Source organism: Pelobates fuscus, chromosome 3 (genome assembly GCF_036172605.1).
Source record: "Pelobates fuscus isolate aPelFus1 chromosome 3, aPelFus1.pri, whole genome shotgun sequence".
In the NCBI taxonomy this organism is placed as follows: Eukaryota; Metazoa; Chordata; class Amphibia; order Anura; family Pelobatidae; genus Pelobates; species Pelobates fuscus.
The window spans coordinates 98,975,624-99,039,933 of NC_086319.1; the positions used below are offsets into that span (position 1 = coordinate 98,975,624).

The following is a 64,310-nucleotide window of genomic DNA, read 5'->3' on the forward strand; positions in this document are numbered from 1 at the left end:
TTTGTTTAGTTTCTGTTGGAGACGACGCTTCATTGTTAGTATGGGTGCGTCAGATTCAACAATTATGGATCCCTTAGGATGTATGTTGAAAAACTTTAAAAAGGGATACACTGTGTATGATTTTGGGGTAAAGATGTCTCCAACACGCCTGACTACTTTATGTAGTAGGGAATGGCCTACTTTGGTGGCTGCATGGCCACCACGTGGCAGTTTGGATCCTAATCTGGTACAGCGTGTACACGTGGCTGTATCAGGTAGGCCTGAACTTTACGGCCAGTTTCCGTATATTGATTGTTGGAAGCAGGCCGTAAATGACTTGCCAAAATGGATCCGGGTATGCCACGAGGAACAATGTTGCCTCATGGTGGCCAGAACTCGCTTGTCCACTAAGGCCGTAATTACGCCCATTTTGGACACGCCTCCTGAATCCGAGATCCCCATGCCGCCCCCTTACTCCTCCTCCACAGGAAGTGGTGCTGTTGGTAACGCTACTCCCCTTGCCTCGTTGTCCCCACCTACCCCCTCCTCTAGCTCAGAGCCCAGCCCTCTTGATTTAAACCCTCCCCTTCCGGTACCTACCTCCGTTAACCCCACCTATCCAGATTTGAAGTCATATCTAGTTCCTGGTCAGGCTCCTCCTAGCCCGGCCCGGAATATTTTACTCACTGATCTCCCCCTCAGTAAAGTGTCCCCTTCCCCTCGTCTTACTACCCCTCGACCGGAACCCCTAACTGACGTTTCTAAACGAAGCCCCATACTAACCCAACAACTGACCGGTACCCTCCAACCCCGACATTATCAAATGCCTCTCCGACTGACACCAGGCCCGACACACATTAACGGTGACGGCCAGTTACAACACGCTGATCCTGTATTCGTCTATGTTCCCTTCACTACTACTGATCTATTTAACTGGAAGACCCATAACTCCTCATACACCGATAAACCTCAAGCCATGACGGATTTGTTTACCTCCATAGTCCAGACACATAATCCCACTTGGGCTGATTGCCAGCAACTGCTTATGACATTGTTTAACAACGAGGAAAGGACACGGATAAACCAAGCGGCAATTAAAGCGCTGGAAGAAGTGGCCCGTACACAAAATCAGGCCAACCCAGCAGCATGGGCCGCAGCACATTATCCAAATACTGATCCGGAGTGGAATGTCAATGGAGCAGATATGGCCCATTTAAAAGCATACAGGGACGCTATTATTGTTGGCATGAAAGCCGGAGGAAAAAAGGCGATTAATATGTCTAAGACGGCTGAGGTATTGCAGAAATGTGATGAATCGCCCAGTGCCTTTTATGACCGATTATTGGAGGCATACCGTTTGTATACTCCCTTTAATCCAGAGGCTCCTGAGAATCCCCAAATGGTTAACTCTGCCTTTGTCAGCCAAGCCTACGGAGATATAAAGCGCAAGCTACAGAAGTTAGAAGGGTTTGTAGGGATGTCCATAACCCAACTAATGGAAATAGCAAATAAGGTCTATGTGAATAGGGAGACAGAGACGAAGAAGGAGGAAGAGCGAAAGATGCGTAGGAAAGCAGATATGCTAGCAGTAGCTATCGCAGGCGTAGATAGAAGGGAAAAGGAAGTATATAGGGGAACGGATAAAGGTGAGAATAAGTGGAATGGGGAACCTTTGAGTAGTGAACCAATGCGCGTACTGTAGGGAAGAAGGGCATTGGAGAAGTGAGTGTCCACGAAGGGAACAGTATGAGAGAGACAGACCTAGGGCAGGATATAGCAGTAATTATAGAGGTAGAGCGAGAGGTAGAGGAGGTCCTGGAGGAAATAGTGGGAATAATAGAGGAAGTGTTAGTGGAGATAGATATTACCCAGCAGCGCAGAGACCCTGCGAGAGAGAGGATAGGGACTTTGTGGGTTTGGCTGACACAGTCATGGAGGACTATTGATACCGACCGGGCTCCATCCCCCTTGGCCGAGCGGAGCCTATGGTCGATGTAGCAATAGGGGGGAAAAGGAGTTCTTTCATGATTGAAAAAGAGAGGGCGTATACCGCGCTTATAGTATTAAAAATAAAAATAAAATATACAGAGATACATACATATATTCTTGGATATTCCAATTAGTCGTGACCTCAAAGGGAAATACAAATAAAAAAATAATAGCGCAATACAGCAAATATATTTATAGAAATAAATGATAGGAAACTAAGTACAGTCCACTCACATGAAGTAGAGCTATAACAGAGCTCTACTGTAAAAGCGCTTGGACGGTACAATCCCCGTCTTGGGATTCGTGGTGGTTGCCGCAGATGTGTTCAAAGGTGCCAAATATGTAGTTGGTATAAAAAGAAAAAATAGCAGCAATATGGTGAAGTAAGTCCAAGTGGTAGAATAAAATAGTAAAAAGTAATGTACTTACACTTTCTAGAGCATGTAACCTGCTCTAGTGTAAACAGCTTGGGTGGTATGATCCCCACCAAGGATATACAGGATACCAGGAAATGAAGATAATAAAAAAGTAACTTAAAAGTATACTTTAATGTAAACAGACTAGACAATGAATATTAAAATATAAATATAAAATATAAAATATAGTCCCACTTAACGCGTTTCGCCTGATAGGCTTCTTCATCTTCATGGGATTCCATATCTCTGAAGGTCAAAGGATAATGGGGCAGAGAGAAAATAAGCTGTATGCCAAATACCAATACCCAAGAATAGAAGACAAGTGCGAGAGTTCTTGGGGGCAGCAGGCTTCTGTAGGATATGGATTCCCAGCTATGCGATATTGGCGAAACCTCTTTATGTGGCTATAAAAGGTACAGAACACGATCCCTTCCTGTGGACCCCCGAACAGCAAAAGGCATTTGAAGATGTGAAGAAGGCATTGATGAGCGCCCCAGCATTAGGTCTACCTGATCATACACGCCCATTCTACTTATATGTACACGAGCAAAGAAGAATGGCTGTGAGAGTATTGACACAGTACTGGATGCAGTGGCCAGTCGTCTTCCACCTTGTCTAAGAGCCGTAGCTGCCGCCACCCTGCTGGTAGCCGAAGCTGATAAGCTCACTCTGGGTCAGGAACTCTACCAGCGAGTCCCACACGCAGTACAGATGTTGCTAGACTATAAAGGCAATCATTGGTTTAGCAATAGCCGCATGACTAAGTATCAAGCTATGTTACGTAAAAACCCGAGAGTGCATCTAGAGACTGTTAATATCTTGAATCCAGCTACCCTTTTGCCACAACCTACTGAGAGTCAACATGATTGCCTGGAGGTGATGGATGAAGTGTTTTCAAGTAGACCGGACCTTCGTGATTTTCCCATCCAGAACCCTGATGTCCAGTACTATACGGACGGCAGTAGTTATGTGAAAGAAGGGATTCGCTATGCAGGATATGCAGTGACAACCATAGACAAGGTATAGAAGCTCGCCCATTGTCAAAAGGAACATCGGCACAGAAGGCAGAACTAATCGCACTCACACGAGCGTTACAATTGGCTGAAGCTTTAAGGGTGAACATCTACACGGACTCCAAGTATGCGTTTTTAACCACTCATGCCCACGGAGCCTTGTATAAAGAAAGAGGACTACTGAACTCAGAGGGTAAAGAAATCAAGTACGCAGCTGAGATATTACAACTACTGGAAGCCGTGTGGGAACCGAAAGAAGTTGGTATCATACATTGTCGAGCGCATCTGAAAGGTGATGGTGATGTAACAAAAGGAAATCGGATGGCAGATAATGCAGCCAAGCGTGCCGCTGAATCAGGAAAACAGGAGTATGTGGAACGTATAGCTGCTCTCATACCGACCCCTCTGTCTCAATGGACTCCAGTTTATACAGCTCAAGAAGAAGAGTGGTTAAAGACTAAAGCTGGGAAGTACCTGGAGAACAATTGGTATCAGTTAGAAGATGGAAGAATAGTTATTCCAGCATCGCTAGCTGTAGAAATTGTCCAGAATTATCATAACGGGACACATTTCGGAAGAGATAGCATGGAAGAATCTCTTAGGAAGCATTTCTACATACCAAGATTGTCCAACTTGACTCAAGCCATTGTACGAAGATGTGTGATATGTGCCAAGAACAACGCAAGGTAAGGTCCAGTGAAACCACCGGGAGTCCAGTATATGGGAGGACTCCCTATGTCCGATCTCCAAATAGACTATACGGTAATGCCTAAATCCGGCGGACATCGCTACCTACTAGTAGTTGTGTGTACCTACTCAGGATGGGTAGAAGCATGTCCTACTCGTACAGAGAAAGCAGGAGAAGTTGTGCGATTTCTGTTGCGAGAAATAATACCCCGATATGGACTACCATATTCTATAGGATCGGATAATGGTCCAGCCTTTGTTCACCAGTGCCTACAACAACTGACTCATATGCTTGGTATTAAGTGGAAGCTTCATACGGCATATAGACCTCAGAGTTCTGGGAAAGTGGAAAGGATGAACAGAACTATTAAGAACCAATTGGCAAAGATGTGTCAAGAAACTCAACTTAAATGGAATGTTCTTTTGCCAATAACTCTGTTACGCATTCATAGTACACCTACCAGAAGGATGGGTCTCTCACCTTTTGAAATTATGTATGGGCGTCCACCTCCTGTACTTGGTAACTTAAGGGGGGATTTAAGTCAGTTGGGAGAAGGAATCACCCGGCAGCAGGTTGTAGAGTTGGGTAAAACTATGGAGGAGGTACAGAAATGGGTACAAGATAGATTACCTGTGAATATTTATCCACCTGTCCATTGTTATCATTCAGGAGATCAAGTTTGGATAAAGGAGTGGAACAGTATACCGTTGGGGCCAAAGTGGAGGGGTCCTTATGTTGTTCTTTGTCTACCCAATCAACTATAAAGGTGGCTGAAGTGACTCCGTGGATTCATCACTCCAGGGTTAAACCAGCAGCAGTAGATTCTTGGCAAGCTACACCAGATCCAGAGAATCCCTGCAAGATCCGGTTAAAGCGTGTAACTCAGTCGGAGTGACGAGGAGATATTGGGACTTCTAGAGTAATCAAAGAGATCAGCAAGTAGGTGTTTTGACGGCCATAATAAAGCCTGACCACCTATCCACGTTACATAGCCAGAGTGTCTTGAAGGGACCTCTGTGAAGGGAAGAGAGGACTTGAAGGACTCCATTCCTTGCAGCCCTTACAACCTGGAAGCTGAGGTGCCATCGCACGGACGAAGAATTAGGATAAAGATGTCAGGAGAAATGCATTTGATAATGTGTATATTTGTGTTTTTAATTATTCAGGAAGGTAGAGGTACCGACACACCTGGCTGTGAGGTTTGCATTAAGACTACAAAAACAGGTAATCATATTTCCCAGACCCTTATTTCGCATTCACAATATGAGTGTAAAGGATATGTATCTAAGTGTAGATACTTAGGTATAGATTATAGTGTATGCCATTTAGGAGTAGGAGAACCTAAGTGTTTTAGTCCAGAGTATCAACCCCGTACAATTTGGTTGACCCTTCGGAATGGAGACTCACAAGGGACCCTAATAAATAAGACAATACTAGAAACCGTACATTCTTCGGGTGTTCTGCTATTTGATGCATGTAAGGCGATATCAAGTGGTAGAAAACCGTGGAATGTATGCGGGGATCTTAAATGGGAAAGAACGTATGGGTCTAATGATAAGTATATTTGCCCCAGTAGTAAGAACAAGTATATAGATCAAAAATGCCCAAATAAGAATTATAATTATTGTCCATATTGGTCTTGTGTAGGGTGGGCAACTTGGGGACAGACAGTAGATAAGGATATGATTGTTACTAAGTTGCCTACCAAACCATATTGTAAGTCTATGGAGTGTAACCCAGTCCATATACTTATTAATAATCCTGAACAGTTTATAGATAGGTTCGGAAACTTATTTGGGTTCCAGATATATGGGACAGGTTTGGATCCTGGGACAATATTATTTATAGGGATAGAGACCGATACTGTGGCAGCCCAGACTCATCAGGTTTTCCATTCTTTCTACGAGGAGATGAGTGTAGAGAATAAGATCCCCCATAATGCTAAGAACTTGTTTATTGATCTAGCCGAGAGTATTGCCGGTAGTCTTAATGTAACCAACTGCTATGTGTGTGGAGGTACTAATATGGGAGACCAATGGCCCTGGGAAGCAAAGGAGGTAATGTATTCCGGTTCTGAGACAATTGAACAGATAACATCTTCTCAAGCTGATTATCAAATGAGTGTTAGAGGTAAATCTGAGTGGCGATTAAAGACCTCCATTATAGGTTATGTTTGCATAGCAAGGAAAGGAATAATGTTTAATACATCTGTAGGAGAATTGACTTGTCTAGGGCAAAAACCTTATGATGATGATACAAAGAATACAACATGGTGGTCAGCTTCAAATGTCTCAGAACCACCTAACCCGTTTGCAAGTTATACCAATTTAAAGGATGTGTGGTTTGACCTATCTGCTACATCGAGTTGGAAAGCCCCAGCAAATTTGTACTGGATCTGTGGTAAGAAAGCCTATTCGGAGTTACCACAGGACTGGGAAGGGGCATGTGTGTTAGGTATGCTCAAACCATCCTTCTTCTTGTTGCCTATTGAAACAGGAGAGACTTTGGGAGTTAAAGTATATGATGTGAATCATAAAAAGAAAAGGGGACCCCTAGAGATAGGTACCTGGGAAGATAATGAGTGGCCTCCCCAGCGTATTATAGATTATTATGGGCCAGCTACGTGGGCAGAGGATGGTACTTTTGTATATAGAACCCCAATATATATGCTCAGCCGTATTATAAGGTTACAGGCAGTGGTTGAGATAATTACCAATGAAACATCGCAAGCGCTCAAACTCCTAGCGAAACATAATACTAGGATGAGGACAGCCGTTTACCAAAATAGATTAGCCTTGGATTACCTATTGGCAGTAGAGGGAGGTGTATGTGGGAAGTTTAACCTAAGCAATTGTTGTCTTCAAATAGATGATGAAGGGCAAGCAATAGCTGAGCTTACTAGCCTTATGGTTAAACTAGTGCATGTGCCTACCCAGGTATGGAAAGGGTATAATCCAAGTAGTTGGTTTGGTAATTGGTATGAGCAGTTTGGAGGACTTAAAGCATTGGTAGGTGGAGTCATGCTAATCTTGATGCTGTGCCTTCTCCTACCATGTCTGATTCCTTTGGTAGTTAGGTCTGTGCAGAGCATTATAGAGAATATAGCAGAGAGAAAGGCTGCTGCACAGATAATGGCTATATATAGGTATGAGGCTCTAAATCAGGGAGAACTAGTACAGGAAGAGGAATGTTGAGAGATTCATATCGTTAGGGAGTCGCAAAGTCTGGTCTGGTTCATAGCAACCTGAGGTGTAAGCAAACTATGGTTAAGTGATGCATCTGGAATTGTGAAATATCAGAAGCATCAAAGGGGGGAATGTGGTGGAATCTCGGTAAAAATAAATTTAGTAGGCCGAGATTTCCACGTGGCATATGTGTATGTTGGTGTATCAGTTAGTCAGTTACACGTAGCTAAGATACAATCAACAGTGTACTGAGCAAGTGTAGGAATACAGGATATACGAGTATTTCCCCTCCTACATTGTGCTGGGCAATCCATGTGGTCAAACAGGAATTTAGTCACTATTCGGTTGATGGATAAGAGTATGTGTAGGTTGAACTGATTATGGGAGGAGCTCCATGCCTATATAAGGGACCTACACTGTATGATCAGGACTCAGACTTTGCTGTTTTTTGGTGACATTAGTCCCGGTCGGTGAATCGAATAAAGAATCTCTTCCTTCCTGAAGAAACCTGTGTCCATCTCTCTGTGCTTGGCTTCCGTCAGTTTCTCCGGTATCATTATAGCTAATATTTTAGTGTAAGTTAGGCTTAATAATAAAATAAAGGGGTTGGAGTAACCCTTTAATTCTGACACTTATTAAAAAAACAAAAAAAACATTATATGGACCAAGTGCAGTCCTGGATTCAATGTGTTTGTGGAACACTTTGAGGTGGTTTGAGGCACACCACTATGGCAGAGAACACTGGTTTAAAACCACGGCTCTATGGCACAATATAGAAAACACATGCAGTTAAAGTGGAATTCCAAAATCCATGTAAACCTGTTCCCAGCATGGGTTGTTGTGCGAGAAGCTCCCTGGTCCCTTTCTCTACTACCTATTATTAATAGGCTGGATCCATGTTGTCTTTTCTTGGACTGACATCACATGCTGGCATGGTGGGCTCTACATGAAGTGCGATAACAGACAGAGGGAGGGTAGCTCTTTCCTGGATCCTAGGTTGCCATGGTATCTGGAATGCACCATTTTATTATGTTCTTGGTATCATTATATGAATTCATACTACTCCTCATGTCCTCTATCCCCCTCCTCCCTTATCACCTAGCACTCATAGCCATCCAAGAAACATGCCAAAAAAAACATGTAGTCAAATTTTTCACTACACGTTAGGAACCGTTAAAAAAAAAGACGTAAAATGCAACATCAACAGTATTAAGAATAATAAAAAAAAAGACGCTCTCCAATCTGTGTAAGTTTGTCCCAATCGGCTCCCTGTACTCCATGACGTCACCGAGCCACGTGATTCCCAGCAGAGCCACCGCAGCACCGGGTTATCTGAGTACCAAGAGGGGGAGAGAGAGCGAGCATCGGCTTCATTACCCGCACCGCCGGCTGAGAGTGAGTTTCATTCTAAGAGCCGAACCGCAATGTAGACCTTTACAATAAATGATAATGTGTGTGTACATCTATAGGGCACGCGGTGATATTATATGTGTCTGGGTCAAGGCAGCCCATAATCTATTAATACTATAATGGTATAGTGCATGTGTATGGACAGTCATGGTAATAATGGCTGTTTAAGCCCATGCCGGTAGATAATGTACTGGCAGCAGGCTCTCCATACACTGTGCTGCACACATCGTATTGGGGGTGTGAGGGGTGTCACATGTCTCCCCCAGTGGGGCTTCATGCTCCTTGTTCAATCGATGCTGCAGAGACTCATTGAATGATGAAATGGAACTCTCCTCCTCTGCATCCATTGCAGCCATGGAACGCTGGCTAACCTATTAATTCCATTTTAGCCCATGGAATGCTTATCTTAATAACAAGGGGGGTGGATGGGTATAGATTTGTGTTATACCGTATGATGTGTGGACATTGCTGCATAGAGGATTCGTGAACATATTGCATGATCTGAGTGAATGCAGAAACCTGCTAGGGTTTTATTACATATATTCACACATTAACACATTCACACTGCAAGCTGCCTCCATTCCCCCACTGGCATGCAATGTAAGGTGATCTGGCAGACAGCAGCTCCACGGATAAGTTGCCAGAGGCTAAGTGTATATGTGACATTTAGTTGCCTATTGCATCAGTTTTTTTTGGTGGAAGCTTTGCATGTGCTGGCTTGTGAGGGACACTGTAGAACTGGAAGAGATACCGGTTTTAACCATTTGAATGAATTCTATAAATAATGCATTCCACTTGTTATCTATAAAATTTTGCATTTAAGTTTCTTAAAGCTGTTGCAAAGAAACCACTCCAATAATAAGAAAATTCTCCAGCAATCGGGAACCAGTCTATCTTAATATAGTTTTCTTTTTTTAATGTAGCATAAACATCTGTCAAACAGGTGTTTATTGGATATGTAGTTTAACTCCCATTATATGAGGGGTAGTACTTACTAGATGGCTGTTGGCAGGCATAGTGCTGCTGCTGCTATCAGTTTATGGAAAGCTATGTTCACAGGTTTGCAAACTTGGCCTTTGCCAGCATTTGCCCGGACTGTCAATAGATAGGCCTACATGCTTTCTATTGGATGGATTTAGACATCAAACGAGAGAGTATGCTTTGCCTTAAGTTAAAGAGAGGTCAGACTGCAGTGATGCATGCCTAAGCAGTAACATGGGACCTCTTGAGCATATTGCATAGCTTATTGTGGTGCTTAGAATTATCCTTTAATAATGGTGAAAACTATTCCAAAATAAATAATACAAATATATTTACATTACTAAAAGTCAAACATGTAACTAGTTGTCAAATGTCAGCTTTTATTGATATTGTTTGCCGAAGAGTCAATTTGTTTAACGTAATATTTCCTTTTATATTTTGCATGTATTTTCTCGCCTGTACCATGTAAATTTGAGATACTGTTTTAAGTTCAAACACTATATCTTTTTATAATACCTATTCAGAGCCCTAGGCATAAATTGCTGTCTAGCATGAATCTATATACTGTAACTATTCTAATTATACAGTAACTATTCTAATTATACAGTTGGATTAGCTTTTAACCCCTTAAGGACCAAACTTCTGGAATAAAAGGAATCATGACATGTCACACATGTCATGTGTCCTTAAGGGGTTAAACAGCATGCTATGGAGACACTGTGAAAAAGTAAAAGGTCATTTCGACGTGTATACCATGTTATTTCTTAATTTTTATTGACGTCAATGAAAGTGCATCAGTATATAATAGAGGCACACACTTTCAGGATTATTTACGAAACACTGAGGCATAATGCAAAACTGAGGCTAAAACAGTTAATTTTGAAACAAGATTGCCAACTCAGCTATAGTCACAACATTTATATTTTAGCCTAAATGTTGCCATTCAAGACTTTAATTCACTAAAGTCCAGGTATTTAGGGAATGATGCTGTTTGTTCCCAGGTGCTGCAGAGTATGCACCCATAAAAAATGTACACCAGTGTTAAAATGTATTTAAAGGAACGCTTAAGTCACCAAAACAACTTTGGCTTAATGAAGCAGTTTTTGCATATAGATCATGCCTCTGAAGTTTCACTGCTCAGTTTTCTGCCATTTAGGAGTTTAATCACTTTTGTTTTTGTCTATGCTGCCCTAGCCGCATCCTGCATGAAAAAAGTGGTTTCATGTTTACTCAGATATTAACATTCTTTAGAAGTTTTTGTTTCCTTCTCTGTAAATTGGTCTTTAATTACATACAGGAGGCTCCTACAAAGGTCTACCAAGCTATTAACTGAGCAGGGGATAAGAAATCCTAAATTAAACAGATATGCAAACATTAGCTTAAACTTTACAGGAAGTGTTTACGAAAGCTGTGTAAGTAACGCAGGTAGGTGGGATTAGGGCTGCACAGAGTGATTTAACTCCTAAATGGCAGAAATTAAGCTTAATTAAGCTCAAGGTGTTTTGATGACTATCGTGTCCCTTTAAAAAAACATCAACAGGCGAACATTAAAACAGAAGCACTACAGTCTCAAAATATTGTGGTCCACCTTTTGGATGTTTGGTAGAATACATTTTGTCTTAAAAAGAAGCCATAGTGCAAGTACAGTGGGACCTCGGTTTACGAATTTAATTCGTTCTCCGGGACGTTTCGTATTGCGAAAAATTCGTAAACCGAAACACGGTTTCCCATAGGAATGCATTGAAAACCAATTAATGCGTTCCGGAGGTGAGAAAAAAGTCAAATAAAGTATTTTATCTGTTCAAAACTCTTTATAAAGTGCACTTTAAAGGCATAAATACTGTACAGGGACATGGTTAATCAAGAAATAACATTTCAAACATCCAACTTTATGTTTTAAAACATCACACATCAACTTTTAAAACATGGCAAAGTTTTGGTAACATGGTACAGTACACTTTAACTGTACATAAATCACACGTCAACAGGGAAAACATGGAAAATAGCAAAACAATTTCAACACTGTTTGGAAGATGAGGAGGACGAGGGCAATTGGGCAGCACTAACACAAGCCGGTTCTTCTTCATGTCTAGGCTGTTTTTGTAGGAACCTTTCCATTGTCTGCTGCCTCTGGCGCCTTTTAAGCATCCCTCGGAAAGGGGACATGATGTCTGTGTCAAAACTGCTCACAAGTCTGTGGGCTAGAGCCTTATCTGGGTGGTGCTGCTGTACAAAAGTCTGTAGGTTTACCCACATTTGGCATGCCTCCTTGAGTTCCGTGGAAGAGAGCTGTTCCTCACTCATTTCCTCCTCCTCCTCAAATGCGATCTGCTCCTCCATCGACTCCTTCTGCAATTCCACCAGCTCCTCGGTGGTTAGGTCACGGTTGTGTTCCTCCACCAGCTCGTAGACATCCTCCTCAGTCACCTCCAGGCCCATGGTCCTCCCCAAGGAAACAATTTCCTCCAAGACTGTTGACTCTGGTGCAGGTGCAGAAGCACTGGAGGCAGGTTTTACAACACAGTCTGGCCAAAGGTTGCGCCAAGCAGAATTTAGGTTTGTCTGGCTGACCCCGGCCCAGGCAATGGTGATAATCTGCAGACAGCTCACAATGTCAAAATGCTCTCTCCAAAATTCATGGAGGGTGAGGCTTGAGCGATCTGTCATCTCAAAGCATCGCCGGAAAAGCTCCCTTGTGTAGAGTTTTTTTTTTAATTGGAGATGACCTGCTGGTCCATTGGCTGGAGTAGTGGGGTGGTGTTAGGCGGAAGGAACATGACCTTGATGAAATTAAAGTCCTCCAGCAAGTCTTCCTCGAGGCCTGGAGGATGGGCAGGAGCATTGTCCATGAGCAGCATGGCCTTGAGTGGCAGGTTATTGTCCAGAAGGTACTTCTTCACAGCAGGACCAAAAACCGCATTGACCCACTTCACAAACAAGAGGCGTGTGACCCAAGCCTTTGCGTTAGACTGCCACAAAACGCTCAACTGCTCCTTGTTCACCTTGTGTTTCTTGAAGGCCCGTGGGTTCTCTGAATGGTAGACAAGCAGAGGCTTGATCTTAAGGTCCCCACTGGCGTTGGCGCAGAACAGGAGGGTAAGACGGTCCTTCATCGGCTTGTGGCCAGGCAATGAGGTCTCCTCTTCTGTGATGAAGGTACGCTTTGGCATCCTCTTCCAGAAGAGTCCAGTCTCGTCGCAGTTGAAGACCTGCTGAGGAAGGTAGCCCTCTGAAACTATGACCTCCAGGAACTCCGTAGCAAATTCTTCAGCTGCAGCAACATCGGAACTTGCAGCCTCTCCATGCCTGACCACACTGTGGATGCCAGATCTGTTCTTGAACCTTTCGAACCACCCCCTGCTGGCCTTGAAGCCTTCTGCATCTGCTGACGTTCCTGGCTGTTGTTTGAGGAGGTCAGCGTGCAAGGCCTTGGCTTTTTCGCAGATGATCGCCTTGGTCACTGAGTCCCCTGCACGCTGCTTCTGTTCAATCCAGAGCAGGAGCAACTTCTCGACCTCGTCCAGAACAGGTGGGCGTTGCTTGGAGACCCTGGTGACTCCCTTGGCTGCATCTCTCCCAGTAATCTTCTCTTTCATTTTTAGGATTGTACCGATTGTGGATGCACTCCTTCCATACTCTTTGGCAAGGTCGGTCAATCGCATTCCTCCTTCATGCTTCCTGATGATTTCCTTCTTGTCCTCAAGCAGAATCATCACCTTCTTCCTCTTCCCAGCTTCCACTGCTTTCTTGGGTGCCATGACACCACCGTCCCTATGTATGCAAAAAAAAAATGAAAGATGCTTTACACCCATATGAGCTGGCATGGAAAACAACCCCACAATGCAAAACACACAGTAAAAGGCATGCACAGCACATGAGCTGTAACAGGCATGCACAGCACATGAGCTGTAACAGGCATGCACAGCACATGAGCTGTAACAGGCATGCACAGCACATGAGCTGTAACAGGCATGGAAACCACAGTAAAAGCCATGCACAGCAGATGAGCTGTAACAGGCATGCACAGCACATGAGATGGCATGGAAAACAACCCCACATTGCAAAACACACAGTACAGTACAGTTGTAACAGGCATGCACAGCACATGAGATGGCATGGAAAACAACCCCACATTGAAAAACACACAGTACAGTTGTAACAGGCATGCACAGCACATGAGCTGGCATGAAAAGCAACCCCACAATGCAAAACACACAGTAACAGGCATGCACAGCACATGAGCTGGCATGGAAATCACCCCCAGAATGCAGAACACACAGTAAAAGGCATGCAAACAACCAAGCTCAGCTCCCTACCTTTCCACTTCTTGAGATGCACCAAAAAGGCTCCAAACCCTGCTGCAAAAGGCTCCACAACTTGCTGCAAATGGCTCCAAAAGGCTCAACAACTTGCTGCAAATGGCTCCAAAAGGCTCAACAACTTGCTGCAAATGGCTCCAAAACCTCTCCAACACCTCCACACTACACACTCACGTGCTACCCACACTTCAGTATGCAGGGGGCGGAGCTATAAACCGGGACACTTGTTTCGTATTGCGAAAAAAATTCGTAAACCGAGGCAATTTTTTTTACGAATTTTCATTCGTAAACCGAATTTTTCGTTAACCGAGGCGTTCGTTAACCGAGGTTCCACTGTAGCTTTATTTTATTTACTTCTCTGAAAGTGACAGTTCATCATTCCCTCACCCCAGAAAGGTTATCGAAGAGCTCCTGGGAGGATTAGTGTAATGGACTGTAGAAAAAAAAAAATACACTTGTGTCTGCAGCACTTCTCAAGCTTCGATGACATTCAAACCTGTTGCGTAAAGAACACTGAAGACACAAGGTGGATGACTGCATCAAATAGTTTATCATGCAAAAAAAAAGTCATGCATTAATGCAGCGAGGCCCACATGGAGTTGTATGTGAATTTTTTTTAAACCATCTCACTAGTGTTAAATTTTCATTCCAACAAAAAGTGTATACATGTGAATGTGTCATCACACAAACACTTTGACAAATCCACACTCAGTCACTCCATTTCTATATTCCCTAGCCAGCGTCAGCTTGGGAGCTACCATAGCAACTACAATACCTGCTCTATAGTTGCTACGTGTGGAGAGCAGAAGGAATGCCTGCAGGAGGTCTTCTTGTCTGCTTTCCCATGTCAGTCAATTCTTCAGCATGCAGTCTATGCCGAAGAATTGACTGACAGGGAAAAAGAAAAAAAAATTAAATTGTTTTTCTCCCAATCTGTAAACTTAGTAGTGAATCTGTTAGCACAACATATAGAGATAGAATTGTATGCTCCTTAAAAATAGCATACCTTAAATAAGCACCCAGACCATTTCCTCTGGGTGCCATGTCAATAGTGCAGCTAAAAACATTTCCATTTTGCAGGAATGGCAATGTTTTCCTTGCCAGGTTAGCACATCTCTAATGACTGTCAGGAAGACCGCTGCTTGAAGTGCTTCCTCTGTTCAACTTTAAAGCTCTAATGACTCTCATTGAGCGCTTTGATTGCCGCTGAGTTTTGCTGCGCATGCGCACAAGCCTCCAATTGCTTCCCTAATGGGAAGCATTGCATTGGGTGAGATCATAAAGACCGATGATATCAGGCAAAGAGTTGGAGCAGCAGCACATAGAGCAGCGCACCGCACGATGTAAGTTAATTAAAACTTACTTTTTAGACCTGTGTAAAGGGGAGACACCCCTACATAGGAGTTAGGAATAAATGGTTGTATTACAAACACTATAGTGTTCCTTTAAAATACTACAGTGACCCAGTAGTCAACCAGAAAAATCTTTAAAAAATAATTGAAAGAATAACCGAAAAAGTGTTAATTTCTCTCCAAACAACACCAGGAGTATCCTGGCGTCTCTCCCAGTAGTCAAGCTACATCACACACAGTTTCACCTGGGAACCACCAGATTCTGATCGCTGCCTGCATTACTTCCTTCAGAGAGCCAGAAGCTCTCTATCTCCGCTAAGCCCGGCAGCGCATAGCTTAGCTCATTGGCTGAAAGCAGTAGATGGATGCTCTTAGACAATGAGCTAGCCAGGAGAGCTAATGGAAGCTCCTCAAGTGGTATCACGCAAAGCACTCAGGGTGATTCTTTTGTACCTTGCATGGCAGCTACAGGAAGATATGCAGCATATTTAGATCACAATAATTACTACTTTTGACTGGGAGCTCACTAACCAGACCACATGCTACCCTCCTAGATCGCCAGGAAGTTTAACCCCCAACAAGCAACAAAAGAGCATATCTTTCCTCCCTGCGGAAAGCTGTGCACCAAGGAGGCAAAACAGTGCGCACACAAAGATTCTGCCAGCAAACATCACACACTTGGTACAGCCAGCGCAAACTGCAAGCTTATATTACACACAGCTGGCTTATACATACATACATTACACAGAGCCAGCACACACAAAAACATATATTGCATACAGCCTGCACGTGTACACACATACTATGGGGTGAGACACTTGGGGTTATTCCCTAAACCAGGGGTAGGTAACATTTTAGTAACAAAACATACAAATAGAAGAATTGGTACAATATGTAAAATTGGTGCTACAATCACCTATATGGGTCACCGTTTAGTAGTATTATGCCAAAGTACTATATAGCGAACTACTAAAATGTCCTTTATAGTCAAAGGTTTGTTTATCTGCGATCTTTAAGTAACCACTGTTTACTATTGTAAGCTGCAACACAGGACAAACTCCACTTCTGGGTTTAAGCTTATTTTTGCTTTATCTCTTCAGCAAGTGAAAATAAAACAAGCAACATAATCCCTTGCTCTTTCTCGAGCTCCGAATATACACAGAATTCTCGATCTACAGAGTGGCTTTCCTACTTTCTAACAAACAAAAGTAGCATGGTAGCAGTCCAGCTCCCTTGGCTGAAATATCAGACTCTGACTGAATAGGCTGGTCTTACATAGTTATGTTAATTAGGCAAGTAATTAGCAATTGGCTTCATATGCACAGACTACACTATTCAGTGGAATGCCTTGCCTTGACCCCCCCATATGAATTTAACACTTAGAAGACAGAGGTAGAATTTTTCAAAGTAGGTCTTATATACCTTTCATCAACAATTACACCACATATTATTTTCTCTGTGTCTCTCTCTCTATCTCTATATATAGTATTTAACCAGGAAAGGTACATGCAGATATTCTCTGGTTTCCAAGTACGTCCTGGGGACATATGTTACTTTTGCCCAACATCCATGGGATGTTTCTATTGCCCAATTTAATGATAGAGTATATATTTTTTTTAAGCAATTATTTAGTTATATTTTTAAATGTCCACACCAGTTAGCTATTTTAACCTAAAATAAATAATTTGGTTTTTCACTTCCCTCTTTTTTAGCAAATAAACTAGTTTGCATTTTTCCTTCCTTAGTTTGTTTCTGTGTATAAAGTCCACCAGTTCTCATTGCATGACTGAATAGTACAGTGCAAAGAATGTGTCTCTCTGTTAAAACTTGCATATGTCTGCATATTCTCATCGTAATAGAGGAAAAGAAACAGACCTTTGACCTTTACTGTATTACTTTGGACCGCTAGCCTGTCAGAGTTTTTGCATTGCAACTACCAGAAAATTGTAGTGCAGACACTTAATACAGACCATTAATTAAAGGAACACTCCAGACATTTGCTAAAAGAACTAAACTGGCTGTCGCTGGAATCCAGACGCACCCTTCATCTTTCCAGCCTTGTGTTAAGAGCTTTTCTGGGAAGCTCCCATCCTACCTGAGCAGAATGCTCTCCACGGCTGTTCCCACCTCCAATCCAGTACCAGCACTTTATTAGTCTACCTCGATCCTCCTTTTTCCTGTACAGCACCGCAATTATGGAACGACTTCCCGCAGACTTCAAAATCTTCCCCAAGCCTAAAGTCCTTTAAGAGATCCCTCTCTACATATCTCAAAACAGAATGCACCTGTTATGGTCGATTTATATATTTCTTATCTGTTCTATGTTAAATGTTGTATATATTGTGTATTAAACATGTATTCCTGGCCCTATAGTGTTAACACCACCATCTAGCCCCTCATGCCTTCATAACTATAGTCAAAATCTTACTGTATTCAAGCCTGCAGCTGTAAATCTGCATGCTGTTAGACTCAGAAAAACAAGCAGTTTGCTGACATGTGGTAGCCTGATCCAATCACAGTGCTTCCCCATAAAATTGTCTGAGACTGACAAAGAGGCAGATCAGGGGCAGAGCCAGCATGATTCAAACACAGCCCTGGCCAATCAGCATCTCCTCATAGAGATGAATTGAATCAATGAATCTTTATGAGGAAAGTTCAGTGTCTGCGTGCAGAGGGAGGAGATACTGAATCACAGGATGCTGTGCACAGTGCTGCCTTGTGCTCTGCTGACAGCAGATCTGAGTGGATTGAGGCATATTATGCCTCCATCAACTCAGAAGTCCCTCTGGTTCACTCTGAGTGACTGCAACTGGAGGTGATCCTAGCTTTCAATGTAAACACTGTATTTTCTCAGAAAATACAGTGTTTACATGAGCGAGGCTGCAGGGAGCTATAGTTCTCACCTGAACAAGCTCATTAAGCTGAAGTTGTTCAGGTGACTATAGTGTCCCTTTTAATATTTTTTTTTGTATTTTATTGTACCCTATTGTATTAATGCAATGTTTTGTGGACCCAGGACATACTTAAAGCGGCACTGTCATGCCGAACTTACCTTTCCTCAATCTCTTCCTCTTCTCCCCCTCTCTCAGGATCTGTTATTCTTTTCTTCCTGTCTTCTTTAGTTTTCTTTAAAATCATAAGACAAAGTAGGGACTCTGTCTTATGGAGGATTCCTCCGCTTGACCAGCTCTGACCAGCGGAGGAGCAAAGTGTGCTTCATTTCCGCTGGTCAGAGCAATTTTCCCATGATCCCTAGCTTTCCTCCCAGTTCCCACAATGCTTCCTGTCAGTATTGCCGAAAGTCCTGTCACTTAGACAGAACGCCGGCAAAACTGCCGAATTGCATCCTAACAGAATGAGCCCTGTTTCTCCATTGGTGTTAGGATGCAATTCGGTACTTTGTTAGTATCGGAATTTCATTCTAATGAATGAAACTCCGATCCTATTCATTGCTGTGGCTGCATCTTGCAGCCGCTTAGTAGATAACTCCCTAATTCCCACGGTATCAGGGAGCTATCTACTAAAAGGCTGAAAGACCTAAATTGGTCTTGAAGCCAAATGTACTAATACTAAGTAAAGATTACTTAGTATTAGTAAATAATATGCCCCTACTCGCTATACCGCGAGTAGGGGCATGTCTAGTAAGCAGTGAGCAGCCTGTGGCTGCTCACTGTAAAAAAAAAAACAAAAAAACACCTAATAACCCCCCCCCCCCCTGCGCGGGGGTTAAAGATGGGGGGGACCTACTGTCCTCCCCCCTGGCCCCCACCCCTGCGCGGTGGGTGGGGGCCCTAATAAAATAATAAGGGGGGGGACCTACTGTCCTCCCCCCTGGCCCCCACCCCTGCGCGGTGGGTGGGGGCCCTAATAAAATAATAAGGGGGGGGACCTACTGTCCTCCCCCCCTGGCCCCCACCCCTGCGCTGTGGGTGGGGGCCCTAATAAAATAATAAGGGGGGGGGACCTACTGTCCTCCCCCCCTGGCCCCCACCCCTGCGCTGTGGGTGGGGGCCCTAATAAAATAATAAGGGGGGGGACTTACTGTCCTCCCCCCTGGCCCCCACCCCTGCGCTGTGGGTGGGGGCCCTAATAAAATAATAAGGGGGGGGACCTACTGTCCTCCCCCCCTGGCCCCCACCCCTGCACGGTGGGTGGGGGCCCTAGTAAAATAATAAGGGGGGGACCTACTGTCCTCCCCCCCTGGCCCCCACCCCTGCGCTGTGGGTGGGGGCCCTAATAAAATAATAGGGGGGGGACCTACTGTCCTCCCCCCCTGGCCCCCACCCCTGCGCGGTGGGTGGGGGCCCTAATAAAATAATAAGGGGGGGGGACCTACTGTCCTCCCCCCCCCCCTGGCCCCCACCCCTGAGCGGTGGGTGGGGGCCCTAAATGAACCCCCCCCATCAAGGTGACTAGGGGTCCCAAGCCCCTAGTCACCCCCCCCCCCACCCAAAACATTCTATCCCCTACCTACCCCCCTCACCCTAAAAATAGTGAGGGGGGAATAAAATAACTAACCTGTAAAAAAAAAAAAAATTAAACTTACCATTTGACGTCTTCTTTTTTCTAAATTCTTCTTTCTTCAGCCCCCAAAAAAGCCAAATAAAAATCCATCATACCCGTCGCACTTTAAAAAAAAAAAAAAAAAAAAACGAGCGCAAAAAAAAATTAATCCATGTTCACCCATGGAGGGCACGCCGCGTACTGAGCTCCGCAGGGCGGATCAAGGCTTATATAGCCTTGCCCCGCCCTGCAATTAGGCTTAGAACACACTGATTGGTTGGTTTAAGCCAATCAGAGTGCTCTGTGTCATTTTACACAGCGTGGGAAAATTCAAAAGAACTTTCCCACGCTGTGTAAAATGACAGATCACTGTGATTGGATGGTTTTCAAGCCATCCAATCACAGTGCTCTGTGTCATTTTACAAGCGTGGGAAAATTCCAAAGAACTTTCCCACGCTTGTAAAATGACACAGAGCACTGTGATAGGATGGATTTCAAGCCATCCAATCACAGTGCTCTGTGTCATTTTACAAGCGTGGGAAAATTCCAAAGAACTTTCCCAAGCTTGTAAAATTACACAGAGCACTGTGATTGGATGGCTTGAAAACCATCCTATCACAATGCTCTGTGTCATTTTACAAGCGTGGGAAAGTTCTTTGGAATTTTCCCACGCTTGTAAAATGACACAGAGCACTCTGATTGGCTTAAACCAACCAATCAGTGTGTTCTAAGCCTAATTGCAGGGCGGGGCAAGGCTATATAAGCCTTGACCCGCCCTGCGGAGCTCATTACGCGGCGTGCCCTCCATGGGTGAACATGGATTAATTTTTTTTTGCGACGGGTATGATGGATTTTTATTTGGCCTTTTTGGGGGCTGAAGAAAGAAGAATTTAGAAAAAAGAAGACGTCAAATGGTAAGTTTAATTATTTTTTTTACAGGTTAGTTATTTTATTCCCCCCTCACTATTTTTAGGGTGAGGGGGGTAGGTAGGGGATAGAATGTTTTGGGTGGGGGGGGTGACTAGGGGCTTGGGACCCCTAGTCACCTTGATGGGGGGGGGGGGTTCATTTAGGGCCCCCACCCACCGCTCAGGGGTGGGGGCCAGGGGGGGGAGGACAGTAGGTCCCCCCCCCTTATTATTTTATTAGGGCCCCCACCCACAGCGCAGGGGTGGGGGCCAGGGGGGGAGGACAGTAGGTCCCCCCCCTTATTATTTTATTAGGGCCCCCACCCACCGCGCAGGGGTGGGGGCCAGGGGGGGAGGACAGTAGGTCCCCCCCCTATTATTTTATTAGGGCCCCCACCCACCGCGCAGGGGTGGGGGCCAGGGGGGAGGACAGTAGGTCCCCCCCCCTATCTTTATTTAGGGCCCCCACCCAGCGCTCAGGGGTGGGGGCCAGGGGGGGAGGACAGTAGGTCGGTCCCCCTTATTATTTTATTAGGGCCCCACCCACCGCGCAGGGGTGGGGGCCGGGGGGAGGACAGTAGGTCCCCCCCCTTATTGTTTTATTAGGGCCCCCACCCACCGCGCAGGGGTGGGGGCTGGGGGGGAGGACAGTAGGTCCCCCCCTTATTATTTTATTAGTGCCCCCACCCACCGCGCAGGGGTGGGGGCCAGGGGGGAGGACAGTAGGTCCCCCCCCCTTATTACCATTTATGTTTTTACAGTGAGCAGTCACAGGCTGCTCACTGTTTAGTGGACATGCCCCTACTCGCGGTATAGCGAGTAGGGGCATTGGGGAGATTTTAATCTCCCTTGTGCTATTATGGGGGTCATATTGACCCCCATAGAGTGAGGGGGGGACCTGGGGGGCTTATGAAGTGGTGGGGAGCACAGCTCCCCACCGCTTCTGTCTTTACATAATGCAAGGAGGGAGCTGCACGTCGGTAGCTCCCTCCTTGTAATAAACTGATCGAACAAACGAACACTGATACACAGTGATACTCAGTGTTAGTTTGTTCGTCTGATTTTTTCTATTCATTCATTCGTCTGTCTGATGAATGAATGAATAGATGAAATTCCCGTTCGCATGTCCAGATGTTTCACTGGGCATGTGCGGGAATCTTACAGTCTGTGTAGTGTGGGTAGATGACGTGTCCCACAGGGACTTCACCTACCCACACAAAGATGGCGGCGCCCTGAATAAAGATCGGGGCAGAAGATACAGATTTAAAAATAGGTAATCTGGGGGGCTTAGGGGCATTTGGGGGTGACTAGGGGGTCGATTGGATGTAGTGGAGGCGGGAGGGGGGTTAAAAAAAAAACGGGATTCGGCATGACAGTGCCGCTTTAAAAACAAGAGAAATCTCAATGAATCCTTCCTGGTAAAATATTTTATAAATAATTTAATACAGAGCATGTTTTAACCCCTTAACGACCGCGGACGTACCTAGTTCGTCTGCGGCAAATATAACCCCTGGACTTACCTTGACCGGCAATCCCGGTCGGGGGAGGACTGCCCGAGACCCCAGCAGTCCCCCTGCAGCAGCTCCGGCCCCCCCACATGGCGCAATAGGAGTCTATGGAGCAGCCAACAGGGGGACTGTTTGAGCTGTCAGGAAGTCCCCCAGGCAGCTTAAAGTGCAAAAAAAACCTAAAAAATATGTAAATGTTTAAATATTTTATACATGTATAAAATATAAAATAATTGTATAATCTATTATACTTCTATAATGGATATATATGATTTCATTATATACAGATATATCTCAAAATACACTTATAATGTAATCATATTTCCTGACCATTATTTATGGCAGCATTTACTCAAGGGTTAACTCCTCCCCTCACAGCAAATAGGGCAGGACCTAGAACTTTGAAACTGGTATAAATAGATCCTCCCCCTTCCCATCAGGAGGCAATCTTTTTTCCTGTCCTTCACAGCAGTTTGGAAGGAGTCTGCTTATGCAGGCCTAGATTTTTTTTCTTTTATGCTCACCAGGCAATATTTTTTAGGCCCTGCCGGGGTTCAGCCTCTAAGCAAAACGCACTAAGATGAAGTGGCTAGCCTGGGTATCCTCTTTAGTGCTCCACTGCATGCCAGGGTTCAGCCTCTTATCCCTGAAGACCCAGCAACAGGCCAGCTTGGGTACCCCCTCAGGGGATGTATGTTCTATACTGCCTAGATGAAGCCAGGCCAGGTTTCAGCCTCTTATCCCTGAAGACCCAGCAAACAGCATATCGGTAAGAGTTGCCAGCCTGGGCTCCTACTTCAGCAAACAGGGGTCTGTCCTATCTCTCTCGGAAATTATGACAGTAGTCCACTGCATACATGAAGCCCAGCCGAGTCTAAGCCTTTATCCCTGAAGACCCAGCAAACAGCACAGCTGTAAGAGTTGCCAGCTTGGGTACCTCCTTCAGCAATCAGGAGTCTAACCTATCTCTCTCCCTGAGGGGATGACAGCGGTCCACTGCATACATGAGGCCCAGCTGAGTCTAAGCCTTTATCCTTGAAGACCCAGTAAACAGCACTTCCATAGGTGACTTTAAAGAATTCTATAGGAAAAAAAAACTTGCCTTGGTGCAACTCCCAATGCATCCAAAATATAGAATAACGTAATCCAGGAAGCAATCACAGGTCTTGAATTAGAATAATGTGATTTATTATATAAAGGTTACATACAGTTGATTGATCGACGTTTCGACCCTCCTAGGTCTTATATATATATATATATATATATACACACACAATGTGTAACCTTGGCACTCACTCCTTTAAAGTTACTTGATAAACTTGCCTCGGTGCTCCCTTTGCGCAATAATATATTGAAAAGAGAATAGGTGCACTCGTAGGTCTTTTTTCAAAGTTTTTCTTTTATTTCAAATCACATATACATTGTCCCGATCAGAGACCTGCGAGTGCACCTACTCTCTTTTGTAAATATCTATATATCATTTTACATAATTATTAGATTTTATTATTTATAATTTGAAAGACCTGCCTGACAACCCAGGCAGACAGTCCAGAGAATTTAATTGTCAAGCCCTGTATTTAACCCCGTAACTTTCCAAAACATCATAAAACCTTTACATGGGGGGCATTGTTATACTCGGGAGACTTCGCTGAACACAAATAGGAGTGTTTTAAAAAGCAAAACATATCACCAGTAAAAGTGCAGTTTTTGTTTTTAAAAAATGCAAAAAACAAATAAAAACGCTAACTTTGGCTTCTACAAAAGACTTACCCCATTTTGAATACCCTGGTTTGTCTAGATTTGCAAATTATGTGCCATGATAGGGTTAATTCACATTCCTGGACTACCATATGGTCTCAAAAGTCAACATAGACCCATAAAACCAATCTGGCAAACTGAAATGGGCAAGCCCTATATTGACCCTGTAACTTTCCAAAACACCATAAAACCTGTACATCAGGGTTATTTTGTTATGCTCTGGAGACTTTGCTGAACACAAATATGAGTTTTTCAAAAACCGTGAAACATATCACAGTGACCCCAGTCCTCCAGAATAGGGCGTTACCCACAGGACTTTAAAAGGTTTGAACGTACGGGTCTCCAGAGGTACATACACCTGTACGTAGACAACAAGACAGGTACTCGTGACCGTTTAAAATAACTAGTACCCCTCCAGACTAGGGACTTATTCCGACACCTTCAGGTACGCGACTTTGCTGCCCGCAAAGAGGTACACACAGTGGCCACGACCCCTTTGACATTCTTTGAGAAAATGCGCTTCCAGGAAAGGGCACCGCAGGGACTGATCGCTGCCCTATGGTCACATTAGCGCAGAATCCAATGAATGGGGGGAACTGCGCTATACCGACCAATTGGAGGCTGATCTGGAGGGAAAACTGGAGGGGGTAGAGTGGAAGGATATTTGGGAAGCAAGCACACGATCCTCCATCTGTGTAATGTTCCAAGAGCAAGCATACAAGACCCTTCTCCGGTGGTACACCACCCCGGTCAAGCAATATCATATTAGATAAGCCCCACAGACACATGCTGGAGGATGTGCGGGGAGAGAGGGAGTTACATACATATGTGGTGGCAATGCCCCAAAGTAAACGAATACTGGGTAAAGGTGGTGGGGCTGAGCTCCCAGATCTTACAGAGGAACCTCACGCTCGACCCCCTCGGCCTTCCTTCTTTCCATGAACGGAAACTACTTAACATGGTCTATCTGGCAGCCAGACGAGCCTTAGCTCAGAAATGGTTGAGCCCAGAGCTGCCCCCACTGTCTCTAGTTATAGCTATAATAATAGATAACTATCTAATGGACAAACTGACCGCACAGGTGCGACACAGACAAATTCAAAAGGTGTGGAAACAATGTGTGGTCTAGAAGAGTAGGGAAGGGTGGCACTAACGACACGTGAGACACTACACGGGCGGGGGGATGCTGCCGCGGGTTGGCGCTTGGAGAGCTCTAGGGGGGGATCAGGGGCAACTGATTCACGACCGCATTGTTCTTTGGTTTCGGCTTGGTGGGAGTCCGGTCGGGGTCACGGCTCACACCCACAAAAGAGCCCCAGCAGGAGGAACCTTGGGGGGGCCCTACACAGAGGGAGGCATAATGCGCACCCCACAGCCCAGACGCATCTTTCTATTACATGCATTATGGTATTTAATTTCATGTTTTTTATATTCTTCTGTTACGCTTATGTTATACGTCACTAAACTGTAAAACGCTGATTAAATGCATGCAGGCCAACTGTTATGTTATGAAACGTTCAATGCACTAACAAAATGTTGTTTTTCTGTAAAAAAGCAATGATATTGTCAGTGAAAGTGAAGATTTTAGCATTTTTCAGACACAAACGCCACTTTCACTGATGATGTTGTTGTGATACGGTTTACTGTTTTGAAACACTAATATTTGTGTTCAGCGAAGTCTTCTGAATATAACCGTACAGGTTTTGTAGTGTTTTTGAAGGTTACAGGGTCAAATATAAAGCTTGATTTTCTGTTTTTTCACGTTGAAATTTGCCAGATTGGTTATGTTGCTTTTGAGAGCATATGGTAGCCCAGGAATGAGAATTACCCCCATGAAGGCATACCATTTGCCAAACACATCCCAGGGTATTTCAAATAAGGTATGTTCAGTCTTTTTTTTTTAGTAGCTACTAAGTCACAAACACTGGCCAAAGTTAGCGTTCATAATTGTTTTTTGGTTTTTTAACACACAAACAAATATAAATGCTAACTTTGGCCAGTGTTTGTGACTACTTAAGAGAACTGGACATACCCCATATTGAATACCCTAGGTTGTCTACTGTGAAAATATATGTTCATGTGAGGTGTGATTCAGATTTGACAGATAACAGTGTTACAATGTCACTATTGATACATTTTAAAAATATATATTTTGAAACGGCAATGTCCTATTTGTACTTATAGCCCTATAACTTTCCAAAAAAGCTAAGAACATGTTAACATTGGGTATTTCTAATCTCAAGACAAAATTTAGGAACTATTTTGCACGGCTGTTTTTTGGGGGTCAAAGTTAGAAACGGTGACAAGCAAATGGTCATGTAAATTGATAATAGATACAGATATATTATCTTGTTAAGCAGTGATAACATTTTGTACTCGTCTCATTTATTGTAATTTCCTACTCCTATAATATTGTAAAGTGCGGCTAATTGTTAAGTTTCTCTGGGTTCCAGAATCTGTAAAATTATATAAATTAATAGGATTTTCAAGTATTTCTTTTTTATTTTATTTTTATTTTTTTAAAGTGAAAAAGAGGATTTATTCCAATAAGTATTTATTATCAGCACATTTTTGTTTTTAAAACAAGAGAAGTCAGGCTAGGTAAAACAATCTGTAGCTTTAGGTCATTCAGGCTGGTAGCTAAGTGAAGCAAGATAGATATTTCGAGTAGTGTCTACAAACGCCACAACAGCGTATAGGTATATATAAACGTAGGTACATTAAACAGTGGCTCGGTAAAAGTGCACATTTCAGTTATAAAAACACTTATGTATCTTGTCTGATGCTGGAGTATCCTATGTAGCAGGATTAGTGAGACCTGTGTTTGGTGTCCTAGCGAAATGCTGTAAATAATGCAAGTTAAGTGGATCAGGCTTGTAACACGTGGAGTCTATCTGTGGTGTCCTAGTAGTATCCTGTATAATAGCTTTAATGGGTTGTAGGGTTGGATTTATGTGCATGAGTATATAACACATGCTAGGCTCGTTGTGCTAGTGTAATATACATAAACGTGTAACAGTAGGCTTAGTAAACATGCTAGATAGGCTCTACACAAGCTTAACGTTAACGAAGTTATGCTGCAATATAGTTAAGCTTACGAGTAGAGTGAGTTCGCTCTGCTATATACTGCTGCAGTGGATTGCGTGGTAGGACTTACAGGCCCATTGGGGAGACCAGGCAGGTGCGTCGCTTTTAGGAAGCAGCAGACACGCAGATTGATTAAGTAGATTAGCTAACTAGGCTGTATGATTATTGCCTTAGGTTGCTGCATATTTGTAAATAGTTAAGCACACATGTCAACTGGACAGGATAAGCAGTATGTCAAAAAAGATTCATAATTTTAAACTAAAAGTCATAATAGTAGGTAACGTAACATAGATGAATATTTCTTCCTTTTTTCTGTTTTTTTCCCCTTAAAAAAATAAAAAATAAAAAAGGCCATCAATCGCTTATGGTGTAAGCTAACATACAGCTGAGATATTGGACAAAACATATACGCTTTCATGCTGTTATATTTTTATGCCGCTGAGCCAGCAGTCTTGCTTTGGTGTCCCTGTTGAGTGACTTGTCTTGTCCTGCAGCCATATCTCAGAGTCAAAAATTTAGCCGTTGCCCTTGCTAGGCTTCTGTATGACATACGTGTAGTGTCCATTGCGTTGAGCCATGTCCCGAGTGTTGCCTTTCTGAGCCCCTCTTACGGTGCCTCGAGGCCTGTTGCCCTCACGCTGGAAGTCAGCTCTGATTGTACCTCGTGGGGTGTGCAGCCGCACAGACCATCTTGCTGCCGCAATGACGGTATTGAGTTGGGTTCTGTTACACTGGTTCCGATTGCCCGCACGTGGGGCTTGTGTGGTATTCCCAGGTTTGCGTGTTAGCAGGTAGGGACGTACGTCGGGTGGACATGGCGCCCTTTCTCGCCGGGAGGACTGCTGGAGTCTGCGTTGCGGGATCGCCGCTTTGGAGGCTCGGGGTATGCACCTGTAGTGGCTGCGTTGTGCCGCCGGTCTGATCCATGAGGCCACTAGTGTTTCTGCCTGGCGGTAGGTTGATCCCCGGCTGTGCAGCATGTCCCATAGCCTTTTGCAGAGCCAGTCAAGGTTGTCATGTTGCGGTGTAAGTGGATTGGGGTGGGTGCTCCGTTTTTGAGGTCTGTGCCAGGCGGCCATTTTGGTAGAGCTCTGGTGGCCTGAAGACCCTGCATGCTGTATAGCTAGATTGTCCGATTTTTGGTCTGATCGATTGGTCCAGCGGGCACCGGGATATCCCCCACCGGTCCAAAGGGGGGGGGTAGTCCGCTGTGCTGTCGCTTAAGGGCCCCGGCGCCGAGGGGAGCGTCCGTCTTCCCCCAGGCCCAGTAGGCCGCAGACTCATCTTTGCTTTCCCAGCTCCGGCGGGCCCTGGGTTTGGCACATCCGTGTGTGCAATGGAAGGATCTTACCATTATTGGCTAGATGGGCTACCTGGTGAAACCATGAAAAGAGGGACTAATCAGTGGCATTCCATAAAATCTAGGTTATGAACCAGGCATAGGGCAATGTGCGGACCCCCAACTTTAGAAGGGTCATATTGGTATACTCAATAACTCTGAGCAGGTGACTGGCATGATAATATTGTATGAAGTCTTGGATTGCTAGTCCTCACCTGGTCTTGGTCATTGTCAGCTGCAAAACCCTCTACTTTTGTTTTGAGGCCTTCCAGACAAATCTAATCAATAACGTACGTGATGTGAAAAAGGCTGTTTGAAGTAAAATATTTATCAGGAGAGCTTTAAAAAGGTCAAGATTCTCAGTATGTTAAATTTTGTTACTTAACCCAGCCTGTTGATGCGTAACACCATCCAATCAAAATTCTTATGGAAGGAATAAAATTAACACTATATGCAAATGTGTATTCCAAACGCTATAGTGCTCTAATTATTGTTAAAACGGTGGGTTATATTTGCCTTTACTCCTTTTAGCTCTGGTCTCCGGCATTCTGCCCAGCTTCTTTATCTGAGATCATTGAGATCGATAATCTAAGCCAATCAAATGCTTTGGCAAAACGTCGTGCTGCGCCAATCAGAAGGTCTCTATGAGCACATCTGTTTGAAATAGGCGTGAAGTTATCTGGATGCCTATAGAGCCCTTTTAAACATGGGGAAGAATTCCGTTTCGTACAAACTGGATACATTTTTAGTGAGCCAAGTACTGGTTGAATTACTTCGTTAAAATTAAACGGACAGATCGGATTGGTACATGCTTCAGTAGATTAACATTTAAAATGGTAGATTTGGAAAAGTTAATCTTTAGGTGAGATAGTATGCCATATATCTTGAATTCTGTCATTACCCATTAAGAAGTTTCTTGGTTCAAAATAAAAAAATAAAATGAAAAAAAGTCATCAGCGTAAGCTGCCCCCTTTTGTTCAATCAAATTTACTGAAGAAAGGGTTTGATGGCAAGGACAAATAACACACCCCTGTCCAGTCTCATTGCTCATAGGAAAGATCTGTATATGCATCATTTACCCAGAATGTAGCTCTTGGTGAAAAGTATAGGGCTCTTATCCATTCGAACATTGTGGACTTAGATCTACATTAATATATTAGTATTATTTTATTATTTATAAAGCGCCATCAGATTCTGTAACGCTGTACAATGGGTGGAATAACAGACATGTAATTATAACCAGACAACTGGACGTACAGGAACAGAGAGGTGGAGGACCCTGCTCAATGAGCTTACATTCTAGAGGGAGTGGGGTATAGTGACACAAAGGTTAAAAGTAGGGGTACGAAGTAGGTTGTTGGAAAAGTATTCACTGAGGGCTTAGTAGGTCATTTTTGACAGTTGCAGGAGTGGAGTCATAGGGGTGGGGGATAAAAACCTGCTAAGAGTTTAATTGATATGCTTTCTTGAAGAAGTGAGTTTTCAATGATTTTTTTAAATATCATTGTAAACCGTCACTGTGCAAACGTTTTCAACTTCAACATTCCAGGAAAAATATCTATAGGCATACTGAACGTCTGAAATAATTGTATGTATTGTATAGTATTAGACTAATTCTGTGTGTTGTTTTTTTTTTTTATAGGAATTTAGTGAATGGTTTTTATATCGAAGATTGATTTAACACATAGTAAAATAGCCTTTTATGGATACAAATTTTAATCTGATGGGTTTGCGAAATAGTCAGATTTAACCGTTTTATATACACTTTGTTTTGCACAGATTCTAAAAATGGCAGGTGAATTATCTCTAAATATTAACATCAAGGAACCGCGCTGGGATCAGAGCACCTTCGTTGGAAGGGCCAAGCATTTTTTTACAGTCACTGATCCGAGGAATATCCTTCTGCCCGATGAACAGCTGGAGCACGCAAGGCAGATCGTCCACGACTACAGGTACAGACTGCTACACAGTGATATGCATAAACTCTCTTCCTTGTTATTGGAACGAGCATTCCATAAAATAAGCAAATATAAGTCTAAGGTGTCAGTCATTCTCAATAGAAGAATGCACATTTCTCAATGAAAATGGGAAATGATCAAAATGTCTATGCTTTTATTTATCCATTTCCCTAAATGTGCCTATTCTGGTACACACCACTAATGTTTAATGCTAGGAAATGTAGAGATTTGAATTACACCTTAAAGGGACACTAGAGGCACCCAGACCACTTCAGCTTATTAAAGTGGTCTGGGTGCAGTGCCACTGTCTGTTTATCAATAACTGCAATAATTACAGGGGTTAACGCCACCTCTAGTGGCTGTCTACCAAATAGCCACTAAGGGCACATCCGGCTCGTTGGACGACTTTTGGTTGATAAACTAAACCCCCATAGGACCTGCCTGTGGGGTAGTCCTAATGTGAGCATGGTACACGCTGCGCATGCAACTTAGGTCCAGAACTGAGGGACATAGGTGCTGGATTCAGGTAAGTGACAAAAGGGTACTATAGTGCTTGGAATTCAATGTTGTATTCCTAACACTATAGTTTCCCTTTAAACTATGTGACCAACCTTCCCTCATCCACCTCAGTATGGACCCTTGGGGTGAGCGAATATTCCTCATTGTAGGTTTAATGCTTCCATATGACAGAGATTTAAATGAAGAGTCATTATGTAACTTCCATAACAATCAGAAAAGGTTAATAGTGTAGCTTGGCTGCTGAGATTGTGGCTAATCCGCAACCACAGTGTGTTTTTGCTCTCATGTACCGTTAGAGTAAAGCTCGCAGTGATCCTACTGGCTACTATCAGAATGAAAATAAGAATATGTCTGTTCTAGTCCTCAATGATTTTAATTCATAATGGATTCTGTGGCAACCTTGTAAGTTCCAGGTTTACCCAGGGGCATTGACCTTCAGCATGCATAAGGCCAAGTGTGAGAGCTAACAGTGTTATCAAAAAGTAAACTTTGGGGAAAAATGTTTGTCACATTGTAATGTTTATCTTGTAACTAGTAGTAATGCAGTGCCAGCATTTAAATGGGATATGCAGTTATCAGATTCATATCTAATGTTATTCCCTGAGTCTTAGTTTATCTATGAGACTTTTTAGTTTGCATCTTTTATCTGATCAGGCTATCAAGTGTTTAACTGTACTGCAGTAATCAGTAAAATGCTGAGTGATATCTTTAGTTATCCACGTAAGGTCAATCGCACCACTTCTGTTTCTATTCTATCCAAGGCAGGGCATTGTGAACCCAACACTCACTGAAGATGAACTATGGAGAGCAAAATATGTGTATGATTCGGCATTCCACCCAGACACTGGTGAAAAGATGATATTAATCGGAAGAATGTCTGCTCAAGTACCAATGAATATGACGATCACTGGCTGTATGATGACTTTTTACAGGTAAGAAATTATACTGATGTCAGTGAAGGCTGCATGTGGTATTTGTCTTACAAGGAAAGCTTTACCACAATCATGCAATTTGCTTATCATAATTATTACCTGCGTACTTGGATCAGACCAAAAGCTTAACATTGACTGTAAAGTTTTGACCTTTGGGTCTTGTCGACATGGATTTCTGACTTTAAAATGACTTTAAAGAGACAGTATAGTCACCAGAACATCTACAGCTCATCATATTTTTTTTTTCTTCTGTTGAGTATGATCATTCCCTGTAGGCATTTTTATGTAAACACTGCCTTTTCAGAGAAAAGGCAGTGTTTACATTGTCCCATAGGGATACCTCCAGTGGCCATCTGAGGAGTGCTCACTGGAGGTATCCCTAGGGGGCAATGTAAACACTGCCTTTTTTGGCCACTGAAGGTGTTTCCTCTCTGCATGGAGACACTGAATTTTCCTCATAGAGATGCATTGATTTAATGCATCTCTATGAGAAAATGCTGCTCGGTCAAGCCGGTGTTTGGTCCAGCCTCCTTGTTGATTTCAGCCAATCCAATGCTTTCCCTAAATGCTGATATCAGCAAGGGGGCGGAAATAAGGTAAGTTTTCCTACCTTTTAAGGGGGGACAAGCCACCCAAATGGTAGTTTTAACACTATAGGTTCATGAATACATGTTTGTGTTTCTGATCCTATAGTGCTCTTTTAAGGTCAAAGTAGTCGCAGCTGGAAGAATAGTGTATTTGGCAGTTTTAACTAGCTTGGCTATTCAATTAACAACAATGTTCATCATAATGAATAACCCTGTAAATTATGTATTCACATTAATCAACGGCAGTTTTTTCATGTTTTTCTCTTAACACATCATTTTCAGTACTTAATAACTTATAACAACATCAGAATAAGCACCATGCTGACGAGACTTGTAAATGAAGTGTACTGTAGTTCTCTTGCTTGCCTTCTCTCTACTTTCTGCTCTTTTGTATCTTTCACTTTCAGAACCATCTTATGCTAATTACGCCCCCTGCCCCCCTTTCCCCATTACCCCAATAGTACGCACGAATAGGGAGATGTGATGCCTCTGCTATGCTCTGCTGTATATGGTGTATGCCTGTGTGTGTGTCCTTCATGATGTGTGTGTGTTTAGGTTACCAGACCCCTTCAATTCGCAAGGGAATGGTGTTTTTACTCACTTTTTTTTTACGCCGTGCTGGTCACCCCTCGACTGGCCCTGCCTCTATGGCTGAGATTATCAAGCTTGATGATCTCAACTAATCCAATGTTTTGCCATAAGATTGTCTGCAAAACGCTGCAGCAATCAGCATCTCCTCATTAAGATGCATTGAATCAATGCATCTCTATAGGGAACGTTCAGCACCTACTATGCAACAAGCACCTGTAGTGACAGTCTGAGTGACTGTCACTAAAGGTGTCACTAGGAAGCAATGTAAACACTGCCTTTTCTCTGAGCCTCACATCCAGCCTGTTGTCAAATCCTGCCAATTCCACCTTAAAAACATTGCCTGCATATGCAAGACGCTACAAAGGAGCTTGTCCATGCTCTAGTAATCTCTTGCATGGATTATTTTAACTCTCTCCTAATTTGTCTTCCCAGTATCTGTACTGCTCTCCCCTCTGTCAGTCCTTATATTGGCTTCCTGTGTCCTATAGACGTCAATTCAAAGTACTAATTCACACCTATAAAGCACTGAACAATTCTAGCCCCTCCTATATCTCTTCGCTGATCCTTGGTATGCCCCTACTCTGTTTCTCCTCTCTGCCCATGACCTTCTCTTGTCCGCTGCTCACACCCGTATGGCCAACTCACTTTTACAGGACCTCTCACAAGCCTCTCCTTTCCTTTGGAATAGCCTGCCTACCACCATCAGACTCTCCCCTGGTCTTCAATCGTTTAAAGGACCACTATAGGCACCCAGACAACTTCAGCTCAATGAAGTGTTCTGGGTGCCAGGTCCCTCAGGTTTTAACCCTTCACATGTAAACATAGCAGTTTCAGAGTAACTGCTATGTTTACACTGCAGGGTTAATCCAGCCTCTAGTGGCTGTCTCCCTGACAGCCACTAGAGGCCGCTGCGATTGACACAGAGTAAATCACACTTATTTGACGCTGGTCGTCCTCACAGAGTCCAGCATCAAACAAGATCCCCATAGGAGAGCATTTTCTATGTGCGCATTTGAATGCAGGCGCGCCTCTGGCCGCGCATGCGCATTCGGCTCCACACGGGAACTGACGTCGGAGGAGGAGAGGTCACCAGTGCCGAGGCAGCCTGGCGCTGGATTAAGGTAAACAAATAAATGGTTAATTAACCATTTATTCGCCACAGAACAGGGCTCTAGTCACCTAAACGGTGACTAGGGCTCTATACTATTAGGAATACATATCTGTATTCCTAAAGCTATCGTGTTTCTTTAAGAAGTGCCTCAAATCCCATCTCTTCAGGAAAGCTTTTGACCTTCAACAGTAACCTCTACCTCACATACCTGTCCTTTGCTCTTTCCTAAAGTGCAGAACTCCACTCTCTCCTAGCTCTGCTTCATTCCCACCTTGTTAGACGGATATTTCCTGTCCTATTGTGTTTTATACCCCACCTCCTCTAGACTGTAAGCTCATTTGAGCAGGGTCCTCTTCAACCTATTGTTCCTGTAAGTTTTTGTAATTGTCTCATTTATTATTAAATCTCCCCCTCTGATAATATTCTAAATCGCTACGGAATATGCTGGCGCTATATGAATAACAATAATATTAATGTAATTTTTCTTTTATAATTTTTCTTCACTTGTGGAAATATAGAGTAGTAATTTGCATGTTTTTATATATAGATTACTTTTGGGCTAAATATATTGAATTAAATTGGGCATGGTAGAGACATTCTCATGTTTCTTCATGCAAATTGGTACATTTTAAAATGTGTGTTGAATACATTTGAAAAATAACCTCTAATATAAGCAATTTTTTACTTAGACGGGTTATAAGCTGCACAAAAAATAAAATAAAAGTGCTGCCTATTACAATATATATTTACACACATACATTTTCCTTTTTCAAATTGTATTTATTCAATTTCCACAATAGATTCTTGTATTTAATGTAGATTATCTTGTTTTCAGCTTGCTAGAGAAACCAGAAAATGTATACATCTGTCAAAAGATTCTTACAAAATGGCTAGACTTTGCAGATGTGAATTCTGCTACAACACAGATGTCCAAATCCAGCCTTTCGAGCGATTGCCTTTTAGCCACGTCAAAAGAGCCTGTAAATGCTATCTGCTGTTTTTTCCATTTTTAGAACAACGCCAGCCGTGGTCTTATGGCAGTGGATTAACCAGTCTTTTAATGCCATTGTTAACTACACGAACAGAAGTGGCGATGCTCCCATCACTGTAAGGTAGGAATGATGCATACTACAGAATCATGGGGCCTCATACTGCACTTTTAGGCCTTAACCAGGAATACTGACTTGCAAGACGTTACCCTTTGGATTCTTGCCCTTTGCAGAAAGGCTAAAAGGTGACCTTTTGTTAGAATTGTTCAGAATACACCAAGTTTTAAGCTGGACAGTATTTTTTGCTTACGGTATTTATTTTCCTTTCTTCTAAATTTTATCTCAAGTGTTAATAGTTGTCATTGTTTGGGAGCTAATTGTCCCTGAAAATCCCCAGTATATCAAGTTAATAGAAAAACTTTCACTTTTAGAACGTTATTAAAAATGATAATGCTGAGTGACATGTCATAAAAAGTAAAACTGTGTGCAAAGTTAAGAATGAGCAGATCATTTGTACCTGTATGCACGCTAGTTTTCATTTTATGTAATATATTCTACTATGGTTTAACCCCTTAAGGACCAAACTTCTGGAATAAAAGGGAATCATGACATGTCACACATGTCATGTGTCCTTAAGGGGTTAAAGGACCACACTGCAAAAAAAAATGTTTTATTTTGGTTTTTTTTTTTAAAGTGAACATCACTGTTTAGTAGATATACCCAATGGATAGATAGATACATGCATGCATCAGAGCATCTGACTTCACAGGCGCATGTGCATCAAGTCTGAACATAATGGGGGAGCAAGTAGAGCACACTTGCCATTTCCGTTTGCTCAAGGGAGTTAACAGAAGGAGGGTGCAACCTCCCTTGCTGCTTGATTGTCAGTCAAGGACATAACTTAAAGAGACACTATAGGCACCCAGACCACTTCAGATTATTAAACTGGTCTGGGTGCAGTGTCCCAGGTTCCTTAAGGACCAAACCTCTGGAATAAAAGGGAATCATGACATGTCACACATGTCATGTGTCCTTAAGGGGTTAAGCCTGCAACGGTAATTATTGCAGTTTTTAAGGAGCAGATGCGGAGCCTGAACCAGCACTGAGGGACATCAGTATTGGAATTAGGTACACATGGACGGGGGGCACTATAGGGAGCCATAGTGCCAGAAAGAAAATGTTGTTTTCCTGACACTAAAGGTTCCCTTTAATTATAGACATGCAGATTTCTCATGGAACTTTGCACTTTTATTGATTGCAGGTACAATATGATGTTCCTCATCTATAAAGCTGAAGTGCTTTATTTGTGTGGAGTGTTTTTTTTTGTTTTTTGTTAATCCTTACTAGAATAGTTTAGTTCTGTTGATTAACTTTGGGCTGCTTTTAGTCTTTTGTTGTCTTTTTCCTTCATACTTTTTTTCGGTTTTGTATTCTAAGGAAAGACAAAATGCTGATTTCAGAGCCCACTACACTTTGTTCTTTCTTCCCTTTCTGCGCAAGTGTTTGGGTTTAATTTTTAATAAAAACGATAGAACCATTCCATTGTATTTTTTTCGTATTATAAAAAATTTTACCTATGAGATTTTACGCAGTTTATTTTTCTAGAGATAATCAAAATATTAGTTATTGTACATTTTCCATGCATGAGAGAATTACAGTTTGTGCCTTAACTTGTCATTTGTCCATCCACATGTTTGTCACTTTAACATTTTGAGGAGTTAAGGGGGTATTGTACACTAGCAATTAAATATACATTTATAATCGCATATAGTAAGTTTAATGTTTGGAAAGCTATAATTTCACCACGTGTCCGTTATCTAGTAGCCTGTGAGACGTTAAAGGCAATAAATCATTTCCTAGAGTACTTTCAGGCATAGTCATAGCGGGAACTATATATTTATTTATTACAACCATGGCATGTAACTGGGTGTCTGGTCACACAGACACCTGTCTAGGTTTTACTATGGGGAGAGGGAAATGCTCTATAGCCAGCTCTGATCAGGATCACTAATTTATGCTGAATTTATGGCGTACCATAGAAATGGAGATCGAATACTTGTACCAAGCACCCTCCAATTTATGAGGGTCTTTGCATTATAGGCAATAGACTTAAAGGAATACTCCAACCCTTTTTAAGACTACATATTTTACCCATTTACAATGCCCTATGGGGCATTACTATTAGGTCCCCAGCACCTCAAACCCTGCAAAAATGATTTAAAATGTACATGATGTCCAGCTGGTCTCCACTCCCACCACTGATGTCAGCTCTGCACTTGCGCGGTCCAGTCACAGGCTTCTTATAGAGAAGCCTGTGATTGGACTTTTTCACAGGATCAGAGTGCATGCACACACTGATCTGGAGTGGGAGGGAGATAAAAATGTTTTTATATTTTTTTAATCATGTAAGCAGGGGGAGAACACACAATGAGGGAGGTGAAAACTATATTCCACATGCAGGCATGGCGATTATTACATCTGTTGCCAGCACATGAATGACATGTGTTTTATGCACAGAATTGACATTCGCCAGCTTGAAACAGTGTTCTGGGCTGCCTAAGTCACATGTGCTTGAGGTGGAACTATCCTCCAGCACACAATTAAAAATAGCTCTGCATGTGCAGTGTTGCAAGCAGAAACAGTGCACATACATACTCCTACCACCATGACCACTTCAAATCACTGACGTGGTCATGGTTCTTAGAGTAACTATTTAAGGGCATGCCATTAAAAACTAGCTGAAAGGTATCTAGTGTTAATTCTTCCCTTTTTTTTTTTTATAAAGCTAGCTATCAAAACATGGTTGAGTGCCAGCCATTAAGAGCAGTTTTTCCAGAGTTTTGGTTTGTATCCATATCATTTTTAGTACTTTATTGAAAGGGAAGATTTCAATTACAAAGGGATATTTTGCAACCAAGCTACAAATTCATTGTTCATGTATGTGCTATTAAAATTGTGTCTTAAGTTCTTAATCTACTAAATCTCCATTTTTTTTCCTCCCATTTCTCTGTTATATCATGTAATGCATCTGGACTGGATTTTTAACATAAACTGACGATACACATGCAAACACCTCTGCCTCTTGTTGTTTTAGCCAACTGGGAACAGCTTATGTTTCTGCCACCACAGGTGCTGTTGCGACAGCTCTAGGACTAAATGCACTAACCAAGGTACTTGACATTCATATTTGTTTTGTAACCTAATTACCAGAATTAACCTATATCCATTTAACTTGTGTTCACTCTAATACCAAGTATACATCCGGTAGCATGTGACCTTGCCCACAGAATACCATATAAATTACTATGGTCAAGACAGATATTGTTGGAGAAAATATGTGTTTTTAAAAAATAAATAATTTTCCATTCTGTGAGTTGGTGTGGATTGGGGAAGGCCTGTAATCACTTTATAATGATTGTTATACCAACAATATCTTCTAATATCATTGTTCTCGAACCCCGAAAAGGAATCTGTCTGCGAAATACGAAAGTCCTCTTTTATCACCTTAGAATTACAAATTGATGTATGCATTTATCAATAAAATCTAGTTTGATTTATTCTTACCAGCCCCATATCTGGAGCACAATTACAATCCTGGCTGGAGAAGGACCAAGATACATCAAAGGCGTATATGTATATACACATACCCACACGTATTGGAATAGCCTGCGGATAGATATTCTGGTTTAATAAGAGAAAGTTGTGTACAACCTGCAGTAATTGTCATGACGTGCTTTGCATTATCAGTGGTTTGATCAATTCCTTTCTTCTATTAACAGTTTTAATTTTATTGTTTGATCCTTCAAGCTATGTGCCATATTCTTGGTTCTGATATTTCACTAAACCAAAATAAAAAATTAAAAGTCACCCATTTTTGCTTTGTTTTTCTTTAGCATGTCTCACCCCTAATTGGAAGATTTGTTCCCTTTGCTGCTGTAGCTGCTGCCAACTGTATCAATATACCCTTAATGAGACAACGGTAAAATTGTCTTTTTCTGTTCATCAATGTATCTGTTGAATGGATGGCCCTAGCATGATTAACTATAGGTGTAGTATTATCATAATTTATTATTAGCAAATCCCTTCCTGCCAGGATTTGTACTTTTACAATATGATCTATTTAACTAAACAAATATGCTCTCTGGTCTCTTAATCTTATAATGAGATAATTGTATGGTGTCACTTAGAACAGAGTAGGTATGATGTAAAATTGTTAGCGTTAAGCAGAGTGCTACTTTTCCTGCCCTAAAACCAATGTACGGTATTTTGTTGCAGAGGTTCTACTATATAGAGTAATATGTTCTTTAAAGGAACACTGCAACTATCATAGCACTCTGTAGTGGTTATGGTGTCCCTGTTATAGGTTGCACACCTCACCTCCAATACTTTGGATGGGAAGCCAGAAGCTTGTTTTAACTTTCCGGAGCTAAACCCTGCACCATCATGCTTAGCTCAGAAAAAGCGCTTGTTGTGAAATAGTGAAGTAGGTTGTTTTTTTTTTTTTTTTTTTTTTTTTTTTATCTGTATTCATTTATATTGCACTCTTACAGCAGTGCTTTACAATTAAACTTTCTGATATAACAGGAATTTTAAAACCGTATCCGTTTTTATTTTCAGAATAGTGATAACACCTATTTTGCTTTGATCTCAAAAGGGAGTTGAAATACGGTATACCAGTCACAGATGAGAATGGAAACCGAATTGGAGAGTCTCCCAATGCTGCCAAGCAGGCTATTACTCAGGTGGTCATTTCTAGGATTCTGATGGCTGCACCAGGCATGGGTATGTACCTTCTATATCCTATCACACTGTGATGAAGCCTTTAAAACTGTAGAGTGCTTAATTTTTATTAAATAAATAACTTATCATTATATTAACAAAACTGACATTTTTCACAAAATCTTTCAAAATTATAAACTTGTTGGAAAGGGTGCTAAAATAGATCTAGTATTAGACTGTGAGTCTCACTACTTCTGTCATGTACGTTTTAATAATTTTGTTTGCTTCTTTATTTTAACCTTTTCATTGTTACTACTAATATTCCACCAGATTTCCCTGTGTACTTTTACATGTTTATCGCTCCCTCCACCAAGAGAAATGTGTTATCCCCCGGCATTTAATCTTTGCTGTCCAGAGGTGATTCATTTTAGAAACATGATTGGGCATTTTCCTATATTTTTTGTTTTTGTGTTTTCTTTTTTAACCTTAACCTTTTCAAACAATATTTTTACAAATACGTTCATGTAGAGCTTTTTGAGTTCGCTAAATTTTGTTAAAGGACCACTCCACACCTCAAAAGCACTTCAATCAAGCAGCCAAGGAGTCAGGCACGCTCTACTTAAAGGATCACTATAGGGTCAGGAACACAAACATGTATTCCTGACCCTATAGTGCTAAACCCACCATTTAGGTGGCTTGCGCCCCCCCTCCTTACACCCCATAGAAGGAATTAAAACTCACCTTAATTACTGCACGGCGCAGGTCTGCCGGTGCTAGCTCCACCACCTTTGTGACATCATCAAAATTGCTGCTTTTTAGCCAATCCAATGCTTTACCATGGGGAAAGCATTGGATTGGCTGAAATAGCAAAGGGAGGGTGGGGCCTACTGTGCAGCACTGAGCTAGGAAGCACATCCAGGGACCACTTGGCAGTGTCCCTAGAGGCAACCTGTAAAGAGACTGAAAGTCTCTTATGGGGAAAGGGGGAGGGGCTTACAAAGGCTGAAGTAATAAGAACTGCAGCTTTTGTAATCTATTTTAGACTGCACTCCCAATGAATTCAGACATAAAAATATGAATGTAGGGGCGTGGTTTGCAGCCGGCCGAGCTGGACGTGTTCGGCTAGAGCTCCGCTGTAACCACGGTGCCAATCGCTAACATTTGCACGGACAGACTTTAAACATATATATTCCGGTAAGGGAGCTAAGATGGACAAGAAGGCCCCAAGGAGGCAGACCAAGAAGGGGACCGACTCGGCTACTACAGTCTCCGAGTTATTTGCGGCCTCCCGAGCTATGCGCCTGAGCTCACAAGATGGCGGCCGGGACGGCCAAAATACGCCGCGATCACCTTCGAGCCCAGGCGGCAACGTGGCAATGGGGGGAGCAGAACCCGAGGCCAGCCAGATACTTGCTAAACTGGCTGAAGTGCGGACTTACCTGGCTGCCGAAATGGTCCGCAACACCGCTGAGGTCAAAGCGGAAATTCAGGCCTTGGGTGCTCGGACGACGACGCTGGAACACAGGATGGAATCCACTGTGATCGCCCACAACGAAGCAGCTGCCCAAATCAATAGCCTGAAAACCCAGCTTCATGCGGCTACATCGGCGATTGAGGATTTAGGTAACAGATCGCGGCGCAATAACGTTCGCCTTCGCGGCCTACCTGAACAAGATGGAGAGGGCTCCCTCGCCGACACTGTGTTGGCTATATTCCGCCCGCTTCTCCCTGATATACCGGACCACCTATGGCATATCGAAAGGGCACACCGAGCTCTCCGGGCCAGGAGAGCCGATGACAGACGGCCTCGGGATGTAATTGTGAAATTTCTCTCTTTCCAAACTAAAGAGGCCGTAATGAGGTGTGGAAGGGGCCGCCCGATAACGCACAACGGAGTGGAGGTAGCCTTGTTCCAAGATCTCACCCCTGCTACCTTACAGCGTCGGCGGGAATGGCGCCCACTTACCGAAATATTGCAGAAACACTCCATTAGGTACGCCTGGGGCCATCCCTTCCGCTTACTGGCTTTCAAAGACGGCCGCACTAGAGTTCTCGCTCCTGATGGCGACCCGACTGCCTTCTTAACAGGCTTGGGGATCGATATCCCTCTTGGCTTTACGGTTCCGGTGGCAGCGACGGAGGTCCTTGCACCTCTTCCACGCGACTGGCTTTCGGCGGGCGAATGAGGAGGTCGGAGTCCTGGCGGCGGCGGGAGCCCTGCTGTACGTGTCCCAGAGTGGTGAGCGGATCCGGGAGGGTTCTTGCAAGTTGGGAGGGTGGCCCTTTTTTTTTGATAATGTTTTTGTAATGTTTTGCTACCCCCCCCCCCCCCCCCCCCCCCTTTTTTTTTTTTTTTTTTTCCTTTTTTAAACCTTTTTTTTTTTTTTTTTTTTTTTTTCCTTATTTTGGGGGGGTTCCCATGGTCCGACCGTTGTCCCCTCTGCGGGTGGGTTCTGTTTCTGGGGTGGGCTAGGGCTGTGAGGTTTCCCATCATCTCCCCACCCCACTAACTAACTAACTCACGAAAACGCTTTCCCCCGGCCCTCTCGCTCTCTTGACATGCAGTAGTGGGCTGCGAATGCTTAATTTTTTTGGACTCGAGCCGGCCCGTTTTTACCCCCCTTGCGGACTCAGCAGGACTCATAGCGGCAAACTGTTCCCCTTATTTATTCATTCATTGTTCATTACTCATTACTCATTGTTCATTGTTTCCCTGATACCTACATGTTCCATTGTTCCAACCCGGGCGAGGGGGCGGCGGGTGGCGGGTGACGTGCCCGGTTGATTGCTGGGGCCCTTACTAGCCCCTGCCCTATGTTAAAGTGTGTCTATTCCCCGTTATGGTTGCTGCCTCTGGGAATGCTAGCGTTTAAGATGGGGGATGTGTTTTGGCGGCCCATTTGTTGCCTAGGTCGCATCTATGCCTCACGGTACTCATGGGAAGCAATCTATGCGTTTTACTGACTTTATATTATGTGCAGCATTATTTTTGTTTCTCTCCGTCCGTCCGTCCGTCCCCCCCCCCCCCCTCGTCTGGGTGGGCGGGTGGGTACAACACAACACTTCTCACTCGCCCTCTTAATCCGGCCCGCTGACTATATACTGAGGGTCACCAATGGGTAATGTTGCCACTGGGTCTGGAGCTCTATCCTGGGCCTGGGCTGCCTGAATATATTCATTTCCCACGTGCAGTATTATTATTTTCGGTTATTTTTAGCTGCACTTGAGCGTATCCGCTCCCCTGCCTGTTTAAGGGGGATTATGTTTCGAAGTATACATATTCGCCCCGCGGGGCGCCCCCAGATAAGACCTCCAGTTACTAATTAGGGAGAGGGGTCGATTCAACGGAGATATGCCTAATACCCATACTCTCTCACTCTCTCCCCCCCCCCCCTAGGGATGACAATGGGTGATGCTGGGGTTTGTTCTGGGGTAGAGGAGCTCCGCTCCCCCTGGATTGTTTAAATAAAGTGTTTGTCCACAATATATTAATTTGGGCACCTTATGGTGCCTACTACAGTTGGTCTATGCTTGGGCTACTCTGGGGCATTTTTTGTGCTCTGGGGTCACCTCAGTATACACCCCAAGTTGTCCTGGCAATGGGTAAGCCCAGGCGAAAGTTCTCTCGCTTGTTCTTCTTTCTTATACCTTCTCCTTTCTATGCTTCTACACTTTCTTCCCTCTCCCTCCCCCCCTTCCCTCTCGCCCTCCCTTACGCCCTCAAGGGGGACGCAGGTACCCGTACATGCTACATGCCACGCGGACACAGTGGGTGAGACCCATACTGCCGCTCTATGTTTTTGATAACCTCATCGCAATATACGCAGGGACCCCTGGGGGACCCGGCACGTAAAATACGCATTACCCTTTCCCTATCGCGATGCCATTGAAATTAATATCTTTGAATGTCAAGGGCCTCAATGCTCCGAACAAGCGTCGCCTTATGTTCAGAGATCTTAAGCGGTTAAACACGGACATTGCATTCCTGCAGGAGACACATATTCCAGCGTCGGCGAAATTCGCCCTAAAAGATCATGTGTTCCGGACAGTCCACGAGGCCAGGGCTCTGAACAAACGTAGTGGTGTAGCGGTACTTATACACCACAGGTGCCCTTTTAAAGTGGGGAAAGTTGAGGCGGACCCAAAAGGCCGCTTTGTACTGGTGTCAGGAACTTTATACTCCCATACGACTCACTTTTTGAATATCTACGCCCCTAATGACCCCTCTACTGAATTCTGGGATGCTATGGCCCAGTTGGTACAGGATCTACCACACGGAATGGTGATTGTGGGTGGCGACCTTAACGCCGCCCCGTGCCCGGCCGCAGACCGGAGCCGGGGCTGCGGCCTCCCGCGATCACACGGAAGAGGGAGACAAGATAAGATTCTCCAGTCCTTTATCCTCCGGACGGGCCTCTTAGACATCTGGAGGGCACATCATCCTGCAGACCGCGACTTCACTTTCTATTCAACACCCCACGACACCTATTCTAGGATCGATATGTTTTTAGTGAACTCTCACTCGGCGTCAAAGGTTACGGGCGCCACGATCGGCTCTATCACCTGGTCCGACCACGCCGAGGTCACACTGACCTTGGACAACTTATGCGTAGCGTCCCCATGGTCCTGGAAGTTAAATACTTCTTTGCTACAAGATCCGGCAGTGGTGGACGTAGTTCGGAAGGAAATGTCAGAATATTTTACTAGGGAAACAGAGTCAGGCCTCCGCCCGGCCACGGTGTGGGCCGCCCACAAGGCGGTTATCCGCGGCATCTTGATTCGCGAAGCCACACTGAAGAAAAAGCGCAAATCGCAACTAATATCATCTCTCTTAGAAGCGTTGGGACGGGCCGAGGAAAAACACAAGGCTGCCCCGTCGCCTACTACACTAACGGGCGTACAAGACCTGCGGGCTTCGGTCCGCGAGGCACTCTTGGACGACACGGCCAGGGCTATAATGTGGTCCAAGAGGACCTATTATGAAAAATCTAACAAGATGGACACACTGCTAGCCAGAACTCTTCGCCCGAGACAGGGCCACTCGCATATAACGAGTATTAAAAACAGTTCGGGTGGGAACTGTACAGATCCCACCGACATAGCTCAGGTCTTTACAAGCTACTTTTCCAATCTCTACAACCATTCGAACGACGACGAGGCGACACGTCAACGTGACACCAAGGAAACTAAGCAATTCTTGTCTCGATTGACTCTTCCACGATTAGGGAGGGAGGACTCCGCGATCCTCGGCACGCGGATCACGGCCGAAGAAATTGACGCGGCAATAACCGCTCTGAAGGGTAACAAAGCTCCGGGCCCGGATGGCTTCGAAGGTAGCTACTATAAAATCTTTCGTGACGAACTTACACCCCACTTAGAGACCTTATTTAATGACCTTATGGAGGGCGGCACTCCGGACAGGGACATGTCTCTGGCCGACATGGTGTTGCTACCCAAGCCTGGCAAAGATGACTCAGTTCCGGAGAACTTTCGCCCAATCTCATTAATCAATCACGACTCAAAAATCCTGGCTAAGATCCTGGCTACCCGATTGAACCCTTTCCTCACAAAGCTAATCCATCCAGACCAGGTGGGATTTATTCCTAGTAGGCAATTATTCGAAAATACTAGACGTAACATTGACCTCATTTGGAGACAGGTAGATAAAGAGATCCCAACGCTGCTCTTGTCGCTAGACGCGGAAAAGGCCTTTGACAGAGTCAAATGGCCTTACCTATTTGAAGTCCTTCGGCACTTTGGCCTTCCGGCCACCTACCTGACTGCAATTGGGGCAATGTATACCGATGTGCAGGTGCGGGTTCGGATAGCAGGGTCAAAAACTATACCATTTAGTTTAAGCAATGGAACGAGGCAGGGCTGCCCGTTGTCCCCACTGCTGTTCGCTCTGTCGTTGGAGCCCCTTTTGCAAACAATACGTGACACTCAGGAAATTAAAGGAATTCAGATCGGAGGCCAGCGATACGTGGTCTCCGGCTTTGCGGACGACGTCTTGCTGACCTTGACTGAACCAGGGGCTTCGATGGCGGCTCTGATGGAGGTGTTGGACTCCTATGGCAGGCTTGCCGGCTATAAGGTGAATCTCACCAAATCAAGCGCTCTCCCGATCCATATGCGCGACTCTGACGTGGAACACCTAAGGGAGACATATAAGATTCCTATAGCCAGAGACAATATCAAGTACCTAGGGGTTCGGCTGACAGCGGACCCGACCCACCTACACCAACAGAATTATACACCCTTAATCCGCACCTTAATAGCGGATATGGACAGGTGGCAGGATAAACCGATCTCTTGGATAGGTAGGATCCACACGGTGAAGATGAACGTGCTCCCACGGATCCTTTTCCTATTTCAAGCTCTGCCGCTCAAACTGACTAGGTCCGACCTGGGCTCGCTCCAGCAAGCCATAGGGAAGTTTGTTTGGCAAAACAAGAAACACAGAGTATCTCGAAATATTCTATACAGGGCAAGATCTAGAGGCGGACTAGGCCTACCGAACCTATACTACTATTACTTGGCAGCCCAGCTTACGCAAATAGCGTTATGGCACTCTCCTCCGAACGAAAGGAGGTGGGTGGATTTGGAATCATCCCTCATGGGACCCGACATCCCCCAATTCTTTATGTGGGTCCCCAAGGCCAACAGACCACTTCCACACATCCACTGCCCGGCCATTGCGAACTCTATAAAACTCTGGGATGCTACATCGCTTAAATACGGGTTCTCCACGCAGTCCTCCCCGTTAACTCCTTACCTACGAAATACGGCCTTTAGCCCAGGGCTGACGGCTGGGGACTTTAGGGGCATAGAAAGCACGGGACTCAAACGTCTATGTCATCTATACGAAGATGGCTCGATAATTCAGTTTGAGGAACTAAAGACTAGGGCGACTTTACGCCCCTCTGACTTCTTCCGGTATCTGCAGCTTAGAGACTTCGCTCAAACACCAGCGATCCGGGCTATAGCATTAACACCGCCTACCTACTTCGAGAACATGTGCCTGAAGGAGCAATTCCCGAAAGGCCTTATCACTGCCTTATACGCTCACTTAAGTACCTCCACATCGGAGTGGGGAGCACTCACCTACGTAGCACAGTGGGAGGCCGATCTGGGCGGAGAGCTTGAAGGGGTGGACTGGCAGGATATCTGGGAGGCCGCTGCGGCTTCGTCGGTATGTGTCTCCATGCAGGAACAAGCCTACAAGACTATGTTTAGGTGGTACACCACTCCGGTTAAACTTCATAGGATGCGTAGAACCCCCACAGACTTATGCTGGAAAGGTTGTGGCAATAAAGGAACCTACATGCATATGTGGTGGGAATGCCCGATGATTCAGCAATTCTGGAAACAGATAGCAGAAGTACTGAAGACTATTTTCGATAGAGAAATCACCCTGGACCCTTGGGTCTTCCTTCTGGCCAGGCCTATGGAAGGCTGGTCCAGAACGGAACAGCTACTAATTCATAAAATTAATTTGGCAGCTAGACGAGCCCTAGCACAACTGTGGCTACAAAATACTACCCCCCCACTAAACATGGTCCTACACAAGATTAAAGATACATTCCTAATGGACAAACTGACGGCCAAGGTCAGAGGCACACATGCGAAGTTTGAGAGGGTTTGGGCTCCATGGATAGATAGCGGGGTGGGCGGTTGAGAGGGCGGGAGTGGGTTTATCCCCCACCGCCCCACCCCCCCCGACGGGTCTGCACCGGTAGATACTCCTGACTTTTCTCTCCTGTACAGAAGTATGGGGACCCGACCCGGAAATTAGCAAGCTATAAGATACCCCACCAATGTCACTCGCCTTTCCGCCATCAAAACTGGGTCCATCCAATGCCCCCGGGTACTGATACTTAAATGTCCAAAAGAGCTGACGGGTCCCGGCACCCCCTTTTCCCTTCCCCTCCCCCCCTAAAACCCTTTCCTGATCCCCCCTACCACCCCCCCCCCTTCCTCTTTCTATCTTTCTGTCGCTACATTTCCACTATTGACTCCATATGGTCCCTATATCCCCCACTATCTGACGGCACAATCCTCACACTACCTCCACGGAGCTATTACTGCCGGAGCTTAAAATGGGTAAACCGCACCTTTACTGAGGCTGCCTTTCCCTTGAGGTGGGAGTGGGGAAACATACTTCAATACCACAAAGCTCAACAGATGCCGTCATCACGTCCTCCTGGTTACTTCGTATCAGGCGTTTGGACCAACCGAGTCTATTTCTTTTCTCTTTTCTCGTTTTACAATTAAAAAATTTTTAAGGTGGAACACCTTGAACCTGGGTGGCACGTCGGGGCGGAAACACAATCTGACTTACCTAACGCAATAGGTTATGCTATGTTAATAATATACTCGTTTGCAAACTATATGTCTTTATGCCCGCCTTATCGTGCTCCTAATGGTCTCTATTGAAATTGTTACTGATGTATGTTATGTTGTAACCTTATAATAAATAAAGAATTTAAAAAAAAAAAAAAAATATGAATGTATGTATTCATTGGGGGTACATATAATAAACTGTGAGGGTTTTTTGGGGGGTGGGTTGGAAGAGTGTAGTGGTCCAAATACACCGTGTTTGTGTGTTAATATAATGCCTTGGAGGGGAGACATCATAATAAACCAGTGGATTGAGGTTGGATTGGTTTATGAATGTCTCCATTTTACAGAGATCGCAAGGCATTACTTTCCTTAAAGCAGCTCTGTGTTTTTGCAAGTTTTGCTTTTCAATTAGTCCTTTTTTGTCCCTCTATTTCTCTTTGTTTGTTTTTTAATTCACCATAGTTTTTAGTTATGCATGAGGTAATCTAGGGTCTTTTCTTCCTAATGGAGGGAGTGTGATCTTTGTTTAATGTTGGTTAATGGGCAGAGCTTAGGTAAGGCTCCGCTTCAGTTGCCAAGTTAATTCACCCACAATCCATTAGTCAAAAGAATCTCACAGAAGGACAAACTGCAGACATGATGGGCACAGGAGAACTAGATGGAGGCGTCTCGGTATGAAAATTCAGCACAAGGAAGAAATTATGATAAAGTTAAATAAAGCCAAATGGCAAAGAGGGGGTATAACTGTTCAGATACAAAGGCTCTGAGGAATGCTGAAAGAAAGAAAACATGACAGAGATGCTTTAATTCAACCGTTTTCCAATAAATAAAATGCTAGGGAGATAATCAAACATCCTCTCCCCCCCCCCCCCCCCCCCCCGAGCCTTTACACCATCAATTGTTTCTGGAGTACATTGCCCATGATGCTCAGCTAGCGTTTAGAGTCTAAAAGCTAGCTGCACATCATGGGAAATGTAGTCCAGAAACAGTTTATGGTGTCAAGGTTAGCCATCACTGCTCTATACCAACATATTATTAATAGGAGAGGGACTGATTTAATTGTTGCAACTTCAAACAGTGGAAAAACGTCTGAGGGACTTGGACATTTTAGAATTTAGATCAAAATGGCAAAACTGGAAATTTGGCTTATTTGTAGTTATAACAATTTGACAGGTTTGGCCTAAAATATACAATTTAATGAGAATTCTGCACAGTTTCAGGTGTAGTTAAACCTCTCTGCTTTGTAGAGTTTTTTGTAACCTGAATGTGATACTTGACATATTTTTTTTTTTTATATATATATTTTAGCTATCCCACCGTTTATAATGAACACTTTGGAAAAGAAAGCCTTTTTGAAGGTACAGTTGCTTATTGCATTTACTACAGTATATATCTACCAATTTAGTGACTGATATTTACCATTTTCCTTATTACAAGCACCAACTGTATTATTCATATTGTATTAAAACCTATTTGCAGTGTCTTAATGGATATTTATAACTTGAAATACAAACAATCCAGACTACAATAGGATTTCCATTCTGTCTTCACAATTCTCCCTTATCCCAACATTATGCCAGGGCTCAGATTTCTCAAGTAAGACCTAATCGTTTGTGCATGTATGTGTTTCTATCTATATACAGTATCTCACAAAAGTGAGTACACCCCTCACATTTTTGTAAATATTTTATTATATCTTTTATGTGACAACACTGAAGAAATGACACTCTGCTACAATGTAAAGTAGTACGTGTAGAGCCTGTATTACAGTGTAAATTTGCTGTCCCCTCAAAATAACTCAACACACAGCCATTAATGTCTAAAACGTTGACAACAAAAGTGAGTACACCCCAAAGTGGAAATGTCCAAATTGGGCCTAAAGTGTCAATATTTTGTGTGGCCACCATTATTTTCCAGCAGTGCCTTAACCCTCTTGGGCATGGAGTTCACCAGAGCTTCACAGGTTGCCACTGGAGTCCTCTTTCACTCCTCCATGACGACATCACGGAGCTGGTGGATGTTAGAGACCTTGCGTTCCCCCACCTTCCATTTGAAGATGCCCCACAGATGCTCCATAGGGTTTAGGTCTGGAGACATGCTTGTCCAGTCCATCACCTTTACCTTCAGCTTCTTTAGCAAGGCAGTGGTCATCTTGGAGGTGTGTTTGGGATCGTTATCATGTTGGAATACTGCCCTGCGGCCCAGTCTCCGAAGGGAGGGGATCATGCTCTGCTTCAGTTTGTCACAGTACATGTTGGCATTCATGGTTCCCTCAATGAACTGTAGCTCCCCAGTGCCGGCAGCACCATGACACTCCTATCACCATGCTTGACTGTAGGTAAGGCACACTTGTCTTTGTACTCCTCACCTGGTTGCTGCCACGCACGCTTGACACCATCTGAACCTAATAAGTTTATCTTGGGCTCATCGGACCACAGGACATGGTTCCAGTAATCCATGTCCTTCGTCTGCTTGTCTTCAGCAAACTGTTTGCTGGCTTTCTTGTGCATCGTATTTAGAAGAGACTTCCTTCTGGGACGACAGTCATACAGACCAATTTGATGCAGTGTATGGTCTGAGCACCTTCAAACTCTACAGCAATGCTGGCAGCACTCATACGTCTATTTCTCAAAGCCAACCTCTGGATATGATGCTGAGCACGTGCACTCATCTTCTTTGGTCGACCATGACGAAGCCTGTTCTGACTGTCCTGTGAATCCGGTGTATGGTCTTGCCCACCGTGCTGCAGCTCAGTTTAGGGTCTTGGCAATCTTCTTGTAGCCTAGGCCATATTTATGTAGAACAACAATTCTTTTTTTTTTTTCAGATCCTCAGAGTTCTATCCATGAGGTGCCACGTTGAACTTCCAGTGACCAGTAAGAGAGGGTGTGAGAACGAGAACACCAAATTTAACACACCTGTTTCTCATTCACACATGAGACTTTGTAACAGTAACACTAACGAGTCACATGACACCAGGGAGGGAAAATGGCTAATTTGGCCAAATGTGGACATTTACACTTAGGGGTGTACTCACTTTTGTTGCCAACGGTTTAGACATTAATGGCTGTGTGTTGATTTATTTTGAGGAGACAGCAAATTGACAATGTTATACAGGCTGTACACTTACTACTTTACATTGTAGCAGGGTGTCATTTCTTCAGTGTTGTCACACGTTGTACTCACTTTTGTGAGATACTCTCACTCTGTGTGTGTGTGTGTGTGTGTGTGTGTGTAAAATGAATGCATTGGTGCATGTGTGGAGTGTGTGAGCATATGGAAGTGTTTCTGTACGGAGGATTTGTGATTACAGAGGTGTATGTGTGATTGCTAATGTTGATGGGGACAATGTTTAGCCATACATACAGTGATGTATGCAATTTTTTTTTTTTTTTTTTTTATTTAATGCATAGCGTGTATACCTTGCCCATTGTGCTTCTGAAGCAATGGGGTCAGTGGCATGGCATTGACCCTAATATTAAAAAGTCACTACCCTTGTTCTTCTGTCACTGCTCTCTTCTTTTACTTGTCACTATCCCATTGTTCATTTTGATTTTTGGGAAGTTGTAATTTGAGTACCTCCTGTAATTTTCCTGTGTTTGTCAGTGGGCATTGTGTGTCACAATTTTAACTTCATCTAATTCACATGCCTTTTCTTTTCTTCCTTAAGCGGTTCCCATGGATGAGTGCACCAATACAAGTAGGATTAGTGGGATTCTGGTGAGTATTTGTTTTTTATTTACTGCTTTATGTAAACAAAGTAGGAAGATCCCCAACTGTTCACAAGTAATAACAAAACATTTAACTGCACATTATCCCAAAACCCAATGTACAATTTTAAATAACAGGATTTTAATATCACTGAAAACATAGAGTAGGTGGCTGAACCGTATTGTGGCTGTGTAATACAAAAGCAGGTAAAGCACATGTTCTCGCCATCTTCTTCAACTCCCACCACTCTTGTTCTGCAGCATTGGCCTTCGTAATCTTTAATATACAAAAAAGTTCTATAGGTGGGTTTAACCCCTTAAAGGACCACTCTAGGCACCCAGACCACTTCAGCTTAATGAAGTGGTCTGGGTGCCAGGTCCAGCTAGGGTTAACCCATTTTTAATAAACAGTTTCAGAGAAACTGCTATGTTTATAAATTGGTTAAGCCTTCCCCCCTAATCCTCTAGTGGCTGTCTCATTGACAGCCGCTAGAGGTGCTTGCGTGATTCTCACTGTGAAAATCACAGTGAGAGCACGCAAGCGTCCATAGGAAAGCATTGTAAATGCTTTCCTATGAGACCGGCTGAATGCGCGCGCAGCTCTTGCCGCGCGTGCGCATTCAGCCGACGGGACGGAGAGGAGGAGGAGGAGGAGGAGTTTTACCCCTTTTCCCCTTTCCAGAGCCGGGCGGGAGGGGGACCCCGAGGGTGGGGGCACCACCCTGGCACTAGAGTGGTCCTTTAAGGATACATGACGGCAATATTCCGTCATGATTCCCTTTTTATTTCTGAAGTTGTGTCCTTAAGGGGTTAAAAGGTTACTCCAAGCACCATGATCAATGATTTCTAACTCCACCTCTGGCAGCGTCATTAGAGTTTCGAGCTTGCTAATATAAATTTTATGCACGGATGCTCATTCGTTGGCTGAGAGCAGAAGCTGGATTTTTAAACCTGCTGAACCAGAAACCAGGTGATCAGCAAAACACTGGTAAGAATGCAAACCATGGAAAACATTTTGTCTCAGAGCCAGGGTAATCGTGGCATCATAATCATTAATTCAAGCTGTAGTGGTTATGTTGGTTGGAGTAACCCATTAAGTAACAAGTTTTTGTTAATGCTCCAAAGGGGTTGGGATGGGGTTAGGGTCATTGATGTTTTTATATTAAAGTATTTCATTAGTTAGTAGTGGCCTCTTCTCAGACTTCTGCAATCTGCTCTGCTGTCTCATGAATTCTTGCATCCTAAATGCCTAGAATTCCACTTCTACAAGATCTGTTCCAGACTCTGTGTAAAGATCAGTCCTGTGAAATGCCTAATCAATACATAAAAACATGGACGGCAGATAAGAACCGTTTGGCCCATCTAGTCCGCCCAATTTTTTAAATACTTTCATTAGTCCCTGGCCTTATCTTAAGTCTAGGCTAGCCTTATGCCTATCCCACTCATGCTTAAACTCCTTCACTGTGTTAACCTCTACCACTTCAGCTGGAAGTCTATTCCATGCATCCACTACCCTCTCAGTAAAGTAATACTTCCTGATATTATTTTTAAACCTTTGTCCGTCTAATTTAAGACTGTCCTCTTGTTGTGGTAGTTGTTCTTCTTTTAAATATAGTCTCCTCCTTTATGGTGTTGGTTCCCTTTATGTATTTAACTGTTTCTATCATATCCCCCCGTCTTGTCTTTCCTCGAAGCTATACATGTTAAGATCCTTTAACCTTTCCTGGTAAGTTTTATCCTGCAATCCATGAACCAGTTTAGTAGCCCTTCTCCGGTACAGTATACAATACTCCAAGTGAGGTCTCACCAGTGCGAGCACTTTCTGTCAAAAAAGGAAGCATACTTAAGCCATTCATTTACTTTCCAGACCCCATTTAATGAGTGTATTTGAAATATTTATATGATTATTTGCTGTCTCTTTTCCAGTTTGGTGTTCGCAACACCTTTATGCTGTGCATTGTTTCCCCAAAAAAGGTAAGCTCCTCTTTTGTATTTTGTTTTGCCAGTTAATGTAAAGGTTCAGAAAGATTCAGCTGTACAATTTTAAAACGATTATGTGTATTCATGCAATTAAAAGGCCTATACGATGTGAGTCTAAATTATTTAACTCTGGACCTGTGGTAGTGGTTAACACAACTGCAATGAGAACCGATATTGTGTGCAATAAAACGCCTTCGGCTCCTGTACTGAGGAATAAAAGGTTGCACGGTGCTCAAGTTTACCATAGTGTAGTTTTGGGATCCAAAACATGAAATTATTATGACTTTTTTTTTCTGATCGATGAACTGCAAAATAAAAAATCTCCAAAGTGTTCTTAACCCTCTGTTTAGTCATTAAATCTAGATGTGCTTACTGATCATATAGTTCCTGTCATTTTTTTTTTTTAATGTTGTTTTGGTTTGGTTTTAAACACGGAATTGTTGTAAATTGTAGATTTAAAAATTCAGTTACTTTTTTTTTGTATCTTTACTCTAAAGACATGTTGTGCTTGGTGAAAAATGATGTACAACCTATTACCCTCCCCTTCTTTTTTCTGTACCCCATTGACTTTATGGAAAATAAAAACTACCAATTTAAAAAAAAAAAATAAAAAATTCAGTTACAATCCCAAGCTGTTAGCTATTTGGAGAATTTTTCCATGCCAGCTATTTTGGTCTTATTTTTTTTTTTTTTCGTATTCTGCTCACTAAAATTCACTGTTCAGTTTGAATCTCAAAGGTTGTTCCCAACTTGTTAATTAATAATCTTTTGTGTCTCTTTAGCTCAATGTCTGTGACCAGCTTGGAACCTGAACTGCAAGCAAAAATTAAAGAAATCAGCCCTGGGTCAGAACGAGTCTACTTCAACAAAGGATTATAATTATTGACATACATCGAAGCACACCATACATCTCAATGCAATGCACAGCAGTTATCTTGCGAGAGAGTAAAAAGAATCAGGTCCTCAGCCCGTTATAATGAATAGAAAAATACATACCAGTTTATTTTCTAAAGTGTGAAAAACTATACATTTAAGCCACAGTAGCTGAACGGAAGATAATAGCTGTCTTGGGGATTTTTCAGCTATTGTGGCCTAGAATTGGAAATTCACTTTGAATCGCTGACAGTTAACACTTTAGTTAATAACACTTTTAGACCTATAATAATTAAACCAATCCAACCTCATTCTTTTTCTTCAAATACTATAGTTAAATATTGTTTTTGGGGATCATGTATTCTGTATTTTGTGTTTGGGGATAATTTTAAGGAATATGCTTAAAGATCACACGCCAGTTTAGTATTGTCAACAAAGCACAAAAAGCTTACAAACCTTTTTTTTTTTTTTTTTTTTTACATTGAGCTCTTACATAGGTCTGTATTGGTGTTATACGAAGATGCAGCTTGCTCTATTTCCATTTGGTGACTTATAATTGTATTACCTACATACCACTTGCAAGTGAATTAATTAAAGGTGTTTTCCATAAGGACTAACTAAGGAAGTTAATGTAAGATTTAGCCCCAAATTGTAAACTTCGTCATGAACATTTTCACACTGAGTTACTTAAAAAAAAAAAATAAAAAATACATTATTACCCTGATCGGTTTTATGCAAGAAAGAAAATCAAAATAGACAAAACTGAAAGCTTCTTAAGGCAAGCTTGCCAAAAACTCCTTACATTGCTTACTGTGCAACAGAGTTTTAACTCGGATTAAACTGTATATAATCCCCTAAAATATTAATACTTTTATTAATGTCTTAATGTGGCCTGATTTCAGGGCATGCCATCCATTCTGCCTGAAACAATTCAAGAATCCTGTTGTATTACATCATTCATAGCGTTCTCACAACTTGTGAGTCTATTTAATGGGTTAAGATGGCTTGATAAACCTCAGGAGCTAGATAGTTAAAGCTGCTAAAGATATTGTTGCTGGCTACTACGTTTTGTTTTATTTAGAATTCTATTGTTTAACCCCTTAAGGGCACATGACATGTGTGACATGTCATGATTCCCTTTTATTCCAGAAGTTTGGTCCTTAAGGGGTTAAAATTGTCAGGTTGACCAGCTCCTGCATCCTAGAAGTACTTGTAGGGAATGCATAGCATGACAGTTCTTGTACATTTATGTATTTACTTTTACAATGGGACGTCTGTTATACTGATTCACATGTGTTGCATCTCCACTACATTCTGCTTGGGATTATTTTTCCTTATGCTGTAATGTGCAATGAATTTCATTTATACGCCTTCCTTACATTCCCCTCCTGGAAGCAAAATCATTCTCCTGCATACCATACTGAAAGGCCCAGTAAGAACATAATATGCAATACACATACTAGCATTGGGGAGGAGGGACAGCCCCTGGTACAATAGAGGCCATATATACAGGCTGTAGTAGCTGCCTTAAATACTCTACTGATGATAATATCTGTACAGCAATCTAGGAAAAGCTAGCATTTCTTGTTTCATTTTGTGTGGAGGGGGACAACACGGTAAGGAGGAAGGGGTTAAATGAAACCAGAAAAATTGTAGTGGTGCTTGTCAGCAAGATATAGTTTTTATCTAAGCTAACAAAAATATTATGAGAATAGGATGAAGTCTGGTGGATGAAGGTAATAGATTCTAGGGGCCCTTACCACACATGTATATCTTGTTCCTATGCCCCCTAGTTGTTAATTTCTAGAATTACCAGAATATATTAGATGCTTTGGTAGCCGATCATTGATATTGATTATAATTGTCTTAAAGTGTTTATGGAATACCGTTCCAAGGTGCTTATATTTTATTTGTTTAAGTGCTCTTTTTAAGCTGCTGATCAGTTTCACTCCTTTGTCAGGAAAATATGTATTACGTTATTCCAGCTGGTGGCCTGTTTAACCTGCAAACACAGTACATGATTTCCTTCCTTGTGCCCTTTAAAAGTAATACGGTCATTTCCCCTGGCAATCTCTGGGAGTGCTCTCATTTAAGTTATCCTCATCAGGAAAATGAATTAACCTGTCCAGAACCACTCTGATTTGCCCAGCAGAGTGATCATTTTGTAATGACCTCCATCATTGTCATCTGTCATTTCAAAATGAGTTTTAGTTCCAGTAATCGCATGTTCCTGATGGATCATGTAAAGGTACACTCAAAGCACCACAATTACCGTATTTATCGGCGTATAACACGCACCTCATTTTCAGAAGGAAATTCCAGGAAATTTCCCCCCCTCCCATAGTGTTCCCCCCCCCTTTCCATAGTATTCTCCACCCCCTCCCATAGTGTCCCCCCCCCCTTTCCATAGTATTCTCCCCCCCTCCCATAGTATTCTCCACCCCCTCCCATAGTATTCTCCACCCCCTCCCATAGTATTCTCCACCCCCTCCCATAGTATTCTCCACCCCCTCCCATAGTATTCTCCACCCCCTCCCATAGTATTCTCCACCCCCTCATCCCATAGTATTCTCCACCCCCTCATCCCATAGTGTTCCCCCCCTCATCCCATAGTGTTCCCCCCCTCATCCCATAGTGTTCCCCCCCTCATCCCATAGTGTTCCCCCCCTCATCCCATAGTGTTCCCCCCCCTTTCCATAGTATTCTTCCCCCCTTTCCATAGTATTCTTCCCCCCCCTCCCATAGTATTCTCCACCCCTCCCATAGTGTTCCCCCCCCTCATCCCATAGTGTTCCCCCCCTTTCCATAGTATTCTCCACCCCCTCCCATAGTGTCCCCTAGTGCACTTTCCCTCTTGTCCCATATTTACTTACCTGTCTTGAAGTGTGGGCCGGCTTCACAGCGTGCACCGCGGTACATTGTGTGCACACTTCCTTTCAGTCCCACCGGAAACCGGAACCTGAAATTGAAGTTCCAGTACCGCGGTGCGCGCTTAACACAGGCCCACGCTTCAAGACAGGTAAGTAAATATGTGTTATCGGCGTATAACACGCACCCATCATTTCCCCCCTATTTTCAGGGAGAAAAAGTGCGTGTTATACGCCGATAAATACGGTACTTCATCTTAATGAAGTTGTTTTGGTGCAAAGAACCTGTCCCTTTTGTTTGGCAATGTAAAATATGGACTTTCTTAAAAAAGGACAATGTTAGATTTTGCATAAACTTGGTGGATGTCAACTGCAAAGGTCTTCACATTTGATATCAAACGTGTCTACTGTTTCTCATATAGCTTTTTATTTTTTATGTATAAGGGAGAGGGCCTACATCTAATGCAGTAAAAGAATATCCTGATGGTTAAACATAAATATATTTATTTTTAACCAGAGTGTTCCTTCAAATAGCAGCACACAAGGAGAATATATCAGGACACCTGGTAGTGTACCTTTAAACCACAGTCACTCCAACCTCTGGGTTAGGCACATTTTAATTCTTTTTATAAAAAAAAATTCAAGATTTTTATGCAATACATAAATAGATATTGATTGCATTGTTTTAAAATGTCCCACAATATTCAGTTTTCGACTGTGATTTATTTTTTTTATATATTATCAGCTCTAAAATTGCATCCATTAATATGGACTTAAAGGCATGCAATGGGTTGATAAACCCTTACTGTACTCGCCGATCGCAGCGCCGATCTCCCTTGTTATCTGAGATGGGGGGGGTCTAATGTGCAGCAAGCGTATTAGGCTGTCCCTTTTGGAAAGCATTGCTGCAATGCTTTCTTCTGGAGAATTTACTGACACTGGATGTCGTCATGCAGAGCAATAATCACCTAGCAAGCAGGAAGTGCCTCTAGTGTCTGCATGACAGCCACCCGATGCAGTCTTAGTACTGCAATGTATTTATTGCAGTTTCTCTCTGGAACTGCAATGATTTGCCTTGCAGGACTAAAGGGGACAGAGTCATTGCATCCAGACCATTATAATGTGCTGCAGTGGTCTGGGTGCCTATAGTGTCACTTTAAGAGCAATTTTTCTTTGAGCTTTCTACAGTAGGGCAGTTGTTCTTAATACTCTTGATCTGTATCATATGCATTTCCCATTTCATATAAAACCTATACCCCAATGATCATTTGAGAAAGGAATAAGCTTCACATTTTACTGGTTTTACCCCATGAAATTCATCTGGTTCAGGCAAGCTAGACATCATATATCTAGTTCAGAGTGGTTAGATCACTTTTATTTTCATGCCAAATTTCAACCGTATGCATTATAAAACTACTAATCATCAATCTTGGAGAACCATGACCGTTTTCACATTGTTCATGTTCTTATAGACTGTAAACCAGTGAGTGCTATACCGAGAACAGAATACTTGAGTATAAAAAGGTTTTGTGAGTATGTCTAATATAGAGTAGCACAATCTTGCATGAATGTATTGGCACAGTCAGGTCACATTGAGAGTAGTGACGTGCCAAGTATGTTAAAATATTTGTTTTTGTGAGTGTAAAACAAAAAAACATTTAACAGATCTGAAGCTTTACATTATACTGAAACTGGAATTTTCGCACCAGCTGGATCTCCTATTTTGTTTGTATTATGTACTTCTTTTTTATTTTTTTTCTTCATTTTCAGTTTAGACCCAATGGTCCTGCAAAGATCAGAAATGTACTTCTCCATTTCTGTTTCGCTGACACAATCATGGTTGCTAGCTAAATGGTTAAAATGTTATGAACCGTTTTATCAAAATACTCAGGGTTCCAGGGGTTAATGCAATATGTGTGTTTAGAAAGATGTTCCGCACGTTGCCAATCCAAAAAAACAACTGTTTACGTCGTGCTTATAGAATGAAAGCCTCTCTTCCCATTCCATGACATAAAAACAAAGGGTATTTTCTTAAGTCACATTCGAGTAAATTATAGTACTAATAATCTGCTTTCCAATGTGTAGTAGAAAATACATATTCCGTTTACAAACTTCGATAATGGTTTCTTTGGAAACCAGTGCTCATGGGCCAATTATGGTTTTGCTCTTCATCATTATACATTTGTATTTTAATAGAGATCATTTTAAAACCCGGTCCTGTTGTAGTTCTCAAAGACTGGTTTGGGGAAAACTGGACTTACTAGTACATTTGTAATTTTTTTTTTTTTTTTTTTTTTTTTAAAAGCTTGATCTTTCCTGCCAAAGTTTAAAATGGCTTTAAAATTATAACTTGTACTAGTGTCATTTTATTAAATCAAGGATTACAGAGATTTATTTGTTTTTTGTTTTTTTTACACGTTTGAGATGTTCAGGGCTATTTACTAAAATGGGAAGTCAAAGAGAATAACCAAACTGAAAGCATAGCTGACTCCGGTTTGGTTATTTTGACTTGATTTATGCTTGAAATTCGCTTTGAATTTTCGCTTTAGTGAAAAACCCCGATTGTCCTGAATTTTTCACAGTTCCTAATGCAGTGATTAAAACACCTTGCTATTGCTAGTGAAGTTAGTTTCGAGGAAAATACAAATGATTTGTGCCTAAAGAAGAACCATATAATTTAACAATTGGCTCACTAAATAGAAATGTGATTCGCAGATGCCAAAACTATTGGATGAATTTGCTGATTTTTCTATTTAAGCATAGTTATAAAACACGGCATAGAGTGGAATCCATTTAGTAAAAATCGCACAATAAATTAGAAAATGCTTTGACATCTATGTGCCATGATTGATCATATTTTTAATTTGAATGCCCATTTGTGGTGCCAACATGTTTACTTAATTTTGCAAATGAAAATGTTTTAGTTTTTTTTTTTAGTTTTTTTTGTAGTTATTCTCCGTGGTCCCAATTCAGATGTTTTATCATTTTAGTGGATCTATTTATTAATTCAGTGGGATTTATTTTATTACCAAAGAGCATTTACTTTGAGATCTTCATTCCCAGAGCTTCAGTCTATTAATGTTTTTACTGGGTGTGTTCATAGTGTTATTAAACTGAACAAAGTTTGAATTTATCAGACTGTGATGTCATCTGATAAATTTTTTTTTTTTTTTTTTTAAAACATGTGAACCATTTTAGAAATCTTTTCAAGTAACGTGCAATAATAAGATCTATGACTTGGATAAAAAAAAAAAAATACCGTGTTTTTACCTGGAATATTATCTCATTGTGAACAATTGCATTTTATTTTTCAATTTAAGTATTAGCAAAAAAAATTACTAGGAATTGTAAATGTCTTATTTGAATGGAACTAGATGAAACAAAAATAAAGCAAGATTGAAAATAAATGGTTGTCTGTTTTCTATATGAACACATGTTAAAATAAATAAATAAATGGCTTGTATGATTATTAAATACAAGGACTGTCCAGTTGAAGTGTATTTGTTTTGCAGATGTAAGGAATATCCATGTAAAGTGTGCTTTAAAGTCATTTTACTCATAGTTTCTAGTCTTACAAGAAATGTCTTCTATTTATCTTTAATGATTGTCTACATTTTTCATTAGTTAAAGGGTTTCTCTAAATACCAACTTTAGCTTAATTAAAGGACCACTCTAGTGCCAGGAAAGCATACTCGTTTTCCTGGCACTAGAGTGCCCTGAGGGTGCCCCCACCCTCAGGGACCCCCTCCCGCCCGGCTCTGCAAAGGGGAAAGGGGTTAAATCTTACCTTTTTCCAGCGCGGGCGGAGAGCTCTCCTCCTGCTCTCCTCCTCCGATCCGCCTCTTCTCCTCCCCGTCGGCTGAATGCGCACGCGCGGCAAGAGCTGCGCGCGCATTCAGCCGGTCGCATAGGAAAGCATTCATAATGCTTTCCTATGGACGCTTGCGTGCTCTCACTGTGATTTTCACAGTGAGAATCACGCAAGCGCCTCTAGCGGCTGTCAGTGAGACAGCCACTAGAGGAAATAGGGGAAGGCTTAACTAATTGATAAACATAGCAGTTTCTCTGAAACTGCTATGTTTATAAAACAATTAGTTAACCCTAGCTGGACCTGGCACCCATACCACTTCATTAAGCTGAAGTGGTCTGGGTGCCTAGAGTGGTCCTTTAAGCATTTTTGGTGTATAGATCATGCACACATACACTACAGCCCCTATACACACTATGCCTTTATACCAGGGGTTCCCAATTATTTTTTCCAGTGGAACCCTTTGACATAGTGAATATACTCAGTCTGCACCCATTGCAAGTGTAGACTGCAGTACAGCTCCACCAGACAACCTTGGTTTTTAATGTATGCAAGCAGCCTCCCCAACAAATACCAGAGACAGCCCACATATTCTAGTACAACAATTACATACAAAGGTAGAAAACAGAGATTGAATAAAGACCACTCATATAATAAAGACCACAAAATACCTCCTCCACATACAATCCCCAAACATGCTTAACATCACAGACAGCCGCCACACACAAGACCACAAACAGAACACTCACATACATAACCCAGCAGGCAGCCTATACACACGCAATACTATAATCACCCACCACAAACATCCACACACACACACACTACCCCTATATACATTTGCATAACACTACAGACATCCCGTATACATAGTCATAAAACCACACAAAACAGTTGCTGCACCAATACATGACACTTGCAAAATTCTTTAGCATACATAAATGTTGAATTAAAAATAAAGGGTCTCATGGGCTTCAATAGATATCATACCTTTAATAATAAGTTGGCAGAAAACCTACCCACCTGTCACTCAGCTCTGTGGAGCTAACGGAAGTGGCAGACACACCGGGCTAGAGAATGCCTGCTTGTCAACTTCTCTATCAGCTGTACTGTCATTGAGAAGCATAGGAAAGCCATACTTGTGGCCCCAACATAGAAAGGAGCCTCTGATTGGTCATTTCTCCATCTTGGGAATAAGGGCAGAGCTTGCACACGCTGCAGATAGCAGGTCAGCAGTATATACAAGCTGTTTTTTTTTTTTGTTTTTTTTTCATGTATTCCCAAAGAAAACATTGAGAAAAAAAATGCATGCATGTTTTCTTTTTGGAGGATCTACTACACTGTTTAGAAAAAGATCAATAGAGGGTTTCTTCAATCAAACACCAAGCTGCACTTATTTAAAAGCACTGATACAATAATGTTAAACTCCAACTCAAAAGCAAATACACTTCATCAGTCTGTTGGTCATCAAACAGGATTGTCCAATAGCTTGTCACTTGATCTGCTTGACGCCGCTGCTGACTCCTTTTCTCCATGGAATGTGATATTTTTTCCCAATTCAAGATGCATTTTTATTTTTCAACTTGACCATTTTTATATTTTTTTTGCGTGCACAGTGAAAAGAAAACAGTACACATTAAAGGACCACTCTAGGCACCCAGACCACTTCAGCTTAATGAAGTGGTCTGGGTGCCAGGTCCAGCTAGGGTTAACCCATTTTTTTTATAAACATAGCAGTTTCAGAGAAACTGCTATGTTTATAAATGGGTTAAGCCTTCCCCCAAATCCTCTAGTGGCTGTCTCATTGACAGCCGCTAGAGGCGCTTGCGTGATTCTCACTGTGAAAATCACAGTGAGATCACGCAAGCGCCCATAGGAAAGCATTGTAAGTGCTTTCCTATGCGACCGGCTGAATGCGCGCGCAGCTCTTGCTGCGTGTGCGCATTCAGCCGACGGGGCGGAACGGAGGAGGATCGGAGGCAGAGAGCTCCCCACCCAGCGCTGGAAAAAGGTAAGTTTTACCCCTTTTCCCCTTTCCAGAGCTGGGGGTGGGGGCACCCTCAGGGCACTATAGTGCCAGGAAAACGAGTATGTTTTCCTGGCACTATAGTGGTCCTTTAAGCTAACAGCTGCCATTCTGCCCACACTGATTGACAAAAGTACTTGGTTTGTTGTATATGCGAATACAAATCTCTTTCTCTGTGTAGGTTACATGCTTGGTATTTCTCACAGTTTCACAGGAATACAGTTATAACAGACATAATGGGATTAATGATAATTCTTCAGTTTTACATTAGACTGAGAAAATGTGACGTATTGTTTGGGATAAATGAGAACACAAATTAAGTGGAACTACAATGATGTGACATATAAAACAATGAAGCGACAAAACAATCACATACTTATTGGTGTATAGACTTCAATCAACCATACAATGAAAAAATATCCAAACATGGTATCAGTTTTTGTGCTCTTTAAATTGCCTTGATATAGATCAAATATCTATGAGGATCACAATCCTCAAATTAGAGCAACAATAAACTCAATATTTGGATGCAACAGTATTAGTTGGTCATAGAAAAAAAACATAGAACTCACACTGCAATAACTAAAGAGTTAAATTAACTAGAAGTTAATTAAAGGTTATCTTTTATATGTCACATCATTGTAGTTCTATTTGTCTTCTCATTTTACCCCACACAACACTTTTTATCAGTCTTTTGATTTCTCATTTAGGAGTTACCCTCCATTTCAGAATGTTTATTTAATTTCAGATCATTTCCTTTGATATTAGGATATTACATACACTCAGTGGGATTTGTTATTTACGTATAGATATTTACAACAGGGCTCAGCTTGAAGTTCAGCACCAATTTCACGTTGTTGTT

The 64,310-nt window shown here is 42.7% G+C and overlaps 1 protein-coding gene across 1 annotated transcript; it reads left to right on the forward strand.

Moving 5' to 3' along the window:
- The first annotated feature begins 8,549 nt into the window (after positions 1–8,549).
- Positions 8,550–55,832, forward strand: SFXN1 (sideroflexin 1). Its single transcript, XM_063447370.1, has 11 exons — positions 8,550–8,665; positions 30,215–30,387; positions 31,674–31,844; positions 35,147–35,245; positions 38,217–38,292; positions 39,016–39,101; positions 39,777–39,904; positions 49,493–49,542; positions 51,855–51,904; positions 53,821–53,868; positions 54,657–55,832. Exons 2-11 carry the CDS (start codon positions 30,224–30,226, stop codon positions 54,751–54,753), a joined length of 969 nt encoding a protein of 322 aa, XP_063303440.1. The 5' UTR covers positions 8,550–8,665; positions 30,215–30,223; the 3' UTR covers positions 54,754–55,832.
- Positions 55,833–64,310: the final 8,478 nt, after the last annotated feature.

Coding starts and splice junctions, on each gene's coding strand:
- SFXN1 (XM_063447370.1), top strand. CDS start 30,224: ATGGCAGGTGAATTATCTCTAAATATTAACATCAAGGAACCGCGCTGG. Junction 35,246..38,216: donor GATGCTCCCATCACTGTAAG/GTAGGAATGATG, acceptor TTGTTGTTTTAG/CCAACTGGGAACAGCTTATG. Junction 39,905..49,492: donor GATGGCTGCACCAGGCATGG/GTATGTACCTTC, acceptor TATATATTTTAG/CTATCCCACCGTTTATAATG.